General features: G+C 31.5%; 6 protein-coding genes and 1 long non-coding RNA gene across 8 annotated transcripts in view; 5 read left to right on the top strand and 2 right to left on the bottom strand.

Moving 5' to 3' along the window:
* Nucleotides 1-21995: 21995 nt before the first annotated feature.
* Nucleotides 21996-26932, top strand: LOC121115809 (uncharacterized). The gene is made up of 4 exons (XM_040709956.2): nucleotides 21996-22364; nucleotides 24105-24651; nucleotides 24727-24772; nucleotides 24831-26932. Exons 2-4 carry the CDS (start codon nucleotides 24215-24217, stop codon nucleotides 25656-25658), a joined length of 1311 nt encoding a protein of 436 aa, XP_040565890.1. The 5' UTR covers nucleotides 21996-22364; nucleotides 24105-24214; the 3' UTR covers nucleotides 25659-26932.
* A 13663-nt stretch (nucleotides 26933-40595) lies between these two features.
* On the bottom strand, nucleotides 40596-45366 carry LOC121115808 (uncharacterized). The gene is made up of 5 exons (XM_040709955.2): nucleotides 45052-45366; nucleotides 44789-44992; nucleotides 41215-43603; nucleotides 40929-41126; nucleotides 40596-40868 (listed from the first exon to the last, which is right to left on the bottom strand). The coding sequence occupies exons 1-5, from the start codon at nucleotides 45219-45221 to the stop codon at nucleotides 40737-40739; spliced, it is 3093 nt and encodes a 1030-aa protein (XP_040565889.1). The 5' UTR covers nucleotides 45222-45366; the 3' UTR covers nucleotides 40596-40736.
* A 944-nt stretch (nucleotides 45367-46310) lies between these two features.
* LOC121115806 (uncharacterized) lies at nucleotides 46311-50361 on the top strand. The gene is made up of 5 exons (XM_040709953.2): nucleotides 46311-47175; nucleotides 47231-47759; nucleotides 47821-48124; nucleotides 48186-48440; nucleotides 49069-50361. Exons 1-5 carry the CDS (start codon nucleotides 46450-46452, stop codon nucleotides 50285-50287), a joined length of 3033 nt encoding a protein of 1010 aa, XP_040565887.1. The 5' UTR covers nucleotides 46311-46449; the 3' UTR covers nucleotides 50288-50361.
* An 852-nt stretch (nucleotides 50362-51213) lies between these two features.
* Mtl (Rac family small GTPase Mtl) lies at nucleotides 51214-55015 on the top strand. Its single transcript, XM_040709954.2, has 3 exons — nucleotides 51214-51889; nucleotides 52531-52691; nucleotides 53603-55015. Exons 1-3 carry the CDS (start codon nucleotides 51541-51543, stop codon nucleotides 53678-53680), a joined length of 588 nt encoding a protein of 195 aa, XP_040565888.1. The 5' UTR covers nucleotides 51214-51540; the 3' UTR covers nucleotides 53681-55015.
* A 4677-nt stretch (nucleotides 55016-59692) lies between these two features.
* LOC121115805 (uncharacterized) lies at nucleotides 59693-60559 on the top strand. Its single transcript, XR_011779793.1, has 2 exons — nucleotides 59693-59874; nucleotides 59932-60559. It is a non-coding gene; the product is annotated as an uncharacterized lncRNA (long non-coding RNA).
* nAChRbeta2 (nicotinic acetylcholine receptor beta2) lies at nucleotides 60463-65400 on the bottom strand. Its single transcript, XM_040709951.2, has 10 exons — nucleotides 65167-65400; nucleotides 64495-64783; nucleotides 64255-64435; nucleotides 64016-64196; nucleotides 63627-63754; nucleotides 61863-62038; nucleotides 61612-61773; nucleotides 61498-61544; nucleotides 61307-61446; nucleotides 60463-60792 (listed from the first exon to the last, which is right to left on the bottom strand). The coding sequence occupies exons 1-10, from the start codon at nucleotides 65228-65230 to the stop codon at nucleotides 60625-60627; spliced, it is 1536 nt and encodes a 511-aa protein (XP_040565885.1). The 5' UTR covers nucleotides 65231-65400; the 3' UTR covers nucleotides 60463-60624.
* Nucleotides 65401-70681: 5281 nt separating this feature from the next.
* Nucleotides 70682-72089, top strand: part of Drp1 (dynamin related protein 1) — a 10706-nt gene continuing 9298 nt past the window's right edge. The window contains exons 1-3 of one of the 2 annotated variants that reach the window (XM_040709950.2): nucleotides 70682-70944; nucleotides 71001-71354; nucleotides 71429-72051. In XM_040709950.2, coding sequence (XP_040565884.1) covers nucleotides 70840-70944; nucleotides 71001-71354; nucleotides 71429-72051 — 1082 coding nt within the window. In that variant the 5' untranslated portion in view covers nucleotides 70682-70839. The remainder of the gene's footprint in view (nucleotides 70945-71000; nucleotides 71355-71428; nucleotides 72052-72089) is intronic. The other variant, XM_040709947.2, reaches the window with a different exon arrangement.

Here is a 72089-nt window from a genome sequence, read left to right as displayed (position 1 = left end):
GTCCAAAGTGGGCTTTGCTAAATGACATCAGTATATATATTAGCCAGGTACGACATCATCATGCAATGTTCATAAGAGTCATCAATGGGACAAAATTAAGAATACAGTAATACCTTGAGATACTGATAGGGTACAGGATGCGAGAGTCCCTTCAATTGATTTGAACTACAAATTGCTCGTAATCTATTCACAATGAATGAAATATACTTTAAGTCTTACTTGACCCATTCCATGGGGCGTTGCTTACTTATTAATAGTGTGTTTACATAACCGAGGATAGTGGCGCCGTACTTTGTTTATAATTAGTTTGTTTACGTATTTGTTTATTACTACAGCTAATTACATATGCCCCATCTTTATAGGTTTTCATGCTCTATAGCACTTTGTTAATTTTATTGAATATCACAGCCTCTCTTTAGAAAAAAAGGCCCAAAGCCAGTTAGTAGTTAGCCAAATCTTCCCAACTATGGATTATGTATTATTCACATCTTAGCAAGAGTTGATTCAAAATTCAAGCAATGAATGTTCAGAACCCTGATCAGGGGGGAGGGAGCCGAATTATTGACAGCTGACAGACAAAAGGAGAGCAAATATTCGTGTTAGTGAGGTAATGCTGTGCTTTTGGTACACGGAGATATGCCCTTGGCTATGATATTGGTGAAAATGATACCTTCTAGAGGGCACTATTATCGAATCCGTATTTGAAGTACCAATTAGAGAGGCTGAACCTATTTGATTGTTCATATGAAGGACTGAACTAACCCTACTATATAGATATAATAAACTAACCAACTCACCAAATTAACTTCGCGACATCACTAGTTTTTTGTTTTTCTTTTTTTTACGAGTAAGATGACCGTTCACTATGAAGTCTACTACGTCATGTTCCTCTAAATTAAAAGTACAGGGTGAAAACAATAAATATCCCCCCTCCATCTAAATTTATTAGATTAAAAAAAATGACCTTAAAATAATAGTTTTTCCGTTGTTTTTTGTTTTTTTACCATACCTTGATTGGATTTCCTTTATAAAAAAAGGAGAATAAATCTTGATATATATACATATACGCTAAGGGCTCACTAATTAGGTTTTATAAAAGATGTAATTAAATAGGGTACTGCCATCTGTTTTGTTGAATGTAAAACTCAACATCATCTCCTTTGTACATATACAAATAGGATTGACTTGTACAAGTTACAACTTGTACAAATTATTGGTTCAATTAGATGAAACATTTTAAATGAAGATTTTAAAGTTGTACTTAATGAGGATAATGTAATAATGGAAGTTTCCATGGATGGCTGATATATTATTTGTTATACAGCCTCCAGAAGCTTCTATTTCTCAAATGCAAAAATTGACATTATCCGAATTTTTCTTATACCTTAGCTACATCAAAACCACAATTTTTGGTTAGGTACTGAAGTAAACATGTAATTTTAAAAATCCTCAGTTCGAAGCAACTAGTATTTAATTACTAGATCATGTTTTTGACAGATTATCTATTATTTTATATTATATTTCAGTGATAGTGTTATTAGAGAAGCACCCATGAGAACAACTTTTATTTTATCTCTAAAGTCTGTTGTATCTTTGGCTGTTTTTAAAATTGAAAAGCAATTTGAAATAAATTTAAAAATAAAATATACAAAACAAAAAAATATAGGGGCCCGCTTACGATTTGTATCTATAAAAAAGGACAGATCCTCATGGGAATTCCTCATTTTCATGAATTCTTATGAAGTTGATACGAAAAAAAGGGAAGAAAAAGTTGACTTCATGTAAAGTATTTTATGAAGTCAAACAGGGGTATCTGAGAGAACGTTGGCTATAGAGGTATTTTTATTATATACGGATTTGACTGTATTTTTGGAATATTTTGATGAAAATGACTGATTGATTAATAGTATATTGTTCATGGCCAATTTATTAATCTGTGTACCCTTTTCTATTTAAAAAAATCACAAAAAATGCAGAATGAAGTTTCTTTAGAAAATAATATTTAATTTAATTTTTTAAATTATTTTAAAAAGGCCAATTGCTTACAAGCTTAATTGAATGACGTGGCCTTTTTAAAAAAATGCCCCTATATCCCTTCCAAAATCTGTCCTGATTCTATGGCGCACTATTTAGTTTTAATCGATCAAAATGAAATTATTGTATAAATAAAAAGTTTGAAAAATAAGTTGACTGATGAAAGGATTAATTAAAGCGTAAGAGTGGCACCTTTTAAAACCTATTTATAAAGAGTCAGTTAAGGCCATTATCAATCCATTGAATATGCAAAGTTCCACTTTTCGGACATCATCAAAGGCCTCCTGAGCATTCCGTGGAAGAATTCAGACAGTGATTGAGGCCATTTGGACATGATTTTGAAAATAAATATACTACTACAATCTACGCTATTATATAATACCAAAAAAAAATCCTCACAATGGATATATTTAGGATATGGATGAGGTCAAAGTTTGCCCTAATGTTAGCATGATCCTGTGAATTACTGCTTCTATACGACCGGGCTACCATAGTACCAGTTTTTTTTTTTCTAAAGAGGCATATGACTTTCCAATATTTTGTGTAAATTTATTTTTCTTTCAGTTCGACTGTAAATTTGATGAATTCTTAGTGCAATGTGTGACGTCTCCAAATGATTTAATAAAATAATACATCAGTAGAAATGTAGAACGATCAAATTCAGAATACAAAGGTTATCCAGTCTCACTTTAGAAGAAAAATCATCCTAGCTTACTTTGTTACTGACGGAACACATATTAAATTAAAAAAATAATGAGATTGAAGGCTCTTAAAATAAATGGAAAACAAACGTTCAGGATTTGCTTATTTAGAGAGAGAGAGAGAGAGATTTTCACACGAGGGAAAGTTTCACATGATGATTGATCCTTGTTTTTTGTTGTTGTTTGGAAGGGGGGAGGGGGTGCTGCTGAGTATTCTCTTAATATAGAAACAGGAGCCTTAAAACCGTCCTTCACACAACTTGAATCCCTTTTTCCAGATCTCTTTGACCATTATTACTAATGGAAAAATAATTTATATTACATTAAAGGAAAAAAAAAGGATTCAACTGAACAAAACACAGAGAATGGGTTCAGTGCAAAACAACAACAAAACCAACAACTCATTATCATGGAACCCATAATAACAATAAAAATGAAAATAAGAACAAAACATCAACGATAATCACGAAAAAGAAAAAGAAATAGAATTCTATGATGATGAAGACATTAACCTCGACTTATTAAAGGTTCTAGAGTAGGGTGGATCAACTTTTTTCAATTGTCAAAATATTACAGTCTCAAAAGGGATACTTTTTCTGGAAATATCATATACATCAATTTAAAAAAAAAAATATATATAAATATCCTAGCTTATTGTATCTCTGAATGAACATGGGCGTATGAACGTCAATTTTTTTGACTGATATATGCATATCAAAAGTTTGCAGTTACGTGTATTTTTTTTTACTTAGATAAACTTAAATAGTAAAAAAAGTTATGAACTTGATGGCCTTCTTTTTGACCTCTATTTGAGAAAAAATATAACAAAGCCTAACATAATAAAAAAATACCAAAAAACACCAAAAAATTCAGGACCGTTGAGCCAGGTACTCTAAATACTTTTCAAAACAGTTTGAGATTTTCAATTGATATCTTTAGACTTTGTCAAAGTAACATTATGAGACTCTTAGACAAAATGATCTATAAAATTTTCAATACTCCAAAGTTTCTAGCTGTGAAATATATTTATATATATATATATTTGGTGGAGGGGGGCGGGGCTATTAATTTTGCACATTTGTTTGTGTCTATTATTTAAAAACTTTTCTTTTTTTAGTGACTTTTTTTTTAGAAAAGACATTTCTTAATCCGACATTGCTAAGAGTTACTATGCGTCGAAGAACAGACACACTTTGTTTTAAAAATATAGAGGATAACTCCTCCAGAAATCCTTAGTGTTACTCTCCATTTTTCTTGAACTTTATCTAAACACAATCTCTTAATAAATAGGAGTCCTCTACTCAGTTTTTTTTAGATCAAGTATCTGCAATGTACTAAAGTACACGCAAAAATGACTTATGGAAAATATAAATACATACAGACAAAATTTGCTTTTTTAATATATATGCCATTCCCTTGGGTGTTTTTTTTACACTCACCACAATTAGCCAATATATGTAATAGTACTTCACTCCCTTGATTAAAATCATGACAACTTTTTTGTCAAATTTGAAAATAAAATTAAGTTTCCCCCCTTTCCCAAAATCCCCCCCAAAGAAATATTCTAGTAATGAGCCTGTTCAGAATCTTATTTGAAAAAAAACTTCCACCCTATTTTCGAGATATCTATTATTTTCTTTTCGTTCGTTCCTTAGTTCTTTCGTTTTCTGATTCCGTACACATAGCGTAATATTAATGAAACATAAGTATATGTACTCTGAACACATCATCCACCAAAAACTTCTTTCCCACACATTAATTATGACATTGATCACGTGTAGTATTATTATCATTATATACTATAATATGATGATGATACGATTATTATTTTTTTCGTAGTAACGTAGTAATAATCAATTCCCATTTTTTTTCAATTCTTCTTCTTCCTTGTCTCACTAGATCGATGATTATCATATGATGATCAAATTATAGGTAGGTCCTTCATGACTTTCTTGTAGAGCTAATTGAGATAAAGATTTATTAATATCATAGGTACTAAAATAGTGTTGTTCTCTAACCCAGTACAATAGTGGTACTCCTGCATTTAAAACGTTAATATACAAACTGATATTGAAACTGGTACTTGTAGCTCCTTTCACGTTTCACAAAAAATAGTTTGTGGATGTGGGTCTCAAAACAGTACTAAAAACATCCGGGATCTATTCAATGAGGAAGGTGAGAGTATAAAGGAAGTTATGGGTAAAGATCTTTCGGCAGGGAAGATTTGGACGATATACGAGAAAGTTTGTCTGCCTCATTACTTCCTTACAATGGGTTAATTGAAAACTCAGACCTATACAAAAGGGATCCTCCGAAATGTCATCTTACTCTGGATCAAGAAAAAAATAATCTTGATGGAGATGTTTGTTTTGTAGCAAGCAACCACCTCATTCCACACTTTTAAAGAAATTATCAAATTATTACAACTTAAAGTAATTCTTACCCCAAGAAGTTTGAGGGTCCTCCCCATCCCCTGATCTCAATCTTTTCAATTATTATTATTGGGTCGTAATACGATTGAGAGAAGGAAGGTTTGTTAAGCATTGAGTAGGAATTTGATTAATAATTATTATTTACACAAAAGTTTTGTTCGGTGGCCAGGTACTAAATGGCGATACGGGGGACCTGACGTATTTAAAGTGATACCTTACTAAACTGATATACAAATATTTACCTACCCATTACGTCAACCCTCCAATGTCTAACATCCCACCCTATTTAAAAGTCCTGCGGACTCCCGTGTAAATGAATATCTATTGCCCTTAACAACATTTTTATTTTATAAAGTAACGGAATACCCTATTTTCCAAATATAATGGTATAGTGAGAACACTGGACTAGAGATGTTAAAATATTGAAAGTGATTGCATCCATATTATTAAAAAATATACATATTTGTAACTTGAAAAAACAGATTGTAGGGGTAACAATTTGTACGTCCCATTAGCCTTTATTTGATTTCATCAAAAGTAATTTTAATTAGTAATTAATAACTAATTCTATCAATTCATTTCAAATTGATTCAAATTACACATTTATTAAGTTATATGGGGTAACGTAACTGTGGGAACCTTATAGTGTACTTATTAATTGGCAGATGTACTATAATTGAACACCAGTCCATATTTTGAAGATTTGTGTCTCAACTTGATCTCACAATGACGTGCACTCAATTGCTAAGATTCTCAAATTGATTTAGACTCAATAACTACTATGATTTTCGACTTGACTTAGACACAAAAACTATTATGTACTAGTTTAAAGAAAAGCCTTAACACTATGGACCTGATATTATAATTATTGACTTAGAATTAACTCAAAAAAAAAAAAAAAAATATGAGGGATCGAACTGGACTCGACGAAAATATTTAATGACTTTGAATTTAGGATAAGAGTTGAGACTCAACTTGGAATTTTAATATAAGACTTGTTCGACCTCTGTGTACATGATGTATACAGTGGGAGAAATATGTATTGGATCCCTTGTCGATTTTGTAAGTTTGCCCACTCACAAAATAAGTAATCCTTTATAATTTTATGGATAAGTTTATTTTAAAAGTGAGATACATTGTATGAGTGAAAAAAAATGCAGTCAAGTCGTCCTTTCCCCTGTAGAGAAACACCCATAAAACATAATGTTTCCTCCATGTTTTTTGGGGTTATACTAAGCATTTTTCTTCCTCCAAACACGGCGAGTCGAATTGATGCCAAGAAGCTCCATTTTGTTCTTATATGACCACATTAACTTTTCTCAAGCCTCCTCAGGTTCATTTCAGTGTCAAAAAGAAAACTTCAGACGGGTCTGTATGTTGTTATAAATTTCACGTCATGTGATTTTCTGTGAAGGGATTTCTTCCGCTGTACCAGACCTATGAGACCACAATTAGTAAGTGACTAAGCGCCACTTTTTTACATCTACAACCTCCCAATAAAAACATTTCTGAAAGCCTCATTTTCTTATAGTATATATATCCTACTCTTATAATAATAACAATAATGTATTTATTTATCAGTTTGTTTGTCTGATAACTTCTTCTTATCTCTTCAAATATGCGTTTTGATTTTTTGACTAGGTAGTAGTAAATAAGTATAGTGTATAACTATATTTTACTAAGAGAGACGCGTCTTCTTCTTGTCTTGGAAATTTAATTGAAGTATTATTTTCATTTTTTATAAAATAAATTTCATTTTATAACGTATGATTATTTCAGAGAAGGGGAAAAAAAAACCCTTTTTTTAAGATCCTTTTTTTTTATTCTTAAAAAAACCCTCCGGCTTTTTCATTTTTAATTTTTTTCTATTTCTATTTCTTCCCTTGTATATATAACTATACCTATATTGTATATATGTATATATACACTTATAACCAACGTAGGTTAACAGAGTCAGTATTAAGAAAAGGTTATTTTTCAAAGAAAACTTAATTGAAAATTAGAAGCAATTAAGGATGTTTATAATATGTGACTTGGCTTTTTCTTCTATACAACATACATATTCATCATTTATTTTGTATACAAGTTACAAACTCAAAAAGGGATAGTTATGAGTATAGTTGAATATAATTTTTATGGTCGATATACTAATGGGCTAGAGACTAATCAAATAATAGTATTTTGCAGCACATTATATAGTTTAAATGCCCACAGTTATATAAGTCGTAAATCTATATTTACAAAGAAAAGTTTGTTTGTCTAACATTGAAGACCTCATTTTTGTGTGTGCGCTTAATATTTTAGAACGGCAGGATGTAATAAATAACAATATAGGAGGGAGCGTGTGTAACTAAAGCTCAGGACGTCATATTAAAAAAAGAAAAGGCGAGTACATTTTCATAATATTTACATAATAAATGGATTATTTTAAAAGATCAAAATGAAATGAAGGCATCAATTAACCTAGTTGGTAATACAATCTTTTGTATTGTAAGTAAATAATGTATTATAAACCATTCAAATTGTAACTTAACCTGCTTTTACAAGTTACACAACATATCTTATATATATGTTTTGTACAATTTGCAATGTCTGAATTACGAAACCCACCACAAATAAATAGATAGTTTTGATGAATAGCCTAATTTTTAATGGATTATACCGATGGATTCATTAAAATCGGAGCACTTTGAATTTTAAACTTCAACAAGATGTAATTTATTAATTAACAATAGAATTTTAACAAAATTAATACTACGAGAGTGGCTTGAAAAGTCTGTGCAAATTCCAAGAGATGGCACTACTGGCGCGTATCCAGGTTATTCCTTTGTATCAAACAATCGGATTGAAAGATAATGACGACTCTTTTGGATTCGCAAGGAATAATCCTCATCAATTATCTTAAAAATGGTAAAACTATTAGAAGGTTACATATTATTCATCGTTATTGGAGCGTTTGACAACCGAGCTGCAAGAAAAATCCCCCCCGATTGGCCCAGGAAAAAGTCAATTCCATCACAACATGCAACAGCTCACACCTCAGCAGTTGTGGTTGCAAAATTAATGGAAATAGCGTTCCAACTCGAAATGTCCACAGCACTAGCAATTTCATACAGCTTCACTCTTCTGTCATCCATCACCATAGCCTGTATTTTATCAATTATTTATAGAGTAGTGACCTCAACAGGAGGTCTAGAACTTTTAGCGTCACTTGTGCCTAAATATGGATCGACACAATACTAATCACGACGTATACATATATATAGATAGTAATTAAAATGACTTATTTTATGATTAAATAAGGCCCTATAGGACGAACAAAATAGAATTTGTACATAGCATACAATTATTTGTATCCAGAGTCATTTATGAAGTTGTAAAACAAAAATTAGATTTTTGTAAGGATTATTCGTTAGGGATTTCAATGTATTTTTTAATATATATATTTTACTAGGAATGAGGAATGTTTCAGTCAGTATGATATTAGGACGAACCTTTCAAACAGTCAGTGTGACAAATATGATGGTAGCAAAAATAAAAAGTGTTTTTTTACAAGGAGATAATAACAGGTTGAGTGTAGTCAAATTATATATATAAAAGTATATATAACGCCAATCAAAAAATTATTTAAGGCTAATTTTGCACGGTTTTCTCACTAACTGTCTGTCTTTCTCAGGTACAACATTGCGAATGAAAGAGTGCGGAGAAGGGAGAGAGGGAGGGAGGGAGGCAATCTTCTCTTTGATAGACCATAGAAAAGAGGCTACTACGTCCTGCAGCTGCTTCTCTTAGGAAAATTATCCGGAAGGAGATTGAAGATTATCAAACAGGATTCCTTCATATTTATTTCTACTTGAAGAACCAAAACGACAACAAATTGATTACGTCTCTTCTCCATAATACACATTATAATATTGTAATACATATATTATGTATGTATGTATAATATTTATTGACAAGTCTTCCTTCACCCCTCAAAACAACAAATCATGCGAGGAAACTGTCAAATCCACGATATTTAATTTTCAAATATACATATAAATGTTATAAACAAACAATAATCTACAACAAAATATATCTAATAACTAATGTCACTGTACATTACGAGATTTATGCGGCTCTTACACCTCTGGGAAATTCACGAAAGGTCTCGGGCATTTAATAAATTTCATAATATAAGCTACATAGAAATATGTCCCAACCCCCCCACCAAGAAAAAAAAATATATATATACCTAAATATATAATCTTCATTTCATTAAAAAAATCAGGACTGTGACATTCATATATCACAGTTTTTATGAAATTATTTGATTCCAATATCAAGTCCATTACATCATTTTTAGGTATAGGTATCTATTCGAATATTTGAATCTATTGAATGTGTGTTTTTCCATAAAAATAACAATGACAATTGGCCTTTTGAACTTTTGTTATGTCGTTGTTGTAATTTCTCAGTTCTTCCACCGCATTTGTAGCTGGCACGCTTGAGCCTTTGCTTGAAGGTTTCTAGTATTATATTGACTTTCCATGGGATTCTAGGGACCTGGTATAATCACGCAGCATTTCTATTCCTACATAAGTGGAATAGAAAAGAAGTGATTGGATGAAAAAAAGGAGTCAAATTCATTTTTACTCATTTCCTTCAGGAGTAGAAATAAAGGAAAAAAAAGTCTTAGCTGCTTGCGTGGTTTTTCCATGTGTCTAGAATTCCATGGACTACCTTAAAGTTTTGTATTCATTCTTAAAATTTAAAAATAAATACCTCCATGTCACAGTGTTTAATATTTACTAACGGAATCCCGATATTTCTGTTGGACTGTATACAACAGTCCCGTCTAGCTCAGTCTCTTGTCAGGTCAAGCTCAGTCCTAGAACTTATAAACTTCAATCCCTGATGACATCACTCAACTTTATTTCTTTCTTTTTTTTAAATCCGTTCTAGTACTTACAGTCCATGGACCGGTCCGAATAACTAATAGTCTAAGTCCTAACACTAGACTGGACAGGACCTAATAAATATGGACTGACACAACCCTATGTATATATAAGTATTATTTAGTTGGTAAATTGTATACACTAATTACGTGTGTAACCAAGGGCCTCTATATTAATATGTATGTATACTAATGCTGGATTCGAGTAAGAAATTTCGAGTTATGTCGTGTAGTTACAATTTTGGGGAGTTCTTTGTCGAATTGATGTGTTCCTTTTAGGGTAAGGTATACTCATTTTCGAGCTCAGTTGTGTAGTTTGAGTTTTTGAGAATTTAATATACCTATGCTACATATATTGGTTCTCCTTTTAAATATGTAAAGTAAACTGTCCCGTTTTCTGATAAATAATCTAATAGCACAAATACCTTTTCTGCTGTGGAAAATCAAAAAACAAAAAATAATAAAAATCAAGGATTTTTATTATTTTGTACTAGAATTTTGGGATGAAAAAATTCTACTTTTTGATATTATTTTGTAATAATTCCAAAACCAAGCACAAGTGGATTTTTTGTTTTTTCAAGTTCGAGTAAGTTTTAAATCAAGCTAAACTTATAATCAACATATATAATTCCAGGCAATAACTTTTTTTATATAAACATTAAAAAATGAGAAGAAGAAAACAAGAGAAGTTTGGTGACATGAGAATTCTACATTTGTAGAATTATCAATTCTATTTGACGTATCCTAGGAGATATTTTTGTGTTCTTTAAACATATTATCTATATAAAGGATAAATATGTCGAGAAAGAAGCAAATTAATCTCTAAATATGGATAGCAAAACTATATTTTGTCATAAGGAAAAATAGATGAATAGTAACTAGTCTATTTATCCTTCCTTCACAATATTAATATATTAAGAGTGTATGTAAACATTAAGAATAGGATATTTTTATTTACACTCGACAATTTTCACATAACTATTCATGGAACTCTCAGCTTTGCAAAGGACAAAGAGTATTCTCGTAGTCAACTATATTTTGGTGAGTCAGCGGAATCTTATCAATTATGAACCAGAGGCTACGAAACAACGGATTGAGAGTCCACATGTTCGTCCTCGCTTTCCATTATCCTGTATACTATAATGGCATTATTAATCAATTATAAAACTATAAAATACGAGTAAAATATGCCTAACTAAAAAAACAAACAAAGAGAACTCTTTCTCTTGAGTAGAGAAGGTGGAAAGGTGCTATTTAATGTATTATCATTTTCCAAGTGGAGTCGCAAATCTCGAGTTTCTACTTCTCCTAAAGACCATGGAAGGAATTTGTCGCGTTAGGGTTTGTAGGAAAGAACCTGAGGGTTAATGAGTCTTAATAAATGTAACTGCAGTCCGTAGTGTTTAATCGTACATATTTGACCCTTCACACCATTAAAACATTACTTACTATTTATTTTTTACTGCAAGATGAAATGGTTATCGTATTATCAAGGTATTTATTAAATATATGATTATATTTTTTTGAGCCAACCAAGTCATTGAATAATGTTATCATCAAAGACACAAACAAACTCATTGTCGAAACAAACAAACTTTTAAAATTATTGGCATTTCTTTCCTGATAAGAGTGAAGGAAAAAAAGGACTTGCTTTATTGGATTAAGAGACAACTTTAGGCGCCTCATTGATGATGACCTCGGAGGGTTCTCTTTTGGTTGGTCGACTCTCTTTCCTTCTCCCCCTTCCCTCCACCTCCCCATTGTTATTTAAGAAAACACATTTTATCTTTCTTATCGAGGGTCTTTCCCTCTTTCTTTAATGTGACATGTCGCCAATGGTTTAAGAAAAAGGAAGAAGAAAAAAACAAAATGGTCGTTACTCTTGAAAAGAGGCTCTTAAAAGATGTAATGTAATATAGTAAAAAAATCAAAAAAAAATCTGAGTCATCATGTGTTTAATGGATAAAGCCAGCCATTGTCTTTAGTTAGACGAACAAAAAAGGTGTTGGAGGGGTAAGAAAAGAACTTTTTTTCATCCATCTCCTCCTGTTGGTGTCATTTTACCGTCAAATACCTACATATACATACATACATAGGTGCGCGCTCAAAATGCTATTTATTATTATTGGTTTAAAAATGGTTTTTATTTTATCAGGTTTTTTTTTGGTTTTTGAGTAGTTGTCTACTCTTAAGATAATGGAATCTTTAAATAAATAAAAGTTAATATATACTCTATACGTAGCTATATGTATACCGGGTGAGCCATGATTTATTCACATGCCTACAATATACCTTCTTCTAAGGGCTACGATCGGTTTCAAATATAATTAATTAATTAAAGTTGATTAGTCTTGCAACTTCCAATATTGTTAAACAAATAACAATAAGATTATCAAGCTAAAAGTATTTAAAAAATCCTAGAGCTTTCAGAATCCACCAAAATACCTTTATGGATATAAAAAGAAACTAACGAATTGAAAGAAACTCCTTGAGAAGGATACCCTGACATGATTGAGACCTTGAAGTGAATTGTTATTTTGTCTAAACTCTCGAGAAGTCTTTAAAATGCTGCTCTGGCACGGTGAGAGTTCCCGACAGGAATGGTGGAAGAAGATTTATTGGGTAAAATTATATGCTAAATCAAAGGTTCAGGACTGAGGCATTTATGAAGATATAATAGCTATGTTGCCTCAAATGTCGAGACAATCTTCATAAAGCTAGTCTGGGACAAAGATGATTCTGAATCGTACAAAAATGAAGTAGTATCTGAGAATGCAATATAACTTCAAACCAAAGAAACATCTGCGCTAATCCCTTTACAAATATATTTAAATAAGTTTAAATTTTCTCAAAAGTGATATAAACGTGACAAGACATATTATGGGAAATTATTTTTTGGAGAAAAGTATGATATCAACAGCTGAACAATGACCCCTAATCTAACTTAATCTACATATATAAATCATTAAATTCAATTTAAGCCCTTTAAAGACAGTAAATTTAGAGTGACCATATTCTGCTTTACAAAAAAAAAAGGACACGTGCCCAACCAGTGACAGTTTTAGGAGGGATATTCATATTAATTTGAAATTAATATAAATATATTTTGTTTTTCGTTAGATAATTTATATTTTATTTTTCGATTTTACTTTCTTGTATGTCAATTTTGAACAGTTTTCCCAGGCTGGAATTTGAAAACTTCAAGGTAAATATTCGTGGAAAAGTTGATGCAGACATCTCAAGTCTCACGCATTTATCACACACTATCAATCATAAAGGCCAAAAAATCGGATTTAGAAATCACCTATTGTTTTCATAAACAGCCTTAGTTTAGTGTAGCCTATGGAGTTGCATTGAGCCTCACATAATTACATTTGCCCAGACCTAATTCAAGCTAAAACGGGCCTAAGTGATTACCCTGATACCTACATAAATTGAGGTATGGGCCCCCATCTAATCTGTTTTTATAAGGCCCACAATATTTTATGACTGCCCCTGGTCATCAAGACCTCAAAACATACCATAACTGCAGTTTAATGTTTAATCTGAAATCTGAACAATTTTTATGACCTCATAACACGGATGATGTCACGTAGTAAGATTAACGGTATCACACATACAACACAAAAACCTTTAAAAAAAGTTTCTTCACTCACTATGTGTCAGCCTACGAACTATTCATCCGGGCTAATATATTAGAAATTGCCACCCTGATCTCCTATCTTCTACGTCTATGACCATTAGTAATAGTGATTTTCACTCTGGATCCAACTTTCCGGGGTTTTTTTTTTTTGGGGGGAGTGTTTTACATCTATGGGAAATCCTGCATTTTATTATTTCACAATGATAGTTTCATTTATTAATTACATATAATCAACCGAAAATTAACTTGTTCATCAGATACTAAATATATTTTTTTTGATACAGGTTGGATCTGGTTACACAGTTCCAAAAGTTGGAACTACAGACTCAAAGCAGACAACCTGTACTCTATTAGTGATAATGATAAAAATGAAGAAAATGATATTTATTCGTGAGACTAGACTAAAATATATTCCTTCGTCTTAAAATATAAAAAGAAATACTTAAACTTCACAGTATTTATCATTTACGGTAGGGATCCTCATATTTCCCGGGATCTCTTAATTTATAAAATGGTATCTGGGAAATTAGAAACCCTAAATCACATTCATTATATCTCGCAACCTTTCAACCTAAAAGGATGAAAAAAAACCTTAAAATCAATCGTTAGTTACAAGTTAGTCAATTTTCCCCAAATAAGGAATTATTATTCAAATTCAATGATCAAAACAACACTGATATGGTGCAAAAAGAAGAAAAATTCAAAGCTGACAACACACAATACACAGCTTATAGGTATTATAAAATAGATTTTTTATGAACATCTCTGAGCCATTATCTTTAACTGAGATGTGACTATAGTTTATCAATAGTACACCTATTTGAAAGATGTAGATTTATGTCGGAGGGGCATCCGAATGATTATATATAAACTTTTTTTGGGGGTGCTGGTTTTTGGAATATTTTTCAAGGGAGATCCAAAAATTACAATTTTTTTCGAAAAATATTTGAAAAAAATTGAAAAATTAAATTTCTTGGACAAAAATTCAAAAATCTATAGCTATTTTCAAAAAAAAAAAAATCTGAAATTAAACTTCAACTATAAATTCTTTGAACAAAAAATACAAATATTAAATTTTTCGGAGAAAAATTTAAAAATTCATAGCTATTCAGAGAAAAATGCATTTTTTGAAAAAAAAAAAATTGGAAAATTTTATTAAATTTCAAATATTCCATTTTCTAGTATGAATAAAGATTCATTATTTTAGGAGGGTACCTACAGCCCCTCCAGCCATCCCTCTGGACTCCCCTGCGTATAACAAGATAGACAAAAACGTATGGTTCACCTGATATATATAAATATGTATACAACAATAAGTGTTTTATTGAAATATTACTTAAGTTGCCGGAGTAGATAGTACCTATTACTATTACTTAGTTAGTAGCTGTGTGTAGGTAGGGGCAGAAGGGCGAAAAAGAAGAAGAATCATATGATTATATAAATTATTATCAAGACGACTGAGTACTGTAGTATGTAAGAGATTCTTTTAATGGTTTATATATTATATATACCTATACATTCTATATATTATAAGATAGGATCTAAAAACAAAGTCTCCGACATGAGGGAAAAAGGAAGAACACTAATTGTAGAAGCATCAACCTCGTGGTTTTTTTATTTTGTATTGACCACTCTAATTTTAATTAGAAAATAATGACTCATCTCATATTAAATATATTTAAAGTACAACAATATGAATGTACTTTGATACAAAATCCTAGTATATTTAAGTGTTGGATCTAAAGTTGTAGAAAATTTGACATACCGGCATGTAAAAAAAAAAAGCGAAAATGTACAGGATGAATAGAAATTAGGAAACTGTCCTAAGAAAAAGTAATTTTAGGGGTGTCCGCTGGACTATATATCTATATATATATTTATTTTTTTTTGATGGGGGTTATAGGGGCTCAGGTTTTGGAAAAAAATATCAGATATTAAATTTTTTGAAAAATGATTGCAAAAATTAAATATCAAATATTACATTTTTTGAATTTTTTTAAAAAAATCACAATTCTTCACAAAAAATTTCAAACAATTTTATGATTATTCTTAGAAAATTATTTTTTTTAGAAAAAAATTTACTGGTATTCAGAAAACAACTCATTTGTTTTTCGGAAAAAAATATTCAAAAATTAAATTTCTAATATAAAATTTGTCTACAAAATGAAATATTAAATTTTTTGGAAAAAATTTCAAAAATTAAATTTCAAATATGACTTTTTTTTTTTTGAATTTTATATATTATATTTTCTAGTAAACCGCAAAAATTCATTAATTTGGGAAGGGGCTATTTTTTTCATAACTTAGAAATTGTAATAAATACTTGAATACTAATAATAAATAAGAATTAGTACCATAAATTAAACATTATTTTCCAGAAAAAAACACCCGATTCTCCGATTCCAATAATCGTACAATCAACATTTAAAATCAGTTGGTATAGTTGGCCAACTATTATGTAATAATTGTTGAAAATTCTTCATGCTACCTTAACAATAGTTCATTCTAATTCAACCAATCAATGTTCAGATAAAAATAAATAGAAATATCCACAGATGACAACTAAATACAAATAACGACGTGGGATACCATAAGTTTTTCATATACTTAATGAAGGGAAAGGTTTTCATAAATAAAGTTTTTCCCTCTCTTATGTAATCTATAAAAAATATATTCATGTCAAAGTCGTCTAATAATTTTAGAGTGCCTACTCGTAGCTATTTTGTTAAAATATACATAATCTATAAAAAAAACTTTTAGATTCTAGTGTTGGGATTCCGTCTAAAAATCCTAGACTGGTCTGAGAGTGTCATGATTTTTATTTGAGCGAATGAATTAGGTTCTTCAAAGAAATTCGGTCTGGACCGGCATTTTTTAAAATTCGGGATATATCAATTCTAAGGAGAAATTATTGATAACCTCAATTTGTAAACATCTGCATAATAACGTCATATCTTGCTAAATGTGTTACATAAATCCTATTTGTCCATCTCATTAATCAGAATAGTTGGGAAACCCGGACTAAATATGAATACCAAAAAAGTTTTCCCACGATTTGAAAACGATTTAATTTCGTCTGGACTGAAATATCGGTCAAAATTGTTCTAGAAAAATCCATTAAGAACATTCCGGCAAAAAAATTCGGTCCTGGACCGAGTCTCACCACTAATAGATAAGTCATTAACACTATGTATGTGTATGAATATGATTAAAATGGACATGACATTTGAAGAAAACATCTGTTATGAGGATATTTTGTCGGTAACTATTATATTACCTCAAATTTTAGTATTTATTTATGTTACAATGTAATATATTTGATAACAGGACTGATGTTGCTAATTTAATACATACATCCTACATAATATTTATAAGTAAAAGTGTCATTATGGATCCCTTGCTACATCTAGGGATAGAAATATTGTCCAAATTGTTGTGAACGTAGCAACCACGCGCAAAAGAATATGTAATAAAATATATAGTAGATTTGAAAGACGACATATCTGTCAAAAGAGATGATTATAAATTATAGTGCACCTTACATGCTCAAAATAAGAAGGAATCTGTATTAATAAAGCAAAGTTTGTCTGTTTGTTTGACACATTTTTAATAAGGAGGGTGTGTAGCTATAGCTACGCGTATCATATTAAAAAGAAAGGAAAGGATAAATTCCGAAGAGTGGTTAGGTATGATACCCCCCTGAGAACGCCTTGTATGTAGTAACTGTACGAGTGAGTGCGTTCAATATATACAAAGAGTAACATTTAGGATTTATTCTAAATGTTATTTTAACAAATCCATATTATTAGAGCAGCGTCTGTCAATTCATCGACGTGTAATAAATCCGAGCAGTACCCTCTTTCTTCCCCTGGTAATTAAAAAGAGCATGCCTTTTCTGCTCTTCCCTTTTTATTTAGCCAATATTCACATCCCTAGTTATCCATAACTCCTTCAATTCAAAAAATATCTATATTAAACAAACGGATACGGCACATATTAATAAATGGTTAAGTCACACTTTACCTCCTTTTTCCCTATCATTTTGTTCTCCTCTCTTTGCAAGTCTACACATGGACAGATAGATAGATAGAGACACAAATATTTAATTGGCATTATTCTGCAAATAGCAGGGCCGTCCTTAGGATTTAGATTTAGTTTTAGTATTTTTTTGTTGTATTTTTTTCCAAAAAATACAAAAATCTACTGCAATTAAAAAAAATCAAATATTAATTTTTTTTTTTGTAAATTTCAAAAATTCAAAGCTATTCAAGAAAATTTTTGAACATTAATTTTTCGGAAAAAAAATTTCAAATATAATATTTTCTAGTAAAAATCAAAACTTCCTGAATTTACATATTTACACTATACAGTAGTGTCCCCAATGGGAGGGCTGGAGGGGCTCTATCCCCCTCAAAATGAATTTTTGATTCTTTCTCGAAAATTTAATATTTTTCAAAAAATTAAATATTTAATTTTAGAATTTTTTTTCCCAAAATTTATTTTTTTGTGAACAGCTATGAAATTTTGAAATTTTTTATACAAAAAATTTATTATTTGAAGTTTAATTCTTGAAATTTTCTTTTTTTGTGAAGAAGCTTAAGATTTTTGAATTTTTTTCCCAAAAAAATTGATTTTTTTAGAATGACTCTGGATTTTGAAATTTTTTCCAAAAAATTTAATTTTTTAAGAATGGCTCAGGATTTTTCAAAAATTTTATAATTTTTGAATTATTAAATTTTCCAAAATCCACAGTTATTCACAAAAAAAAATCAAAGCTTAATTTTTTTAGTAAAAAGCAAAAAATCTATAATCGGGGGTGGGCTACAGCCTCCCACGCCCCTTGTAATAAGCAGAATAACTTCGTTAAGAAAGATTGTCTACTCATCAAAGAAAAATATAAAAATTGAATGGTACATTTAAATATTTTTTAGTATATTAAAGATAAGGCTGTTGTTATATTTACTATTAATCTTGCTTTGATATCATTTCTCGAAAAATGTTCAAAATATCAAAAATTTATATAATCTATTTAGTATGTTTAGCTGTTTTTTCTGTCTAGTTATGTATTTTTTTATATTTGCATGGCCTTGACACTTCCTTACTGTTATTGTAGCTCGCAACCTTTCCTCCAATAAAAATAGAAAAAAGATCAAAAATCATTTCATGTATAGAATAATGAGAAGTTGAGAAATGAGAATTATTCACAGATTAACATGAGCTAATTTGAAATTATCCACCAATCAAAGTTTATAAAATTCCTCAGAGGAAAAGAAGTAGAAAAATCGACAGTTGACAACAAAATAGATTGTAAATTTGTGTGTTAGTTGTGAAGCAATGCAGTGTTATAAGATATGACTATTGTAGACGAATAAAGAATATTTTGAAAGAATTTTCCTCTAAATTGATTAATTGACGTGTACTCCGTGTAAAACAAACTAACATTACAATGCGGCTCAATTTGTTGTCAACATACGTTGTTGACACGTGAATCAAAATCAAAATAATAATCTGATAGTTGAATTCGAAATTAGAAAATAAAGGTTTTGTTTTTCTTAACATAATATGTATTCTGTATTATATATCATGAAAAAAGCCTTTCCAATCCCCAAAAAAAATAAAAAAGCTATCAAATCCCATTAATTAAATTATTATAAATTTAACAGAAAAGATAAATAAATTTGATGATGATTATTGAAATTTCTTATTGTTATTATTAATAAACACGAAAGAAGAGTTTATTCAAAGAGAGGTTTTTAATACTCTTCTAGCATGAAAACAAATAATATGAGTACATAGAACAAGGAACCTCTCGTACCTTTATCATTATTGTTTATTATTGTGTTATCTATCTTCCTGGCTTTATTATCAGTTATATTCATTGCAGAAGCATCAACGTTCTGACTATGTTTGTTACTTAGTTTTATAGGTCTTACTAAAACTAGGCTGTTCCGTTTGTAGGTTAATATTTATCCCCACTTTACATTGACCTTTTCTAGTGGGGACTAGTGTTGTAAGGAACGATATCAAGATTTTCATATTGGTTTACGAAACAATTTAATTATAAGTAGAGTTGTATAAAATATGACCTGCCAGTATATAAATAAAAGAAACCCAAAATCAACATGGCAATCCTGACAATTTTAAGAATATTTAGGATAAGAAAGCTTGGATATTATGACTTTTATTCAATTAGCTACTATTAGCGGAAGCGGAAGGAAATAACAGGAATGACTTTGTCTTCGATCCTAATTATTCTCCGAGTCCAACAGGGACTTGCACTTAAAACGCTCCAGCGTTACTCTACGTCATTCATGAATACATACACTCGTGGTTAGACATTATACTTATATTTTCTCTCCTCAAGAATAAAAGAATCATGATGACATTGTTCAGGGTTTCTAATAAAACAAAACTCACACGCTAAAAATGCTTGGGATTTACAACCCCAGTTATCATTATTGCAGAAGCATCAAGGATCTGACTATGTCTATGTTTTAGACAGTCTCGTTTTCGGGTTAAGATTTTTTTATACTCCAGAAAACCTTCGGACAATTAAAAAACAGGGATTTTTGAGTTGAAATTGACCCTTTTTATTTGATAAAAACATAACATAGCAAAGGGTACTTTTATTGTATCTTGCAATACGTTCGCCAAAAAGAAAATAACGTGGGGGATGCCTAAAATCCCAGTTGGTAGCATAAAGCCCATTCTTTCCTACTTACTTTTCAATCATTGTTGGGAATTGTTCACGGCTAATCAAGTAAACCTTCAAAGCATTCAACTAACCAACGTTCAGACAACTAATAAGGAGAAAAATAAGCAGAAAAACCGACAGCTAGCAACAACGAAAAATAGTGGTTACTCTTGTTTTTGTAAGGTAAAGTCGAGATGACTATCCCGTTTTCGGGTTTATATTTATTTATTAACTGCACAAAGACAAAGAACACTTACTTAACTGAGCCATTACTGCAGTAAAGATAATTATAATTAGACAAAAAATGGACTTTTAGATCAAATACGCCATTTTTTCTGATATTTATGTACTATCCCCGAAATATGGCGGTGCGTTGAGTCCAAAATCGTATTTTTTTAGTAGTTGGTTGTTTATCAGCAAAAGATTTTGTATCTGAAGTAGTACAAGAGGCCTAAAATGGGCAATTTATACCCAAAAACCAAGAATGAGAGGCATCAAACCTTGCCAAAGTCAGTTTTTTTAATCATCCCTAGAAGAAAAACTGTATGTGCTGTAAAAAAATATTAAACCAAAAAGGGGACAGTCTACAGTAGGTGGAGTAGATCTGTGACGTAATAGAAGGGAAATTGAATTGCGTGAGATTAAAAGGTAAAACTTTTAATCAAGCTTTATACCTATACGGAATAAGGTTACAATTGAAAATACAATACAAATTCGATCATATTTTATTAATTTTAATCTTGTGATGACTTTATTTCTGAAAGGTGGGCTAAAGCCAAGGAAGGTCGTGGTTGTTGTTTTTGGTTTGATGAGGAATCACGACATGAATAGTATTTGATAGAAATTCAATATTGAATAATAAGACGTGAACAAAATGTACTTTTTCTATTTCAAAAAAAATTTCTTTGCATGTTTTTTCGATAATTCTTTTATTTTTTCGTTGTGACTTATAAATATATATATATATTTATACCTATAATACAATAATGATATGTTATAGGTATATGATTCAATAAAGAAAAAACATATGTTATTGGACTTTTGTATCGATCATTCACTCAAAGACACTTGATGTAACTTAATTATCTCTCCTAATATTAAATACACAACGTATAGGGAAACATGAGAAAAATGTATAGTTATGTGTAATATATAATCATATTATTTACAATTGAGTTTGCAACTGTTTCAAATATATATTCTCTAACAGGACATTTGTTGTAGTAATTTATAGAGAAGCTTTGCACTCCCAAAAGTTCTTTCTGCAAGTACTGTACAATATATATATATATATATCCCTTTCAGAAATCCTTAATTAATATTAATAAATGTAAATTATATATACATGAATAGGATAAATTACACTCTATGTACATTAATAAAAGATCGGAAAATATAATCGCAATCAGAGTAACGGCGCTGCCGGAGCTTTAGCGGAGCAAGTACCTGTCTCACGCGCTAAAGGAGTTTCTTACACACACTCCCCATAAGTAATAAACCAGCTGCGGCCAAGGTAGACTCAGCGTTCTCTCTCTCTCTATGTACTGTACACTACAGTAACTAAGCATACAGTGGTAAAAATATACAGTCCCATGGATTATTTAATATTCAGGTGTATCTCGTAGGTGTCGTTTGTGAAAATATTGTCTCTCTCCTTCAGTCATCAATATATCTATATATGAATTTGTACATCATTATACAAAGCTAAAGTGTCACATTAAGTTAAGTGTCTCATTCAGTAAGAGATAGTTAATACAATACTCAAACAGTCCTACAAACATTATTGACATCTTTAAATAAATTGCAATTCCTTCATCATAACATCAGCAGGCCCTTTTATACGAAAACAAAATTTATTGGAAGAAGTCGTCGTTGTCGAAATGAAGATCATTAACATATAAAGAGGAGCATCACAAGTTTAGGAGTAAGTTAACTGTTCATGTATTTTTCTAAGTCCCCCCACGTCTTAATTATTGTCTGTTACTTCTTCTCATTAAATATCACCAATGGTGTTTTAATGAGAGGTTATACGTACAATTGTTATAATAAAGTACACAATGGGGGGAAAACAATGGGTGTGAAATGAAGGCGGGGATTTCTTTATTATGGTTGAGGGATTCATTTGATCTTTTGTGGGAGTTCTTATTATATATTCTAAAGTTAAAACACAATTCATTTCTGTGGAATCAAAGAATTGCATATTTATTAGATATATAATTTGTGAAAGGCCATTTCCAAATAATTTTAACTCTATAAAGATCTCTAAATAAGTCTATAGTATATTTTGTACATGACATAATTATAAAGATCCTTATATTTACTTCCAAACTTATTTAATAGGTAATTGAATACACAAGGACTCGAACAATACATACTGATTAATATAATAATAAACAAAACTATCTCCTAGAAATAATTCCTCAAATGTTTTACATAATTGAATCAAGCAATTTACATATCATTATGACAATATATAATTTATCAATTATAAAACACCTTTAGTTGTGTTTGTATATAAATCCACCATCACTTTGAAAGAATAATATTTAATTAATTATAATTGTAATAAAATCATCGAATCCATGATGTAAATTACACTCAATCCATCAATGATTTAGCAACAAACAATTAAAGGCAAAAAATAAATCCATATTTATCCGACAATTTATATTATATATATAAATATCTTGAATAGTATCGTTGTTCTAAAGCGAAGAAATCTCGTCTCGGCGGCGCTGTGCTTACTCAAAAATCACGGCCAGGTATATGATGCATGCTACATATGTATAACATAGGTCATATACCTTAAAAAAATAATAAAATGAGTTTCATACTCTTAATATAACATAATACTTGTAACATACTTAGAGATATGGATGGCTGTCTGGCTTTGAAATGGCTGGCTAATCAAGAGGAATGAAGTATAGTAGGGAGATGGGGATAGTAATTAATAAGGATTTTGATAAATTATTTACTAGAATAACAAGTTAGTTGAATGGAAATACATAAATATTAATAGAATTACAAATCAGGAAAAATGTAATTCGTTTTCAAAAAAAAAAAAAAAAAAATCAATTATCAGTCAGTCTATTTAATAGTTAATAACTAATAGGTTTTTCTATATTATTTTTCTCTCGACCCCTTAATAGATTTTAAATTACAAGGGCGAATGGAGTAATTAATAATATCCTTTTTATAATTGAATCCATTTTATGTTGAGCTAAGCTAGAGACAAAGTGTACAAGATCCTATTTTCATTTGGTTCATTAAATGCTAATGTAGTGGGGGGAATGATTGTTTACTAATGACGTTGGTTTTGTCTGTTAATTAATTAGTTATATTTCTTTGTAAGTAACATCAGTTAACAAAAGAAGAGACGCCTTTTGTGGTGTAATTATTACCATTTTGATAAGATTTTTTGATGGTGTGGACACAAATCTACTTTATAATGTGGGCAGATAAGGGACTAAGTAAATTAGATTCTTGTTTGTTATTTGAAAAATTAATATTGTTATTGTTATTAAAAGCCCCTTCAAAAGAAATAGGGATAATTGAAAAAAAGAGGGACCGTGAAAAACTAACTATTTAAGAAAGATTGTATTTTGATAGCCGTTACATTATATAGTACATAGATACTAATTGAAATGCCTTTTTGTTCTTTCAGGCAACAATATCCTCCGGCCATCCTTCTTCCATCCCATCAAACAACCACCCATCATCATAACAACATCATATTCCCTGGTGCCCGCCGTGGGGGCGGCGCCACCCATCTCTATGGTATCCCAACCCTCAACTATCACAACATCTTCATCCAGTCATAGGCCACCCTTTTTAATTTCCTCCATTATGGGTATACGAGAGTCTCCCACTGGGGATCTCATGCTACAACGCCCTCCTCATGGAGGCTACACCATCAAGGAAGAAAATGCTCCTTTGGATATGTCCTCCATGAGCTCTGCTTCCTCTCTCCCACCCCCTCCTCCTCAAATGAAAATGAAGACAAGTGATGGACATATGGTGGATGAAAATGGACTCATTATTGAAGGAGGCTCTGATTCCGGGGATGAGGATGATACGGGGAGTACGGATGCGGGTATAAATCCAAGTACTCGGCGGAAGCAGCGTCGCTATCGAACCACTTTTTCGTCATTTCAATTAGAAGAATTAGAGCGGGCTTTTTCTAGGACGCATTATCCTGATGTCTTTACGAGGTAGGTTTTGTAAATATACATAGATATATGTTTAGTATATGCATACATAATTAATGCCTTACTTTATTCTATTAGAGAGGAAATGGCAATGAAGATTGGCCTAACAGAGGCTAGGATTCAGGTAAGAGCTGATTTTTATATTTATTCACAGCTCTTATTTCTTAATCTATTTCATGTAGGTTTGGTTTCAAAATAGACGAGCTAAATGGAGAAAACAAGAGAAGGTGGGTCCAAATGGACATCCCTTTGCTCCTTATAACACTCCTGTAGTATCAGGCGTTCCGCTAGGACTCCCTCCAACGCATATAAACACTGGGCATCAGGGTCAATTAATGAACAATCCGTTTGCAAACCCATTAGGATATATGGCAGCTGCGGCGGCTGTAGCGAATGGTAGAAAACCATTTGAGGGACCAGGAAGTCCATTATTGCCTTCACCTGGAGCTCCAAGGATCCATCCATTCGCTGCGGCTGCAGCTGCTGCCGCAGCAGGACTTCAAAATCATTTACCACCATCTGGAGGAGGATCCTCCCCACCCCCTTCAGGTCCATCAGTGAATCCCCAATTCCTTCCCCCAGGATTACATCCAGCTTTAGCAGCATCTATCGTGGCTTCTTCGCAACCCTCTTTTCAAAGTGTTTTAGCGAGTTTGAGTGCCTATAAGCCGAAGAGCATGACATCATCTGCAGGATCCAGTCCCTCGCTTCTAGAGACTTATACGTCCGACTACACGGCTGCTCTTCTACGCCTCCAAGAGGAACAACAAAGTAATAATAGCAGTAGGGGAGATATTACTGCGCCAATTTCTCCATTGTCAGCAGGACTAGCAGAGTCTCCACCCAGTGCTGCCACCATCGGCACTCATACGCCTTCCTCAGACGCAGAGAGCATTGTTGGAGGAGGTAATCCCATAGAGGCTCTACGCTCTGATAGTTTAAATAAATTGAGGATGAAAGCTCGTGAACATGAAATTAAGTTGGAGCTAATGAAAAAAACAGACTCATGATTCCAAAAAAAAAAAAAAAAAAAACACGAAATATTATTATATTAATTAATTAATTATAAATATTATTTTTATTATTATTATAGATACATCTTCTATGTTTTTTTTTGTTTGTTTGTTCATTTATTTTGTAATTTTCACCTTCATTCCGATCACAAAGAATAATTATTATATTATATCAATGATACGATCTCTCAATCTCTTTCAAGTCCCTCATTCTGTTTGTATAATTATTTTGTTCATTAAAAAGAAAAAAAAACAATATTAGCTTACAATTAAAGACGTATGTACCACTAATTTTACATGACTATTTTTCCAAACTGAATTAATTCTTAGTATTTCCCTTTTTCTTAATAATATAATACATAAATTTTTCTTTCCCTCTCCCTCAAGAAGTTCTCCAATGATTATCTCGTTAGTATACCTATGAAGGATCATGTTATATAGTATTAACATAGTAGTAGTTATCGACGACTATCGACTATCGTTTTGTTTTTTCCAAGCAACCGAAATAACTCTCTTTTTCAGGTAAGACCCGCAAAAATAACAATAATAAAACTATTATAAGAGACATAGCGTGATCACTCTATAGTCAGAAGAGAAAAGCCATAAAAAGTAGTTTTGTCATATCCGATAACACCGAGAGAGAGAGAGAGAAAATAAAACAAAAATGTTCACTAATGATCTACTAATTGTAATCTTTTTTTGAAAGAAAATGGATCACGAAAGAGAAGGAAAAACCTATATTTATAATTAGTAATAAATATTAATTGATATCGAGATCCAGGAAAAGTTGCAAATGAGTACTTTAAGAGTAGGTTAGGGAAAATCAAAAAGGATTTCTTTGTTGCTTGATTGAAAAATCAATCAAAGTCCTTTATTTTGAATCCTAGTTAAAGTAGCTAATTTTTTTTTATCTCAAAGTGATGGAATACAATATTTAAATGGCTAATTCCTTATTAATTATGAGACCTTCTTATGCAGTTTATTTTTTAACCAATCAAATCCCATTATTTTAAATTATATTAGATAAACAGATAATTTCACGCCAAAATGATGGAATATCGTGTCAAATTGTTTTAAATGAGATGCAATTAACCGTAGATAGTAATCACTATTGGTGTCAGAGATTGTATTATAAACTGGAATTGACACCATGTCGGACACTTATCTAATTGCTTATACATATATTTTATTTAGTTATTAAACTTAATTAAAGGAAACTTAATCTAATAATGAGTTTAAGAATGAAAAATAAACAGCTGTTCCATATATAATTCAGTTGGAGTTTTTATTTTGACTAAATTGGATTGTTTAACTCTTATAACAGGTATCCTGTATAAGTTGGCCCAAATATGACCTTCTTATAGAATTATGACGTCATGTAAAACCGTTTTGATTCAGTAAAGATTGACATCAAATGATAATTTAATTATTGTTTACTCTAAATACCCTAAATTCGAATCTAATTGTAAGTCTTACTTAAAATAATTTAAAAATCTTTTGTATAGACTCAATTCTGAGATGTTTTAATTAAAGAAATGTAAAAAAAAACACATGTATAATTATCACGGGTTTATCTCACCATCACAGTAATTTGAGACTGTATTTTTTTGTCAGCTGTCAATTATTATGCTTCTTTTCTCCTTTTGAACCCTGGTTAGGCGAATTTGCATTAGCTAGATTGTTAAGGTGCTACCAGCTGATTCTGGACCCTTTTTCCAATGGAAAGGTTGCGATGGACATATTAGATAACGATGTATTATTATATAATGCCTCATGAAATAAATTAGTGTTGTGCCGGTCCTTATCTAGGACGACGTTTAAGTCCCGACATGATCCTTAGTGTTGGATCAGTCCTAGGACGGATTTCCTGATCAGTCGTTCCCCTCACCTTTCAGTATTTTTTTATGGGTCGATCCTTTTTACCATTCAACGGTTCTAAGGAGCGATGTGTCAGTCCTACGGTACTAGCTATCTTTATATTTTCTTAACTCCTAGAAAGGATTAAAGAACATACAAACGAAGAAAAAAATAAATGAGGGCTAGACTTTATAATAATAAGTTCTAGCCACACGACTACTACTTTAAACTTTATTTTGTCGTTGAAGAGGGGTTGAGGAAACTTCAACAACTGAATTGGAGTATTTAGTAACTAAGTAATTTCAGCTATTGTAGTTACTATAAAAGATCGATAAGGACCGGTGCTTGGACTGACATATTTTATTTGGACCGGACTGATAGGAACGTAGTCTTTTCATTTTTTTTTAGACCGATTTCACATTATCAGTCCTTTAAGAAATTAAAACATACCTCTCATGACGTCACTGAGAATGTTTTCCCTTCTTTAATTATTCATTTATATATTATCATCAAATAAATTAGATAACTAAGTAAATCTAAAATATGTTTGTATTATATTACATTATAATACAAACAGGATTTTCTTTTATAGAATACGTGCAATGCTCTTGATTCATATCTAATTTTGGTTAAATAACCCTCCACATTTATAGGGCAACTCCAAGCAGCGACAGTTGTAGGGTCCAGTCCTAAGTCTGAACTGAAGAGGTCTAAACAAATTGGGAGCATCACAACAATCGATACACAAATCCATGTGTTATATATATATATATATATATAGTAATGAGGTTCCGAGAGTTATACAATCATGAGTAGCTCCTGCTATGAATATCAACTTATCACAATCCAACAAATTTGATAATTGATATCAAATTGTAAACAGGTGTGAGTTGCCGAAGTTATAAAAATAATAATTCCTTCAAAACAGTGAATGAAATATTTTTTCCCGATTGAGAATAGAAATTCTAATATTATCAAAAAGATATATTTGATTTTATAGATCTGATATTACATGCCTAATGAAATAATGTAGTCTATTGTATAAAGTCCTCATCACAAATAGAATATTCTTAATTTTATAATAATATTTAATATTAGAACTACGTAATATTTACTAGCATTTAATTTACATCTGTTTTGGCTTAGAGCATTTTTTTTTTGTTTTTTGATATACATATTGTCTTCCTTCATTCATAAAACATGTGTGAAAAACACACAAAGCTTCAAATTGCACAAAACACAATTTGTCAAAATTCTCAAGAGCCGCTGTATTTGAAGTTTGATCAATCATTCAGTAATTGCACCCCAAAGAATTAAATAACAACTAATTAAAAAAATATTACTTTGAACATTGCGCTCAGCAATGCACGCTCACGGTTCCATAAGCGAACCAGTGCGGCTGACGTCATATGGTTTTTAGAGTGAAAAGAAGGAGCTAAACGCGTAGGTACTAAAAAAAAATATTTATATTGTTTCTTTGGTACTCAAGGTAAAAAAGGGAGAGGTTGCGCTGCAATATAGAGTTCCGATATTAATTAAAAAGGATATATACTTTCTTTTTATATATCGAACCTTTTTATCAACTCGCAACTTATGCCTGGGACATAAAAAAATTGAGATTTACATCAGAATTAGAGTTCACTTAACTTCATCTCTCTAAGATAGTGTGAATTAGCTGTTGATGTCTACTTCAATTGAGTCATCTATTTCATCTATCCTCCTCATCTAATCCGAGTTTCGGAGCATTAAGAATCCACATTTCCGCTATTTAGGTGAAATTCCATCAATGCTCCTTTATTTCAAAGAATTGGAGTCCCGAGTCTCTCTCCTCGGGATCTGTCTCAATAATCTACATTTTTGACTCTACAATTTGACAAGGTAAAGATATTCAAACCCATAGAAGATCTTCATGTCCTAGAGAAGCATATGAAGCTAAGTCTCAGTTTCTCAAGAGGATTAATTTTCCCTACGCGACTGCAGGGAGGAACGAGAAACCCAGTCTGATTTCACTAAAATGCATTATGGGAATAAAATGGAAGGCTTATTCTGTGTTAAATCCTTAGGCTTGCCATCATCAATTCTCACATTCAATCTAAGAAAATATCGTCTCTGATCTACTTTGTCTCTAAGTATCTTGGTTGAAGAAGGAACACGGTCAATTAGAAACGGTAATGACAATAAATAAATCACTGAGTCAAACATTTGAAAAAATACTTTATACTAAACAAAATCATTCTTTTTTCAAGCGTGTCAATTGGAGGTGCAGGTTTGATTATATTAATATCAAATGGACAGAAAGCAACAAAAAAATTTAAATACAAGGAGGTTTTACAATAGAAATTTACATATTTAATATTTATAGTAGATGGTTTTAGTTTAGAATTTTAACTTAAAAAAATGTAATTCTTAATGGGCTACCTTTAAGATGGCGTGTTTCAATAAAATGATAAAAACATATTGGTATAAAGAAATACCAATCTAATGTTCAACCCTAAGTCTAATTGCAATTGAAATGGCAATATTTTTTTTTTTTAAATATTTATAACTTCTCCTTCAAGCTTGGAGCTGGATGACTTCATGAAGTAGATGGAGAATTCAATTTTCATGATCACTACGTTGCGATATAATTTTTCTTTAAAAGTTAATGTGAAAAAGTTCCGTCTGTCCACTGAGTCTCTTAAGCGTTCCTTCATAAGCTCTCTACCATGAGTGAACATTTGTCGCATGATTAAAAAAATCAACTGAAAATTTTACCTGACAATTTGAGACATTTTGCTGCGGCACCGGAAGACTGCGATATTGATTTAAACTGAGTCCAGCAGGGTACAGTTACCTCATCTTTTAATCAGGTTTTGAAGTCTCTATTTAGGAAAGGGTTGGGATGAATTATAGCCAATGATGTAAATCCAGTCTCTGTTTTAGCTAGCCCTTTAATTTGTAATTGGTAGTATAAACAAGGAATTTTGTTTTCCTGAGCCGTTGTCATTATTATTTAATTCCTGGGTAGTGAATAGCATTTCCTAAATAGACTCAATCATATTCAAAACCTGATTCAACATTCTTATGAGCTCATAAAAGACGGAGCGTAACCCTGAGGATTTGTTGCGGAGTTATGTATAATGGTCAGTCCTTGTTGGGCTCAGAGTAGAATTGGGATCGATATCGCAGTAATTCTAGCAAAGTCCTTGTTTATATTCTTTTCTCCTTCCTTCCTTGTCACAGTTGATTGTAGCTGATCTAATGAAACGTCATGAGCATTATTCTTTCTCTCTTTCAAAACATTTTTCAAATTGTCAGGGCTGCCATGTTGATTTTCGTTTCTTTTCTTTTTTTAACATGCCCATTCCAAACTGGATTTTCACCTTTGATTTTAGCATAATAGAAGGGGCCTTTGGTACTTAGAAACACGTCGGTGGTAGATTCAAACTACATTAGAACTACATACTACTGAATTGTTTTTATGAAATGATCAATAGTGAATATAAAATATTTTTCTACAAAAGAACATTCATTAATTTACATATATTGTCTATCAACAATACCTATTTATCATCATATCTTTTTCGAAAATGAATACGTATATATCAATAAATTAAATATCATTTTTCGGCCAAATGTTCCAAATGGTCCTTCAGCAAAATGACTGTTCGGATAATTGTCCTTCAGCAAAATGGCAATTTGGCAATTGTCCTTGGGAAAAAATATTTTCGGCCAATTGTCCTAGAACCTTTCACTATTCAGCAATTAAATAATAATCATAACTACTTAGGAAAAGAAAATTCATTCTTCAGATTACAAATTCCAAAAAAACAGGCCAGCTACATTTTTGCGTTGCTCATACTGGCCTAAGGAGCTGATATATCGATGTTCTGTGATTTAATACAGAGTTTACAATTTATTTTAAAAATTTATTTGTGATAAAAGGCATGATTTCACAATGATATATTTATTAAATCTCTCAACTTTTTTGCAACAAGGAATAGAAAAGGGGCGAAAATTAATTGATAGCAGATCATATGTTTGCAGTTTTTGAAATGTTTTGAAGGAGAGAAGGGAGCGGCTAGGTCAGAAAATTCATTCACAACCCAAATCAACAACACATAATTACACTTTTAGTCCTGTAGAAGCCTCTGTGTAACTTAAAAATATCGAAATTCGGGATATTGTATTTTTTTGCGTGCCCCTCCTTTTATTATTAATAATAAGACCATGAAATGAAAGACTGTACTACAGCGAAACCTGGAGTTCCAATTTGACAAAGACAAATAAAAGGACTTGAACTTTTACTGTTTAAAATTATATAATATACGTAAAGACATATAATTAATTGTAAAATAGTGCTTATTCCCAAATTTTAATAGAAATCACTATGTGCATTGAACATATATCCATGGTAACTAAACCTAGTAGTGAGAAAGCCCAGTAACCTGAAGCAATAACCCACCCAAAAAAAAAAAAAACTTAATGGTAAATTTCGAATAACACTTAAAAGTTAACCTCAACATTTAATATTTTGATGAAACTTTTCATGATAGCAGTTTTCACCATGGGTACACTTCCATAAAAGTTTTAGGGTGTACTATCAACAGGATGTCGAGAAAACGAGATCTAAAACACTGTTACGATTTTAAGATGGAAGCAAAAAAAAACAAAAAAAACACATAGCTATATAACCTTTTATAAAAACTATGAAAGATTTTTCTCGCAAGGCTGCGGAGTCGGAGTCATATCTTTCCTTCGGTAGAATCGGAGTCAGGAGTCGAAAAATTAGTACCGTCTCCGGCTGCAAAAATAATTATAATTTATGTGAATAAAACTAATAATCTAAGGCTTAAATTGAGTGCTCGTAAACTGTTTTCTTATTTTCTAAATGATTATAAATTATATGTATGATTTATTAACTATTTAAATATTCAAGTTAAAACTAATTTATAAGTTTACTTCACAAATTTCAAATATGTTCTATATTTTATTATAAATCACAGTAAATAGTAAAAAAATAGTATTTCTTTAATTTTATTATTAACTATTCTCTACTTCTGTAAATCTTTTATTTGTTGTAATTATAAGTATTTACTTTATGCTGACAACTGTAATAAAAAGTTAAAGAAATGCTTCAATATAACAAATGACAGTTTTTACATGTTTCCTCATGTTGTAACATGTCTAACCTGTTCCATGGTTAATAGAAATACAAGGTTAAACCGTCATGTATTCGGGCTGGCTAGAATGTTCAATTTGATGTATTGTACCGACTGCTGGGCAAAATAGGCAGATTGTGACAATACACCTAACTACTTATATTCTATGACGTCATTACTGCTAGAATTTTCAATTTAATGTATCGTACCGACAGCTGGGCAAGAAAACAGATTTTGACAAAACACGCAACCACTCATAGCCTATGATATCAATATTAAAAGAGTGTAGAAGTCAAATATCAGTCGTACATGCGTTACGGTATAACCTTGTATTTCTGTTAACCTTGCCCTGTACCATGTCTCCTCCCACCCTGTATCATATCTCCTCCTGGTGTATCAAGTATCCCACATTTGGTTAGTTCCGAAAACACCAATAAATACCTATTAATTATTGCACTACATCAAAAAGTCTTTGGAATTGTGGACCGGGCGTTGAATTATCTTTTTAATATTATGAAACTTATGATAGTTACAAAACCTAACTGATTTTTTGTAACATGTATCCTCAATCCTAAAATCACAATTCCCGAACACCTCTAAAGTCTAAGCCATTACATTAGGTAGAGCTTAGCCACTGGATATGCTAGTTCATTACTTAGACTTGTGAATTGTGAATGTCATCAGTCTAAAGTGCAACGTTGCTAGGAGAGGTTATGTGGGGTGTTGCTTCTCGTTGACAAATACATAAATTATATTCAAATATAATGATCAGATATACTTATGAATGAACTAGTAAGCCATATTAAGATGAGTTACGACATCTATCGTACGTGTACACGTCTCAGTATATATATATATGGATATATGTATAAATTATATTTTTGTGAGAGCAACTCTTCCCCGAAATTATTTGTATCGTGCACAGAAAATTGCACAGGAGAATATTGCTATTGAGGGAAATTGCCATTGGGAAAATTTCCAGTCATTTACTAATAAAATCCCAATACCTCAGCCCAAAATTTGTTTTTGCAATAAAAACTACGGCAAGGACACCATGTAGGTTAAAGATCACTGCCAAGACTTCACAAAGCATTGAAGCCCCTCCAAATTCTTCAAAATGAACCCCGGATCCATGGTTTGAACCTTCTTAGTGTCCTTGTTGTAATCTTAAATACCCCATGGGCTTGGGGGTCATTTTGAAGTATTCGAAGGGGGTCTAAATGCTTTATGAATAGGTGGTGGTGGTTTTTAGCCTGCTCGGTGGGCCTGCCGTTGTCTTAATCAACCCATGGGTCAAGGGTTTATTTTGGAGCTTTTGGAAGGGGGATGAACACTTTGTGAATGTATTGGTTTTTAACCTGCATGGTGTTGGTGCTGTAGTCTTACTCAACTCAGGAGCTCGGGGTTTATTTTGAAGCTATGGAGGGAACTTAAACGCCTTGTGAAGGAGCGGTGATAGTTTTTAACCTGCTTGCTGACTCTATCATTGCACAAGGCAAGTTTTGTACGGAGGTATTGTGATTTTATTAGTAAATGACGGGAAATTACAATTTTCTCAATGGCAATTTTCCACTGGGAATTTTCTTTAAGGAATTTTTCCGTGTACGATATACTCCCGATATTATTTATACCTATATTTTACACTTAGTTGTATACACGTACGATAGATGTGGTAACCCGCCTTAACTTTTGATCCATTTTATTTGTTGTTCATCATGTTAAATATTTTATATTCAAAATATTTTTTTTATACCTGGCTCAATTATTTTCTAGAATAAAAGAAAGATATGAATTGTCAAGGTTGTAGGGTACATTTGTTATGTAGAACCTAGAAACTTTCAACTATGATTTAGCTAAATTTGAGGCCCCGAAGAATATAAAATAGTTATACCTGTTAAAAGTATTTCCATCTGATTCGGAAGGGGGCGTACTGACAAGGCATATTACTTCACATTTCGAGAAATAATTTTAATACAACCCTAAAAGATTCAACAAAATTGTCAACCTCGATGTTTGCCCCTTTAGCGTCCTATGCTCAGGAATAAATGGTGGAAAATTCTAGTTAAAAAAATATTTTTTTTTCAATTTATTGAATTCAATCAAGAAAAAGATGAATATAGATAGGGATAGTTGTGAATATTATGACCTACCTGTATGTTAAAAACGAAACTAAAAATTGAAGTGATCACAATGACAATTTAAAGAATGTTTGGGAGGAGAGAATCTTAGCTGTCATGCCGTTTCATTGAATTAGCTGCAAGCAGTTATGAGATGAAGGAAATAAACACAGAACCAACTCCGTATCTAGCAAATTACTCCAATGTCAATTTTCAATACCACTCCTAGTTATTCGAACTAAAACTTACCCTTAAAACTCAGAAACAAAAACGCAGTGTTACTTTTCATTATCCATGAGCTCACATATTTAATACTTAGATGTTCCCTCCTCAAGAATTAAATAATAACCATAACAGCTTTGGAATATTAAAAAAAACCTATTCAGGTTGCAACAAAAAAAAGTCTCGAGTGCTCGTATAGCCTCATACTTTTTACAACTAAATTTATCATAGATGAGAAATTGTCTAAATGGTGTAAAATCCAAGCGTGAGGGGAGTTCATAAAAAGTATGGCAATTTTGATGGACGACATATTGTTTTCTGACAGAGATCATTATAATTTATTTTCTAGTTGTTGGATACTTGAACAGTGCTGAAGCTGATATCCTTATTATTACATTCTTTTGGAGAGAAATCATAAAATCAAATCAAATCAAAATCAATAAAAATCAAAGAAATCATAAAATAACCCAAAAAGTCAAGAATTCCAAAACTGAGTATATAGGATTTGCCTATTTTTATGGTCACTGAATAGCTTGATAATGTTATTTAAAATTTTAATGTATTTGATTAAGTTTTCCGGAAAATACCGTATAATAAATACCCAGCGCTAAATTGAATGTCAATGTATCGTCATTAGGTATTTTTAATTCAAAAGCCATGTATCTTGACGCCGACGCAATAAGTATGCCTCTCAACTCCATACCATCCGTTAGTTCGTTCATGGTCAACTTTTTCGCAATATAAGACTTATAGTTAAGTTTTTTTGTAATATTGCATGAGCAAGCTAAAAATATATTTTATCCGCAAGGTGTCATGACAGTATTGACGTAAACAACCACATTCGCCAATATAAAATAGAAGGAGATACTCCCTCATAAGCTGGGAACATAAATCTGGAGATACTTATCCGTTATCCATACTACTTACTCTACCCTGGCAGGAATAAATTGCATCCGGTGTCATGATAGTATACCTATTCCTAGGATTTCTTCAATATCTCATTCATGGTTTATTCCCTACTCCGGATTTTAACTCCTGCCAAGGATTGATGGAGTCTGTTTGAGAGTACTATGAACTCAAGTTAACTATCTTTTTTTTAAATAATAAATTGACATAATATTAAGTAACATCTGAATGATGAATGTTCAAGAGGTAGTTGTCAAGCTAAAATTAAGTAAATAAAGCTCATGTCCTATTGGCTAATATTCTTCTTGGAGTTGTATTATTTCCCCACAAACATTGACTTAATATTCAAGATGTGGGATAGAAACCCAAATAGCAGGGAACAAACAATCAAAATTAGAACAGATTTATGGAACTGTTATGAAACATGTACTAAGAGCCATATGGCAGAACTGCATTCGAGTCCACATTTCCGAGTCAACTCCAAATGGATTCTGAGTGCATTTGGTTTCGAGTCTGAGTTTATAACACCTGACTTCAGTTCTACAGTTTTCCAAACATACATAGACACAGACTTGAAAAATTGTTGGACTTCACTACAACGCTGTAAATTTAGATCCAACACCTAAATTTGTCTCGTTCTTCATTCTTGTAAGACTAATAATAATTAATAAATTGATTTAAATGAATTCAAGAAGAAATTCATTCATTGGCAATGTGTTTTTTTAAATGAAGTTTTATATCTTCACATTAGAACAAACTATAGTTTTTGTTATTGTGGTCAAAAATGAGGAACCTATTAGATTTCAAATATGAGGGTCCACTTTTTCTCATTTTTTTGGTGTTCGCAAGGTATTTTCTACTGTTCAAAAATAAAAGAAATACAGAAACAGTTTAACTATGATTCGAATCTGAGAACAAAGGTATATAGGACGCACCAACATAACTTTCTATTTTATAATGCCTGACAATCAGGCATTATAAAAAGTAGTGAGGTGGCCGTAGTTGCATTCCATAGGCGAGATTTCAATTTTCGTGGAAATACACATGCATCGTGCGTTTGTCTTTGAGAATAAGTGTTGCCAAAAAATACGGCAAAATATCTTAGAAAATTAAACTAATTGCAATTTAGCTCCGGACTTTTATTGGTCTGATTTATAAAATCACTTCAATGTCTAGCATACAATAAACATTTTTTTCAATTCATTTTCATAATTTGAAATTTGAAAAATTATTTGAATGCAAATAGCTCTACAGATAATGATCTTAAAATTGGTGCTAAAAGATTTCGTGTCATACAAGAATTATAAATTAATGCAACTTTTGCTATAAGATTTGGTGTCATACAAGAGCTCTAAAATATCCAAGTTTGGTGTATGGACAATGAAAGACGTCACCTATTTGATGTGGTCTTTTAAACTGTATAAAACAAAACTTTAAATTTGTACTATGATTATTAAATAAAAATAAAACTTTTTTCCTTTATAAATCTTGTTTTATTGTCTTTTAGAAAAAGGAAAATATGTTGCCGCGCCCAGTATTGACAAGTTATATTTTCGCTTTCTGTCTTTTATTTGGGTCCTTAAAGGAAAAAAATAACACTAAATTATATTATACATATATATTGTAAAAAATGTTCATGTTTATCGAAGTAAAAGCAATTCAAAAACACCCTCTCAATTCAAAAGCAAAACAAAGTCGGAATTTTGTTGACTAGTATAATGAATATAAATGAATTCAATTAGAATTGATGACAAGGTTCTCCTATTAAAAGTTCCTTGAATAGTATGCAATATGTAATTATTGAATAAGGGTTATTTTAATGCATTTCAAGGCATAAATTTAATTAGGACTTTACTCTTAGGAATGTCAGCTGCTCAAAAAGTGTAGAAAATTGGTGTTGATTTAATTGCCCTATAAATCATGGGGCAAATGGAATTGCTTAATATCCCCCCTCCAAAAAAAAGTGATACATCGGATTGTATGTGTAGTAGACTATAAAGGAATGTCTGTTTCAATTTGAGTAATAACGAGTGATGCAGGTATTGGACTCAAGACCGTTTTAGGGGGTTCACTTGCCACCTTGCCCGCTTTTGATTGGTGCCCCTCCGGATATAATTGTTTCATAGTTTAAAGTATATTTTAGAATTTTGTATAAAACAAAATAAAAAGTTCATTTTAAAAATAGAAAGGAATATTATTTTCTAAAAAACAAAAAAGTCGTTCAATATATATTATCAAAAGGCCGCTCAATCTTTTCTTCTAAATAAGCTTCCTACATTTTATTTTCTAAAAAAGTAATCTTTTTTTTTTTTGAAAACTCAAATGATAAAAGGAAATAAAGAGGCACGCACATTTATCTTTACCCATACTTGTTTACGCAAAACCCGACCCTATTGGACTTCACTATGTTACCTTGCTATGGTCACTTTTCCACAAAGCCCGAATCATCCACTTTCTTCCCTACCGTTATTGTAACATAATTCACGATAACACAATGAGAATACCAAATATCCATCTTAATATATTAAATTTATTATGGAGAACAGGGTTTTATTTGGTTTCTCAATTAGTTTAAGAAAACTCCACGTAATTCAAGAAATATTATAACTGTATATAAGGTTGCATGAAAGTTTGTAGACTGACAAATAGATGACGCCACTAGAATTAAATCATATGATAGTGATATTAATTAATCTAATTCAAGTATATTTTTTATTGTGTCCAGTAAAATGATTTGATTAAAAACGTTGTAGACAAAATTGTTGGGTAATATCGTAGCGTGTTAAAATCTTGGTGTACATTATTAGGAGACAAAATTGGTGTTGGTTTTATCCTCGTGAAAACATCATTGTAAGCAATATCATTGTGAGAATTTTAAGGCTAGACAACATTATTGTAATATGCCATTTTGTTGCAATTAGAATTACATTTGGGCATTCAAGGTATTGTTGGATAAAATGATCCAGCCATACCCATTTCTGAACCCTTTTCTAATATCCAAAAATACGCCCCCGCTCTCAGGTTTTAAAGGTGAAGTGCTGGGTCCAAAGGCAGTATAAACTCCCCGCCGATAAACTCTTCGATAAACCCTTCTTATATCCTAAAATACAGCTCGACTCACGGGTTATTTTATTTATTGCACTTGTAATTTCTACCTACTTTTATACTAGGATGATTTAAGGAAACAAAAGTGAATTAATAAAAAAAACTAATCTCACACATTCTGTACAAAGATTTACTACATTGGATCCTTCACGGCCCTTTGCTATCATCTGTGTTAGAATTGGTTGTAGGTAGAGATGGTTCAAAAAGAAATAAAACGGATTTTGCCTTGGATCCAAGTGGTTTATCTGCATAGCCTGTGGGCTGGGATATTTTTTGGGATATTACAAGGGGTTGTCCTTGATGCTCAGAATAGCCACGACGGTGTAATTTGAACACCTTGTGATCCAGTATATCATCTACACAACTTTTGGGCCGGGGTGTATTATGGGAGATTAAATGGGTCTTTCATGGCATGTTTATTCATCATTCAATAGTTTTATCGTCCGAGTATAATATAAATGGTAACGAAATTACCTGCAACAGTTTTGTTTCACAATGATACATAATGTACATCATAATTTTAAAACTCAACAATATTACCCCAACAGTTTTGTCTGCAACCTTTTTACCACAGTCATTTTACTGTGACCTTCAATTTTTGAAGGAGTATTTACATGATATTAAAATGAATAACTGAGAAGGGATTTTTGGATTAGACCTATTAATGGCAAAAACGAAAATATTAATTAAGTTTGATTTTTTATATATGTATTATTTCAACATTGAAACCTAAAAAAGAAGCATCTCAAATCTTGTCTAATTAATGTTAATGGCGTGCGACTCAACTTGGATTTGCGTCCATAGTTTGAATCCTTGCGACTTGACTTGGAATTTAAGCCTAATTTATACTGAACTCAAGAAAAGTCATAATAATATACAGCCTATAGTATTATATTTATGGACTTTAAATGAGCTTGAAAGACGTTTAAGGACTTGAATTGGACTCCATAAAAAGATTGCAGGTTAAATTATACAAGGACTTGAGCTTGTGAGCAAAGACTTGAGACTCGAGTTTGAAATGCAGTATAAGGACTTTTCTCAACCTCTGATTATCCTTGCAAGAAATAATTAACTTGTATAATTATTTCATTCTGATATTCATGATTTTATTTCGCTGAATAAGAGGTTTTTATTGGTGAGTTAATACTTTGACTCTTCACAAATTCCAATTATGGTTGGTACAAAGTTGGATTTTCGACGTTACCCGTCTCTTCTAATACTCGTTATCTGAAGTATTAATATATCCCTAAATCTCTTCAGATATTAATTTTATGCATCTATATCAGTTTTTTGAAACTTTCGGTCACGAATATAGCGTTAATATTACTTCGAGAAGATTTGATAGATTAAATGCCCCCGTTGATGTGTTGTAATCCATCTGTATACAGGAGACGAATTGTGGAGAACAAGAATTTTATTCAAATGAATTGAAGGCAATTATGGAACTTATCTTTGAGCACAGTTTCAACATTTTGAATATATTCAATGGTTTATCCGTAGTAAAATAAATAGAGACCGATGGATATAATAATATTTTTTGCTAAATCCTGGACTTGACTTAATATTATAATTAACAAACATTAAAATGCACAAATATACTTTTATATATTTCCATAAATCAAAACTCTTACATTATAATATTACGTGTAAAAATAGAATATTACAATAATTAGCCTTTTATTTATCTCTTGAACCAAATAATACAGGCTATAATATCACAGTCAATATCAAAATATATTTCTTCTCTTTTTTCGAGGCACTTCATTCCCAACATTAGTTAGATCTTTAACAACCTTGTAAGCAACCTGTAGAGATCGAGTGATCTTTCCATCCTTTCGATAGACTTGGCCATTTACAAACTGAAAAAAAATATATACAAAACATAATTTGATTAATTAAAACACAAATGAATATCCTACTCGTAAGGAACAATGTACACAATGCACTTTCTTAATGGATTCCTCCGGAGTATGGCACATACAAACGCAATTGTCGCTCCCTTGCTCAATATCATTTTGTTTTGGGAGGAAAGCTTTTTCAAATTCAGGAGGGGCTTTGTCCTGAATTACATCAACTTCACTCTCTTGGGATGTAAAGACTTGATCCTCTAATATCACCTAAACATAAAAAGGATTGAATATAAATAGTTACATTATGCAGGGGCCGAGCCAAGTATGTAAATTACTTGACTACTGAGCTACTTACATTGGGTAAGAAGGATAAAAACTCATTATATAAGGTCAGATTTGATTTAAATATGTTTTGAGCTAGAGTTTGTAGTTCTCCATAATGTAATTGGCTTGGATCCTTACTCACAATGTCTTGCAGGCCATTCACAACCATCTCCATAGACACAGGATCATCCTTATAAATAACAGACACTTTTTTAAGGAACTTTTTAGCAGAGTTTCGAACTTTGTACTGAAAATAAACTTCTGGTCCAAGAGACATTGCGTCTTGTACGTTGAGTAGATCCAGAAGTCGTTCCTGTAAATCACAGTAACCCTCACATATGCTGTGCAATTCAGTAAATATATCAGTGGGTTTAGCCCGTGTTTTCTCGGAAGTCAATTTTACTAATCTTTCAAAAAATATATTACATGTCTCTAGGGGTAAAGTTTCTTGGACACACAAAAAAATATCTCCAGCCTCAGCTTCTTGTATGCTAGAGTCATCCAGTGTACTTTCATTGGTATCCATGACTCCATAGGGTAAATGACTAATGTCCATAGGATTATCTTCGGCTGAGATTTTTGAGGGGGAAATTGATAGATAACTCGCCTTTTCTGGATTGATTGGAGAACGTGTTATGCTTGTCTGTGATTGCTGATTTAAAGGTAGATCACTTTCGCAGGACTCCGTAGGTTTTTGTTCTATCAATTCTTGGTGAAGGGGTTTCGGAGCTATATTTCTTAAACACTCAGGCCTATTGTCAACAACGTTACTTTCCTTTTTATCAGAATCATAGAGTAAAACCCCTTGCTTAGCAATTGGTCTAATTTTAAAAGAAGAGGGAGAATTAATAGATGATTTAGTTAACATGGGATGCTTAGAGGCTCTAGAGGGATCATAATGAATATGAAGAGCAACACACCATTCCTCAGGAAGCTCCCCAGAATTGCAGTATTTAGGTGGGACTACATCCGCGGAGTTATAGGGTATAATGGGATCTTCAATTTGGCGTATAATTCCAGTGTGCAAATAGGTGTTAATAGCATTGGAGTCTGATTTTGATCTTTTGTTCTTTATTCGCCAACGAATCTGATTCATGTTTTTTGAAGGCATAAGATGAGTTGTGATCAAACGATAAACTTCTTTCTTTGACATTCCTGTATATTTATCGAGTCCATATACGATTAAGAAATCTTCTGCTTCACTAAAATAGGACTTGTCATAGGATGATCTGAGTGCAGAAGATGGGAGTAAATAGGGGTAAATAAAACATGTTGACTCTCCAATGGCTTCTACCAATTCCTTGGATATTTTGGACTTTGTTTTATTCTTTCCCTCATTACACTGAACGGAGGGGGACTTTCCCCCTTCTTCCCAATCTTGTAGGAACTTCATGGAAGGAAACAGGTTATCTTGGGCATAGATAGAAAATCTTCTGTTCAGAGACCTATTCATTATTTCCCTGAACATGGATTTGCATTCCCTGTTTAAAATGCTCCATTGTGAATTGTTAGAGGTTAATAATGCCATTTGTAAAAGTAATTGCGTATGTTGACGCATTTGCTGACTTATGCGAAGAATGTGCTCATCTGAGATCTCTGAATATTCTATTGCCACATTTGGTTTATCTACGCTGAGAAAAGGAGTAGAAGAAGAAGAAGGTACAGATTTTTTGTCAATGGAATCATCCGTTGTTGTGGAAGTAGTAGCTGTTGTAGTAATAGTACTAGTAGTTTGGGGTTTGGTTTCTTTATTCTTTTCCTTTTTGCTGTCCTCATACTCTGCCAGAAGCTCTGATATAAGATCATCCACTTCTTTTCGGGGTATTTTCGTACTTCTATCAAATTTAAATTCATATTGGTTATCAGCGGTTTCTTCTATATCTTGATAAATAAAATCTGGGTCTTCTTCTTGTATCGTGGATGAATTGGTTGGAACAGGCTCCTGGTAGCCGAATGTTTCTTGCAGAAACATGCTATATTCATCCATTTCAGTCGAGTACATATCAGATGTAATATCCGGAGGAATGAATTTCTTTTCTAATTCTTCAATGGATACCTCTTTCAAGGAGGTTTTCGATCTAGTGAGCCTTCGTTGCTCCTCATCATCAGTAACTGAGTTTGGATTATCCATTTTATAGGATTGTTGTGAAGTTGAGGGAGATTCTAGAAGATGCTTTGGACAAGGAGGTGTTTGAGCTATGGAACTGAGTGGAGTCATACATGAATCCTCCATATCATCTTCCCCTTCAATGTCATCTGTCTCAGGATCGTACTCTGGATCCTCCTCAGGTTTGTCGTCATCAGGAAGTTCTTGAGTCACAAGAACGAGGGTATCATCCTCATTGACTTTCTGATTGGGTTGAGCGGACTGAATCGTCTCCAAGACCCAATCCAATTTACCACCCACTTCTGCAACCGACCTGAAAGTTTATATTTTAGTAAGATCACAAATGTGAACCGATCAACATACTGAGTGGTGCTACAATACAAAACTGTCAAAAAAAAATTAAAGAAATTGAGATGTCTAAATAAATGAAAGAAAAGGACAATGTTATTTTTTGCTCAATTACAGCTAGCTATCATAATTTCGTCTACTAAAAATATATCCGTCCTACATTTAGTCTAAACATATATGTGGTTGTAATAAAAATTCCTGATCACTGCTAAAGACTTGAGCATATCCAATTTCCTTATAAGTTTATCTAATACATACACATTAATCATTATATTTCTTGTAAATGTTATTATGATAGTTAACGTTAATTGAGTAAATTGGTTTAACAAAATATAATGTTACATTTTTGCAAAAAATGCAACAAAACTGTGAATTTTACAATTGATTTTCATTGTAACTAAATCAAATAATATAAACTTAAACAATGGAGTTAAATTTCGAAAAAATAAATGAATTGTAATAAATCATTAATGCAATTTTTATAAAAAGGAGGTAGATTGGTTTTTCCAATATTTTAGTGTGAAAAAGTATAATGATAGAAGACAAAATATGTATAACTTCAATGCCGTAATCACGGTTTTTTTTATTGGGAGAACCTGATTTGATTGACTATGGGCAGTGCCGTAACTAAGAAGGGTGAATTACGAGCCGTGTCCGTCCAAAATTATGTTTGTTCAAGACATTAATATAATTTAAATTTTACTCTAATTAAACCACAGTCTAAATGATTGTACCCTATAGACCTGTGGCTACTGAGGATTGTAATAATAATATAAATGTTAAATAAGTTGCCTTTTTTAAATAATAAAAAAAGATTTAAATTTTGGGCTTCTATCAATATAAGGTCATTAAAAAATTTCAAGGAATAAAAAAATCATATTAGCAGCAAAGAAAAATCCTATTCACTACCCTGATTCCTTCTAGAACAGAGATTGTCTATTCTTGGATCTGTTTTGGAACTAAATATGGGTGATTCACAAATAATAGGGCGATACATACTAGAACTGGAAAAATTATTGTGACACAGGCCTCTCTGGTAATTATGACACAGACTGGATTTGTCTCCCTTTTACTTTTTCCCCCAGGTCAATTTTATATTTTAAATTAATAAATTAGTTTGACAATAATGCGCTTTGTTTTTTTATCTTACTTAGCAACGGTTCTTGTGACCCGAGGCTCAATGACTGAGGCGGATCTGTCCTTGTCTCCAGCAATTTCTAATGAGTGATTAATGACCTCCTTGGAACCCACAATTTGCCTTAACAGAGTACGAACTTGAGTACGGTTCATGTTGAGTTTCTTGGCCTTGGACTCTAGTACACTTTCAATCTCTTCTTCTTCTTTAGCTAATGCCCTGGAATATGAATGTTTCAATCCTGGTTATCTTTATTAGCATTTAATTGAGTTTCTTACATGGCTTTGGCAAGTTCTTCTTCATCTTCTTCCTCCTCCTCTTCGGGATTCACATCTTCTTCTTCGTCTTCTTCGTCATCATCCACATCCTCGTCCTCATCATCTTCCTCTGTTTCTTCTCCCAGAAAAGTCTCCAACTCCTTCTCTGGCGTCTTATCCAACTTTTCCATCTCTTCTCTACTTCTGGTTTGTTTTGTTTAGAGCTGTAACATCATAAATACTACGCTTTGACGTCATTACTCTTATTAACAAATAAACTTTATTTGTTTATAAGAGTAACAATATTTTCTTAGCAAGAACACTAATACATCTCACGCAACCTATTGGGATAAAGAAAATTTGTCTCTCTTTGGTTTTGGTGCATCAACTCATCCTCCCCCCCCCCTGGACTTATTCAGCTTTTGAGCATGCCATGTATTAAAAGAAATATATGAGAATTAATGTAATATTTTTTGAAATGTCAGTGTAACAAAATCTTTTTCGTTTTGATATATTCATATGTAGCATACTTGTTGTTGTAAAATACATTATTGTCTTAAAGAGTTGGGGATTACTGACTAATACTGTAGGATTTGGGCATTTTATTAATAACAATTTTAGCTTGTAAGGATATTCAATTAAAAAAATATAGAAAAAAGGTTTCGTTAGACTTATTTTATTTTCCCATCATCTATCTAAAAATGATGGCGTAATTGGGCCCAAGATCGTATGTAACCTGAAAAACTGGAACAGATTGTCACCTCATCTTTAATATCTTAGTTTTTAATAGTTGCTTGATCCTGGCCCCTTCGACCTGAAAATACCTTTAATCTAATGAAATATTGGGAACTAAGCTATAAAAACTTAAAATATATTAATGCAAAAAATAACTCAAGGATAGTTACCTGACGATGACACATTATTTTTGTAGAACAAATTCATCAGTTTAAATAATTAATTAATTAATCTTTCGAACATTCACGTTAGAAAAGGCTTTATCATATACGTAATTTGATGTCGAATGGTATACATTCAGTCAATCCATCTTATTTTTGGGGATTTCAAATATGATCCCAAAATGAAAGTGTTGCTTAAAATACCACGTGATGTTGACATAAAATTATAATTTATAACTACCACAAATATTATAGCTTAATAAATATATAAAGTTTATATGAGTCTATCAACAGGAATTTCTCCTCAAAAAGGATGTTTTTCACCACAACAGGTTGCGTGATAGGAGCTTGCACTCCTCCAGATACTAATTTGAACTCCATGCCAGTTTGTTATGTAATATTTTTCTGTTATGACGTCGTTGATTTCCATTCTGACGTCGTATAAAAAATATGAATGCAAAACTCGAAAATGGGCTGACCGACAACCTGCATATTGAATGAATCCATCCTCCCGATTTTTGAAATGGCCTCGTTAGCTGCTGAGGAGACTTCTTCCCTTGAGAAAAGCGGAAAACTCCCTTGTGTAGCGTTATGCAAAGTGGAGGAGAAGGAGGTTCACCCTCATATGCTGGATCTTGTGAGCAGACGGAGTTCTCCGCTTCCACTTGTCTTCTCCTATTCACAAGTGGAATCCAACATTATGTATTACATTGCACAAAACAAGCACTCTCCCTACGTCATACTCTTCTCTCAAGGAGAGCAATCCTATTTATTACTCATACCAGAGCGGAGTGTGTCACTCCTTCCGCCTCCAGGCCCCTCTTGGGCTCATCTCAGTCTATATTATCCCAAAAAGACCCTTAAACTATGCAGCTTACTCCTTGGGAATAAGGAAGTGGAGGCTCATGTTCCCTTTAATTTAGATGACTTTCTGGGCTGTGTTGTGAACAAAAGACTCATTTTCCTCCCTCAACTCAAAATCAAAGATCTCTGTCATTCCAATCGACTCATCACAGGCAAACCCCTCATCTCACATGTTGTGAGTAAAAATGGTCTTCAAGTCTACGATATAGACTTAAATAAAAGACCGATCCACGTACATCTATTTCATCATCTCAACGATGTTTCATGTGTTCTCAAAATGTCTACGCGAAAAAAAACTCTGAGACATCTAAGACTCTTTTTTTTACATTTTAATTATAATCTCAACACTAAAAAGCTGGAAAGCATCATTTATCATAAATCTAAGGTAGTGTCTCTAGTTTCAACTCTATTAAATCGACTGATTAATTCATTTTTTGCAGGGGATTGAGATAAAATATATACAAGCATTCTTAAACGTAATGAAAGAAATCATTAGGAAATCCAAAGGTATCGTTAAGTTCAATTTACCTTCACTCACACTCATAAACGACCCATCTCAAAGTATAGAATCCAATGAACAAAAGTTAGACAACATTTGTTCAATTACCAAGTGTCCTAATGAAAAACCTCCTTCCCCATCCCAAAGTGCAACCTCACCACCATCCGTTAATTATTTAGATTGCGATGTTCCTATAGCAAGCGGTCGATTTTTTTGTCCTAAATGCTATGGACTAAAAATATCTTATGAATCAATAATTGACCATTTGATTCAAGTAGAATATAAAAATGAGCTTCGTGCTTACGTAAGTTCCTTTTATAGCTCAACTCAAAATAAATGTGTTCGCTCTGGGTGTTCAAAAGAATTGAGTGAAGAGGAAATGATTCAGCACATCGGTTTAGATCATGAGGTTGTCATAGAATTATTTTTAAAAGAATCCAAAGATGCCATCAAACCTTGCTTGATAAAAGGTAATTAATCAACTTTAATAGAATAAAACAATTATGTTTCATAATTATACTAAAATTGTAGATTGTTCATTTGTTACTCTTGGGATCGAATCTGTAATAAATCACATGATTTTTATACATTACTATGAAAATATTAATCAGGAAATTCAATGGATCCAAAAGAGTAATTCCTTGTCAGCCAATCAATGTCCGTTTTATGAATGTCAAGATTTTGTAATGCAGGATCAATTGTTTCTTCACTATGCTCTTGAACATGGAGCATATGCTCACTTTATGAAGAGGCCTTGGATCAATGACATAGAGCTTTTGGCCCATTATTATGAATACATGTTCTTTGGGCATATTAAAAACAAATTTAGGCCGAGGTTTGTAATTGTTATTACTCAAAAGATATTTTTTAATAGCTTCATTTTTTTTCTCCTCCAGGTTTGTCTGTGATTTACTACTTTGTCATAATGGGCTTTATTTCTATAATTACTGGTCTTATCTTTTACATTTGGGTATTTCTCATTATCAGGATAAATTAAAATATGAAATGGGAAAGAACAGAGCCGGTAAATGCAGTTATAATGTTTGTGGGTTTAGTTCATCCGATACTAGGGTTCTTCAACTCCATATTGGTATTTATCACAATATCATTCTCCGAATTGACTCGGATTTAAAAAAGAAACATCAAAAAAGGTATTGTCTTTTTAAATACTAGACCCCGACCATTTTTTTTTTTTTTTTGTCCTTCAAAAATACCTTTGAAATCCTTATAAAAACCAAACAAACCCAATTTCAAACATAGCCCTTTCGGAAACTAATTTTCCTCATCAACGTAGCACGATGATTTTGAAAAATCATATCCCATAATAATTTTTCTTCTGTCAATTTTTGAATTATAAATTCAGCTTTGTTTTATTGATGGTCAAACAGGATTTTATTTGTAGTTTTTTGACAAGAAAGGATAGTTAATATTCAGAAAAAAAATCATTAAAGTGATTATATATATATATATACTTTAAAATTAAATTGATTGTCAGGGTCAGAAAGATTAATAAAGGATTAAATAACTTTTTTTTAAATGATTGCACTGCCCAAGTTTGAGTTTTCAATGATTAATTAAATTTTTTTAAAACATTAGCTTTTTTGTTATGCAGGAAAGTATTTATTGGTAATAATTGGCAACTTGCGCCGATTATTGTTTGTTTTAAAACTTACAAACTTGGGCAATTTAATTGGTTTGCAGATATATCGATCAGGCCCTAAGATATGCTATGTTTTATTTTACGTAGTATTAAATAAATTATTCTTATATTCTTTATAGATTCAATAATACTTTATTAAAAATGTATGACAACATATGGAAGTTCTCGGATCGCCAAGTGTTTGCTTGTGATACACAATGTTTTAAAACAGTTACTTCTTTATTCAAGTATCTTCAAGAAAAGAGTGGAGGGAGTGTTGGATGTCTTATATGCTCCTGCTCATTCCCCGTATCTCCAGATTCTCATAAGTTTTATGACCACTTACTCTATCATATTCTCTCCAAAGAGCATATCTTTAACGCTCACAACTATCATGATAATCCCGAGTTGCAGCGCTTCCCCATTTCTTCCTCTATATGTAATTGTTGTCTTGTGTGTGATGAAGAAGTGAATGAAACTCATCATTTGCTTGAAACCCATCATGAAAACGTGTCCAACCTAGGCAAATTCGTTCAATATTGTTTCTTACGACACGTGAATCCCATTACTTGTTCAATTCTTGAAATGAGTCGTTTTTTGGAGTACTTGTATAGAATTGAAACCTTTGTAGATGAAGAAAGGACTTTGATGATCCTATGTAGATTACATGAAAAAGGTGATGGGATCAAAAGGGATGAAACCATACTCAAAACACTCTCTAGTATTTCCGATTATAATTGCTCACGAACTCCAAATCTCTATACTTGTTTCGCATGCCCTTATTTTGCCGGTTCATATAACGAAATCAAAACGCATATAGATGATCCTATCCACAAAAAGAATGTCAAGGGAAACAGAAAGCGAAATTTTACAAAGGATTTCCTAAAGTGTGAAATCTGCCACCTTTACTTTTTCAATAGCTTCAGTTTCATCGAAATACATCGTCACTGCAAATTTCATCTCAAACATGAATTTAGGGTTACAAAAGAGCATAATCTATTTCCTGGCAAGAAGAAAATAACTCGAAAAGAAGTTTATCAATGCTATATATGTGCAATCGAACTCAAAGATACTCAAATCGTGGAGTTTCACATCCAATCAGTCAATCATATTGAGCTTCGAAAAATCGCGGATGCATATTATCTCCACTGTTCAGAATTGAGCATCAGTCCAGTTACTTGTGAACTTAAACACTTGAAGTCATTTTTAGCCCTCTACACATCCGTTAATGAACATAGAAAAGTGTGCAATCTTTTGAAACGAATTCATTCTGGGGTGGACTTATTAAAAATTTACTTAGATCATAATAACTGTCATGATAAAGAAATCTCAAACGATTTAATTAGTATAGAAGATTAATTTACTTATTTATTTACCTATATTTTTCTGCATTATTTAATAAATTTATGACCCAACTACTTACTACCTCTCTACATATTGTATTTTTAAACTTTATTTAACCAAATTACTAATTATACATTCATTCACTCATTAACAATAACATTATGTATTTCACTATTAAACTTAATTACTTAAAAAACATATATTTGCAACGAATGATTCTTGGCTGGGTGGAATTTAGGAGTATATTATTACAGTATATTGGGTGCTTTGAATGTTAAGAGTGTAACATAAATATGACATAAATATCCCTACTTTTCAAATAATCTTCTATAAGACATTTTTTCTATTTACAAGTTATTAGCTCCGATAATCACAGTTATGTATCATTGATATTATGAAAATATAGCTAGAAATAGGAATTGAAAATGAATTTATGTTCACATTAGAAGCTAAATTGCGCAAAAGGCAATGTATTTAATGAGAAAATAAGGGGCTTAATATAAAGTATTCACTAAATTATTTGTTATATCTTAGAATCATAACTTTTTAAATTCGAATTTACGAAGTAAAAAAGATGTGCTTATAATAATGATATATATAATATAAAAGTCCTTTTTCTACTGTTAAATTTATGCTTACTTCTCTTCTATATAGATAGAAAAGTCAAGTTTGTGTGGGATGTAGCTGCATCACTACTTCTACTATTATAATTTTTTTATTAATGTGAGTGTAATATTTATTATTAAGTGTAGGACTACTATTATGTACATCATATTATTATTAGCTCCATAGAAGAAGGGAAGGAAGTGGGGATTGCGTGAGTGAATATATATCTCCTGGTGTACACATTATAAAATAGGAGGAGGGAGTCGGGGAGAGGAAGATAGATGGACAGAGAAGTAGAGAGAGAGAGAGGCTGTGTTTTAAAAACAGCAGTGAGCAGTGAGCAGCAAGCTGTAGTGTGGAGGAGTAGAATATTAGTTATTAGAAGCTAGAAACAGAAAGAGAAGTGAGCTCTGACTGTAATATTTTAGTAGGAGGAGCCCCAGACTCGTCGATTACTACTACAATTTCATAGAATAGAGTTAGAATATATACACTCAACACTACTTACAACTTACTACTTACTTCGCAAGGCAGTGATTCACTTACAGATTGAGATTTCATTGTTTTATTGGATTGGATCATTAATTAATTCCTCCATCCATCCGTTGAAAGGAGGGGATCTGACTCTTGAGAGAATAAGGCCTTGAAGTTGATCCCTGAGCATGTCCTCGGGCCGACCCATCAAATGTGTAGTGGTAGGGGATGGAACAGTGGGGAAGACGTGTATGCTCATCTCCTACACCACGGATAGTTTCCCCGGGGAGTACGTGCCCACCGTCTTTGACAATTACTCCGCACCAATGGTCTGTGATGGAGTGCCCGTGAGTCTGGGACTCTGGGACACAGCGGGCCAAGAGGACTACGATCGACTCCGCCCTCTCTCCTATCCACAAACAGATGTCTTTCTCATCACTTTCTCCGTCGTCTCTCCTTCCTCCTTCGAAAACGTGACTTCCAAATGGTGTCCAGAGATCAAGCATCACTGTGCGGATGCTCCCATTCTCTTAGTTGGTAAGAGACTACAAAATTCACTCTATTCAAATCTTTATCAAATTATTTCTTTAATCATTTCATAAAACACCCACTCCCATTCACTGTTTTTTTCACATTATTATTTCAAACAATCCAAACTGTAGGCTAACATTAGACATGCTTTTGTGGATATCCTTCACGGGTCCAAAAATCGCTATACTTAATTACGTTTCGTATTTCTTTGTTTATCAACAATCACTATACAAACTAGATTTTTTATTGTTTTTATTGGTATAGCCGAAATATGAGGATTCGTTTCTGTATTTAAAAAAAAAAAAAAAAAAAAAAAAAAACACTTGACCATATGCTCTTCACTTCTCCAAACGTCAGTTGTTGTAACTATGGTTTATATTTAATTTATATATATATGTAAAGAACTTTTATTCATCAATGAAAGTTGTACATAATATAGTATTAAACTTCTCTGTTCCATGAGTGTTGTGTTTTTTCATAATCAATTTTTTTGACTTATTAATAACGTGGTTGCGTCATCCTCCACTTTCATATGAATTATCTTGATAAAAAAATTTCTAAAAATCTATGATAGTGTACAAATCATACATATATCTTTTCTCTTTTACCTAATTTAATATTTCATTTTTTTATATATTTTTCTCAAGGAACAAAAATTGATTTAAGGGAGGATAAAGAAACGTTACAAGCTCTTGCAGATGCTGGTCAAGCTCCTATTAAGAGAGAGCAAGGACAAAAACTCTGTAATAAAATCCGTGCTGTCAAATATCTGGAGTGTTCTGCATTGACTCAAAGAGGATTAAAACAGGTATCATTATTCATTCATTGTTTTGCTTCTTTTTTTTCTTTTTTTTGCATAAAATGAATATTGCAAATTGACTTAATCATCGTATTTCAATAATAGTTAGTAATGTTGATACTTGATAAATGATAAGAGATTTATTTTTTGGTAGTCAGTCAATCTATATATCCCATTACTCACTATGTTTACACATAAGCTGGAAAATTTTCAACTTCACTTTTTTTAATTTGTATGTAAGAAATTCATCATATAATACGGGGAATGTAGGATTCAACATTACAAATCTCTGTTATTTGGCCTGTTGCTGCTTAGGCGTAAGAAACAGCAATTTAGGCAAACCTAGCAATAATAGGGTATATTGGTGTCTTACAAGGTCGTCATAGAAATTTCTTTCATGAAAAAGATATTGGAAAAAGGGTTTTTATAATTTAAAAAAACTTGAATATTCGGGGCACAATTAGTTAAACTGTAACTAATTCGATTAGATAGTTTTATTTTATAGACGACAAATTTATCATATATACAAGCAACTCAACATTCCAATTTTGTATTAAAATTTAGGAATGAGTTGAGATACCTAAGAATTTTATTTATAGTAAGACTTTATTTTGATTTATGAAAATTAATTTGTACCGATAGTATGGTCTTTTTTATCAATTTTATAATTCTTCAAAATTGTATATATGATTTTTTGCAAATTAGAGTGCAATTTGCAGCACCTCCAAAGGATTAATTTCCAATAATTTGTTTATAAAAATTGGCAATAATTCGTTGTTGATAAATACCATATTAACCCCGACTAATTTTTGAGAAAAACGGAAACAAATATCCGGATTTTTAAATAATGTCCTTCTTTGCGTAATTATAATTACTGTACCATTATTTAATTAATTTTTTCAAATTTTTCTTTCTTCCAGGTTTTTGATGAAGCTGTACGTTCGGTTCTAAGACCTCAACCCGTGCGCAGAAGACAAAAAAAATGTCAAATCCTATGAGAGACCATTGTTGAGCCTACATAGCTTTTCTTGCTTTCCATTTTATCACATTATCCATTTTCAAAACCCACATGCATACACACACATAACAACACAATGTGATAAATTCAACAAACAAAAAAGTCCTGTGGAGTAAAAAAAAATATATCGATATATTACACAATTTAAAACTTCAAAAAACTTAACAGAGAGGAGGATTCTGATGATTACATACTTATTATGGCTTTGAATTATACATACGTTACAGTATATTTTAGTGCACAAATTGAAGGTTTACATATTATATGGTTCCCCCTGTGTGAGTCGCAGCCACCCCGATTCATCTCGTCGGTCGAGGTCATTAAAAAGAACTTTTTTTGTTTCAATTATTATTATTTTATATTTATATATATATATTACCGATTTAACACCCTTATAATTTAATATCATTATTTTACATATACTATCAATAACTACAATTAATTAATTATTAATATTCACAAAAAAAGGGTTTAAAAAATAATCAATCTTCTAAATAAGATAGAAAAAAAGTTACTAATTACTAAAAAAAGCAAAAAAATAATTTGTAAAATCGTTCGTTTAATTCGTGTTTGTATTTTTTTTTCTTCATATAGTAAACGCTATCCTTTTAACAGTTTTTTAAAAGATATTATATTATAAGTTTAATTTATTGGCGTTACAAAATTTACATAATTTTATTATTAATAAGAAAGGAAAATCATAATTAATTGATATTAAAAATTATAAAAAAAGTTCTGTATTCTTGAATTTATATACTTATCAACACTTCATATAAACAAAACACAATATATCTGTCAAAAAATTGAAATATTAATAATATACCTTTCATTGCCTAGGGTTTTTTTTATAAATCTACGTATATTTATTTTTCTTTGCTACAAATTTTTTACTTATATTTCAATAATTTTTTTATACATATTGTTTTTTTATTAAAATTCTTGCTTTTATATATATATATATATACATATATATTGTCATCAATCACATTGTTGATTGCTTGGTTAACCCCTTTGGCAATGAAAGGGACGTGAATAGGTCCGGTTGACCTTTTTTTTTTTTTTTTTTTGTTATCTTTTTCGTACGATTGAATAAATTTATTACTATAATTAATTATATATATTATGCAGTAACATATTTTATTTTTTAATTTGATTTCCCCATTTCCCTTCAAAATTAATAATTATTTGATGTTTAAAAGTAAAAACTTGAGCTGTAACAAAAAGTCTCGGAACAGACCAAAATGTTATTATTATTAATAAACTGTTTATAGATATCAGGAACATATAAAGCTATTAATAATATCTGATTTGACTATTTGGTATTTACTCAATTATTACCGTTAATTGTCATAAACTACTAATTATATATATTTTTGCTTGCACGTTGATTGCGATGTGTACCATAATTGGTACACGTGGTTGTTGATAACTGTTTTTAAAGGCTCATGTAAATTTAAATTATGTTTAACTTTTTTTGAAATGTAATATAGGGTTCAAATTAATTTGAAACCCCTAAGAGATCAAACTAACTTCGAAGTTAAAGTCAGATAAACAAATCTGCTAGCTAAGAATGTTTTATAAAAAGATGCACCACGATCAACGTGTTTAAACAATATTTTGTATTTATTTAATTTATACTTTATTTTCTATTTAAGTCCATTTTTAATTCATGTAAATATATATACATATAAGTTGCTGGATGGGATATAAAAAGAAAACGGTTGGTCACCAAGTCTAAACATATATTCTTTCATCGTAATAAGAATCTTCGATCATTATGGTACGTCTCGAGCGATTCCCACTTCCACAAGTTTATTTTATGCATACACATTTATCTTCAGTTGAGGGTATTATAAAAGTTAACAGTAATTGAGTACATATTCCGGTTTATATCATTCATGTGTCTGTAGGTTTTGAGATATTTATGTTATGATGAAATAATTATTTTTATGGGTAAGAATACTCAAAAGCCTGGACTTTAAGATACAATGTAATTTAGAAGGAAGTCCTTCATAAGGAAAAAATATTTTCAGATATCTAAAAAAGAAACCATTGAAATTTGTTAAAATAGGCTCTTATCAGCCATAATGTTATTACCTCCGCCAACGAAGTTGGATGGATGTTATGTTATCGCCTTCGTTAGTTTGTAAGGATGATCACGGAAAAAGTTACAAACGTATTTTGGTAAAACTTTGGTGGTAGATTGTATATTATCTTTTGCTCTACCGAGAGCCCATTCTAGTTTACTTTATGTATTCACTAGCTAAGGATTACCCGGCGTTGCCCGGGCTAAGGACGGAGAGGGAAATTAATTGAGAAAATATTCTGAAAATACTTCTATATACTAATAATTATAATATGAATGTTTCGTTGTGGTCGATAAAGATCCTGATAACTCTAATTCTATTTCTCTTGGATTCTTCAGAACTGGTAAGGTAATTTACGACGTCTCATCATAGCAACTTCCAACTTTTTCGGGGAGCCCCCGAAAAAAAAAAAAACTCTTATTATTGCCTCTTATAACCTTAGTATCAGTATTATGAATATTAAAAAAAATAATGTCTTATAAACTTCAGAAACATACGAACAAATATGCATCTAAAAAATTGTCTAGATGAGAAGTCCATTTTCCATTTACTTCAAAAAATTTCCAAGTCGAAATTCGCGAAGTAAATTGCAAAAAACTTTTTTGTACTAATTTTGCAAAAAAAATACTTAATAGCATTTATTGGAATTGTAAAAGAAACACAAACCTACCAATATTTTTTTCATACTTGCAAAAACATAAAAGTTATGAAGAATAATGTTATTGAAAAAATAACCCTCGATAACTGTTTCATTTTTGCAAATATTGCAAAAATTATGTAAGAAAATGTTCCGGAAATTGAAAATATTTCATTTGACAATTAGAAATCTCAAATTTTATCTCCAAAATGTATCGTTTTGTGGCATTTCTTTTAAAAATATTGAAAATTGACGTTTGATGAAAAAATGGGGGGGGGGGAAGAGAGAAAAAATTGAAAAAAATTTCAGAAAATGACGAGATATTTCAGTTAAACATCAATTTTTATTTGGAAAATTTATATGCAAACCAATCTGCAGACAAACTTCTAAAAACTTTTCTCCATTTACTAATCCCATATTCCATTGGAAGCTCTTTTTTTTACACCTGAAATAAACGAAATTGCAATTTCCATCGATTTCTTTTTTTCCCCATAACTTTTTTGATTTTGAATTAATTTAGAAAACGTTGTTATGAATATAGTTGTTGTTTAAAACGCCAATCCCTTTTTGATAAATAACTCCAACCCCTATTTAGTCTCCATGTGCTGCAAAAAACGATTTTTGTGTTTTGGCCATAGCATAAGCCCCCTATATGACCCCCTAAAAAAAAATCGACACCCCGTTCAGCACGTCCGAGCTCAAAAGAGGGACACATGCAAAATTTCAGCCCTTAGATTCAACGGTGTGTGAACGTATAAAGAACATCTACAATCACACACATACACAATCTCTCTCATATATATATATATATAGATTTATACAATAACATCATTGGAAAATGTTTTATTAATTAGATTTGAGTATATAATAGGAGACTCTTTTCCTTTAGACTTCAGCTACAATTTTACATATTAAAAAAAAGAATGTGGGGCCCCCAGGGCAGTCGCTAGGATTTTTCTTTGGAAGGGTCGGAGAGGGTTAATATTGATAATTTTTTTTATATTAATTTCTTTAGGAAAGACTATATTTGGATAAACTAAATATTTTAAAAGTCAAACTTTCTTACTGAAATACCCTCAAATGAGTATGGGAAGAGTTTACGGGAGGGTTAGGCCCCTCTAACCCTCGAGATTGATTATTTGATGCATATGTGTACTTGATATGTAATAAATAAACATACTCAGGCTGTGGTAGAGGGTTGTCACACCCATTCGTAGCGACAGCTGTTCCCGAACTCTAGTACACGGCTGTATTTATGTACTATTAATTGATTAATTATTATAGTTAAGTTTTACTTTTAAATTTTAATTTCCTTTGTCTCCGAAATGTATTAATAATTAATACGTAAATTACCACAATGTTGTCAGAGTTGCGAGCAATTCAATAAATAAGCAAGTAATATTAACCATTTGGCAAGTCATGACTTATTGCCCCTTCTTTTTTTAACATAATATTTATAATAGTGAAGCTGAGGGCTGGGATATTATTCTATGAAGTTGTTTAAGATTTTTATGTGGGTTTATTTTTGGGAGTTTGTTGCCTTTTTTGTATGACAAGTCTTCGGTAACAACATTGATTCAATTATTATTACACATCTCCCCCCCCCTTAATTATCTCTTTCGTCATAATTGTATTATTATTACAGCAATTTAATTATATAGTTGGTGAACTTTTCTATAATGACTCATAGCAATAATAACTACAGTTAAATTAGGCTTGATATTGACATAAATCCTATTGTATGTCTCATAATAAGTTCTCGCGAAATGTTATCGAATATGATTAATTTTGCTATCTTTACGAAAAGTATTATGTTACTAGCGATAGTACTCGGCATTGCCACGATTTATTCTAAAATGAGCAGAGAAACTTTGTTTTACTAATATAGAAGTTAACTCCCCAAGAAATCATCAGTATTACTCAACGTTTATCATGAGCACATCCACATGTGCAATCAATAATGATAGCAGCTTGATAAATTAAAAAAACAAACATTGTTCGTGTTGCTAACACTTAGGCTAAAAATGAACAGATTTATAAGTTATAAATAATATGTACTCCTCTTTTCCATTTTATTATGAGTTTGAGGTTTAGTTACACACGCTCGTAGTTCAAAGTGAGTACTCATATTTTATACAACTCTAATAAGTTTTGAGTTGCATAAAATGGGAGTAAACCTAAACGCCTGCGAAATTTCATTCATTTTTACGAAGTAGGGTGATATTATTAGAATCAAGTTATCACTTATGCAGGGGGGTCCGCAGGGTGTTAGCTGGAGGGGCTGTAGATTCCTTCCCCAAAAGCAAGGCATTTTTGTGGTTATAAGTGAATAATGATTGGTTCTCAATGAAAAAAAAATATTGGGAAAATAAAGGGGGGGGGGATTTTTAAAGTATCAATTTTCAACAAAAAAAAGAAGGTAATTTTGGTCCAATTCAGCCAAATATATGTATACCAGAGTGTATATTTATTTCAAATCTTAACATATAATAAAAACACACATGAATTTAGGACTATTGAATGTCACATAAGTACATAATAAGAGACTAATAATAAAAACAAACAGAAATAGTGTTCTTGTTATACGCACACTCATCCAATATTTCAATTGTACGACTAATTATTATTTTTTATAAATATATCAAAAATATTTATACAATTTTTATCAAGGAGCACTATAAATAAAAAACAGTCTAACCTGGCTATATGTACGTTGGAGGATAAAATTATGTTCAATTAAATTATTATTAATTTTAAAAAAGTAAATACAGTAAATTGAATCTTACCAATTTAAAAAAAATAATTACTTATTTTAAAGAAAGTTGAATTATCATTTCATTTTGAATTTAACACAATTTATAATAAAAACATAGATAGACTGTCTATCAAGACAGTTTTTTTCAAATGAGAGAGAGCTAATCAATTTTCCATCTAACTAGCATGGTTTCAAAATTCGTCATGCAGTAATAATAACCTACTCAGCACTTGTTTCAATCAAATTTTTTCAATATCTAAGTACTAATTTGTGTTTTCTTCATGTGAATAAAAAAGGAAAACCAATATTAAAAAAATTGAAATTTTTGATTGAATTGTGACAACATAGTAAATTAGATTAATTGTAAAAAGGAGTCAATGAAATGATAATTGTTGATGGTTGAAACTTTTTCTTAATAAAATTATAATATTTTTTGAAATTAATAACATGAGAAAATTATTTTGTACTTGGCGTGAGTGTGGTAACCTTGAAGTAATCAACCACGTGATGATTACGTCATATCTATCTTTCTTTGTATAGCCCATATCAGTATTAATATTACTAATAGTTACTAACTAATTATTAATCAAATGGACCTCGAGGATCATCCTCCAACTTATTTCCATGTTCTTTCCAGCATGATGTCAGAGTTGAATGAAATGCTATGGAATGTTAATCTTTCAGAGATGTATAGGGTATGCTTGTTTTCCGAGTTCCACTTAGTTCCTCCCTAATTATTGTACTCATACTAGGATGCAGCGGAGTATATTTGCCATTTTTTCGAGTTTCTACGCGGGTATATCATAAGTTCCTACATTTGGCTGGATGCTCAGTTCCTGAATAAAGTGGACCAGTCTGAATGGTTCAACGACTTTACAGATTTTCAAATCCAACTCCTTCAATGTTTCCTGACTATTATTGCTGTGGACTCGATTTTAATTCTCTTAACTTGGCAACTCTATAAATCCAGGATCCACCATCATTTGTTTACAAAAGAAGGGATTAAGAGCTGGAAAAAGAACATGGTCATTCTACGCAAAAGTCTTCAGCTACCAAAAGAACATGATTTCAAACAGAAATAGATACATTCAGTGTAGTCTTAAGGTTCATTTGTTTCTTTATGAAGAGAAGACAATTAAGTACGTCGATATTATATCTCTTGAAGTCCCTAAATACCAAAAAGCAGCAGTCTCTCTTCATGTTGAAACAATAACATATTATTTACATAGTTTATTTATTAATATAATTAATTAGTTATTTATCATTCAAATCAAATTACCACCTTTAAAAAAACCATTATCATGGTACATTTATATATTATATAACTATATTTTTAATTAAAAAACATCATAATTAGAGCCAAATATATTATGTATTCTATTTTTGGCTTCATAGCTGATTGATTGAAAGGACATGCAAATGGGTGGGATGATACAGAAATTTTCTTAAAATTTCGGAATCTCGGAAAGCTTTGCATCTATTGGATCTCTCATATCATAGAGTGAAGGTGCTCGGAGAATGATCCCTCCCGTTCCCATAATACATGCAATTGTAAAAAGCCATAAGAAGAGTCGATCCATTACCATGGCTATGAATTTCCAATCCTCAATTACCTAAATTACTTTGGATTAGTATGAGTATATGTGGTGAGTTAATATGAAAGAATCTTGAACAAAAATCAAGTAAAGGAGAAAATATGTACAATTTATCATTATAAGCATTTTGACATTTCATGCACATTTTTCGGTCAATTATAGGCTCATTAGGTAAAGCATAGTTAAGAGCCTTTATTTGATTTAAAAGACCTAATTTCGACCCTTTCATATAATATCTATCAATTTTTAATTATTTAATTGTGACGATGAAAAATCACTGTAGTTTGTGTTGAATGTCCACATTTGTCTTAAAATCAGTGCATGGAAATTTTGTCAAAAGGAAATTTCAACGAAAATTTTATACTTATTATTTTATTATTATCATTCATTCCTACTTAATGCCCTCTCGAGATTTTTTTGTTATATGAGTGTGCATCATATATGCTTTGTAATGCTTCAAGACTCAATCAAATGTAAGATTTATTATTTTTTCGTTAAATACTCCTGGAACCCTAAAAATAATGCAACATACTTCGTTATCTTTGTCGGCATTTTTAATATGTTGAGCGATAAATTCAACTCCGCGAAGAGCACATGCGACATTGCTTATAGATTTCTTTTTGTTAGGCTTTGTTGAGTCTTGTTCATCTTTACCATTCTTTTTACATTGATCTATTAATAGTTGATGATATATTCACATTAAAATCTTAAAAACGGATTTACCTTCATTGGTAGTTGGCCCACAATGGCCATTTAATTTCTTGGAATCCCTAAAAGGAAGGAAAAATCATGAATATAAATCCTTTGGGAGGTTAATCCATAGATTCATGTACTTACTGATCCTGATTGTACATAAGATCATCATTTGATCTGCTTTTAAGAGGCGGCTCTGCTGAATATCTTGGAATATAATGTGGCCTTGTCATTAGAAGCATTCGAGGCATAATGTGAATAAATATTTTCCTCATCCACGGAGACATTCTATGAGTTGCTGGAGATCTAGTAAGAACATTAATTGAATTATCATTATTAATTGATTATTATATAAATAACGATGTTGATATAGGTACTTCGAGGGTATTTACTACCTAAAATGTATATTTAGTACTCCGACTGTAACACAGATTGAGAGAGTTACTAGTATCATTGTAAATAGAAGATATTTTCCTAGAAGTGGAACTGCCAAAGATGTCGGAGGAATGATTTCCGCCAAAAGGAGGAAGAATACAGTCAATGAAAGAAGAATAGAAATACAGAGTGTAACCTGGAAATATATATAACATATTAATGTGAGCTAAAATGTAATTATTTTGTCACACTTTTGCTCTATTTAGACTAGAGTGGCCCTTAACAATCTTTTTTCTACAAAAGTATTGAGTTACTCTCAAGCATGGCCTTTAAAACTGGGATCTTTTTGGATTAGTTATGCATTGAATTAAAAAAATATTATTTTCTAAAAAAAAGTCATTCAATTAAATATTTACAAAGTTTAGCAAATGGGCTCCAAAAAAAGGTTATTAAAAAAATAAAATGTTATTTTCTAAAAAAAAGTGTAATTCGATTAAAAATGAATCAAATTATTAAGATATGGTTTTTACTCTCTTTGAGAGAAAAGAAAGTCCCATATTTTAATTTCCAAAAAAATTCATCTCATATTAGAGGTAGAAAATTTGAAAAAAACATTCTATGATCTAAAAATAAAAAAATCATTTTGATTTATAGTAAATACAATTAGGTAATACTAACTGAAGCTCAATCAATAAATATTTAAGACATATTTACTTAATTTTGGACAAAACTGGCAAAATATTTCTTTCTAAATCTCCAAAATACGCAATGATATAATATCGATTATAATGAAATAGATATTTTAACAACCATCTTCCAGGCTTCTCAGTGTATCGTCTAAGGGGGTTACGAAGAAATGCCATTTTATTTTAAATATTTAAAAAATCCTATACCCAAATTTTTGCTGGTCGGACATGACGTCATATGGAAATTTTTTATGAGGACATTTCGAAACAAAAAAAAGTTATTTATCAAAGAAAAAACAATAAAAAAGAGATCTGAGGTTATCATAAACTTGCAATGGATGTTTACGTTTACAAAAATTCTCTTATTCGTTTATATATTTTTACTAAATTTTAAAATCATTTTTAGTTTTTTTAATAAATTTAGTTGCAGTTATAATCATCGTTTTCATATTTATTGTATTGTTACTTCAAACTATTATGGAAATTATTAAGGCTCAAAAAGGTGAAATAATACTTAAGCGTGATGGGTGTGCAAATTTAATTGATAAAGAAAATTTCAATATCATCTATTTGGAAATCGGATAAAAGAGAAGCATACAGGAGCAAATAACTTCAGATCTTTTTGTTATTGTATATTCTTAGTTCTAGATTTTTTTTTTTTTTGTTTCGAAAGATTCCCTTAAAAATGATATGTTATACATTTCATTCGTTCTACGTTTTGCACATTCAACATTTTACCCGTTCGAATACTTTTTTCTAATATCCAATTATTCAGGCAAAATTAGCTTTCTCAGAAAAAAAAAAGAAGGCTCCTATAAGCTACTTAGTCAAGAATAAGTTGAAATCACTGACCCGGATTAACAACCCTAAATGAAGAAGGCATAGCAAGTTATAGGGGCGGATTTCTTGGTGGGAAATATGCCAATTTTGTCCAAAAATGTGTATATGTGGAAATGTTAGGAGTCCATCTGCTCCCTCTAAATATTTTTTGATCGTGTTCAAATGTTTTATTTTGATCAAAAGAAGTAGTTGGAGACCTTTTCTAAAAGAAGTTCTGTAAGGACCACTCCAAGGTTGACCCACATTATATTATTATACCTTTTCACCGGAGTCAGAGGGCAAATAGAATACCAAAACCGTCAAGAAAGAAATCCCCACACAAGGAATAATTAAATTGACAGTATAAAAAAGCGTTTTCCGTCGAAGAGTCATCATAAACGTGATATCTGAAAAAAGAATTGACCATCATTCATCCAACGTTTTTAATCTAGAGAAGTGGTTCTAGCCAGGGCTTTTTGGAGCACTTGTGTTCCCCACTCCTTAATGCATGGTCAAGGGCTCAAAGAGAGATTACATAAATAATAAATTAAACATTTTGTTAAGTATATTCAATATTTCCCAAGATATTAGAAAATGCTATAGGCCTCCGAAGTTTTGAGGAGGTTGGGAATCACTGTTCCAGAATTTATATACTTAAGTCAAACTACCTGTCAAAAGCTTTCCTTGATAATCATCTTCCTCTCCTCGATCGTTAGTGTAATATTCTTCATTCCTTGTTGCTGGAACTTCCAGGATATCCCATTCTACGGAATAGTAAAACTCTTTCAAATCAATTCCCACTTTCACAACATTAGAGCCTTTTTCTTGATCCACATGTTTTAAATCCACCTATAATGTAATACAATACTCACCAATGAGCACAAATTAAGTTCCAATTTGTAATTACCTGAAACCCATCATAGGTCCAGCTTCCAAATTTCATGTCACAGCTCTGTTCGTCGAATGGAAACCATTCCACATTGATTTTGCAAGACGACTTATAAATTGCTGGAGGCTTCCACACTACTTCACCAGTGTATTTCAAACGGGCTTTTGTCATGAGTGTTACTTCGTATTTCCCATCCGCACTACAAATATGAACTTTTTTAAAGTAAAGGTCTTTCTCAATTTTATTCAATGTAATTACTTATTGAATAAGACTATATCTGGGAGCCAAATATGTTGTGAAGGTACGTAAAGCATCTCAACACCTCCATACTCTTCCGGCTTCCAATTTAATTTATAATCGAGCCACTTTTGCTCAACCCAGACGTTGGTTGTCATGACTTGATTTTTTAAATCAACATCGATGAGCTGAGAGAGTTTTAGTCCAAGTCTAACTGTGAGCTTCTCCGTATTGTTGGAAACTGGACGAATGAGTCGATTGTAGTTACTAAGTAAGTCATCATAGAGTCGTTTGGCATGAGGATTCCCTCCTGAAAAAGATTACATAGTATTGTCAAGTGTCTTTCATGTATTAATTACATTAAGAGTCAACAGATATGATTTAAAATTGGAGTAAAACATATGACACATTGTTTTACATTTAAAACATTTTTTTTTTATCAATATATATATTTTGTTTTAAGTTTTTATCCAGTTTTTGAAACGAGAAAGGCAAACATTTCATATATCTTTAGGTGAATAAATTAAAATGAAATCGATAGAGCAAAATTACAAATTAAAGGATCAGGCTGGAGTTTTTAATCCTTTTATATGGCTCCTTCCTTTGATGAGGAGGAAAAAACAATTGCTACAAAATTTGGAAGCGCTAACAGATATTTGAAAGTATGAAGTATGGATGGAGTCCCCACATTACCTCTAGCATGTTCTGTGAATACGACTATAACAAATAACACTTTGTAAATAATTATAAGAAACATTTGAAACGCTATGCTGTGTTGATCCACATCTATAATACGTTACTGAGTATTACAAAATTGTATGTCTATAAAAAACATACTTTTTATATAAAGAGGACTTTCACTGTTAGCTAAGACTCTCGGAGCAGAAAACTTCTCTGCTATGTAATATATGATTATAATATAATGTTATTTGGGCTGTCTAAAGAGACTGGAAGCTAGAAGAAGAAAAAGAGCAGAAAGAGGAAAGAGGATGGGAAAGAAGTGAGGATACATTATCCTCGACCACTACAATGCATTTTGGTAGAATATTGAATTGCTGTGTGGATCGCATAATATTGGGACTGTTGCATCTAACTCTCACTGTTTCACAAAATATTGTCATCATTATAATAAAATCATGGAAGAACAGACTTGTTTAACTCATTATGCTTAAATCATAGTATTAAAACTGTTATATCTTTTTATTTAGTTGCTCTATTTTCACATAACAATTCACCAAAACATTTTACGGAGGAAATGTATCAGGGTTATCTGGAGCCAAATAAAAAGTATTCTTATTTCATTTATTTGTTAACCGATTTTTAGAATTCAAAATCGAGTAATTAAACTGAATAGTCGTTATTTTTTAAAAGAGGTTACTAAATTATGTATTTTCGAAAAAAATGACATAAAATTCAACTGTCAGTATAATATTTTAGCCCTTAAAATACCAAACAATTTATTGAACGTTCCCATTAGACAGATTGTATTTACTTATTATCTCTTCATAGCTACATATGGGTATTATTAAAAAGTGTCTTCCTTAGCATAACATAATTAAATAATAAAACTGATTACACATATGTTCATAAATGGATTAACCGATTCATACGCAAAGGAACAAAGAAATTAGGTTGTAATAGAATATTATTCGTTTGTTTCCTCTTAGTAGCTAATAATTGTTGTTTATTAGAATCAACATTGAAATTAGCCTTTAGAACTTATTGGGACAAAGATATGAATTTGTTAGCCTTTATTTTTGAAAATATGGGAACTTCCATTAATCTACTTAGGTTTTTATTTTTGTAAATAAAGCTATACAATGGCGTCCGCTGGAGGGGCTTGAGCCATCCCCCCCCACAATTTCCAGAAATTTTAATTCTTCAATTTTTTTCCCCAAAAATTTTAATTTTCTGTGAATAGCTACGGATTCTTGAAAAAAAAATTTCAAAAAATTTCACATTTATAATTTAATTTTTGAAATTTTTTTGTCAACAACTGTGTATTTTTGAAATATTTTTCCCAAATTTTAAGTTTTTGGATTTCCACCTCCCCCCACCCCCCAAACAAAAAAAAATTATATATTCCTGTGGACTCTCCTGCTATAAGCAGGGATTACCTTAAATTTATGCAGCCATTTTGGGCTCTACACTTCCATTTGGCTCTGCAGGGGTGATTTTAAAATCTACATTAATATAACAATGTCTGTCTATATATGTCTAATATAACGTTCGGATGTCGTGTAAGATCAATTAAAACTTTTTGGTATATTTTAGGGATTATTCTGACGAGTAGAGATAGTCCTCTTCCGATGATAGATTTGAGTCTTTTGATTAAAGGTAGATAAAATCAATGAAACAATTTGATTGCCCCAGCTAGATTCCATTCCAATTGCTTTCTCGGTCGTCCAGGGAATGGTTATTGCTTTGTTATTAAGAAGTTATACAGATCGATTCTCTTCTAAAGGTTAAATTTTCCCTAAAAGGAGATAGCTGAATTAATGTATTTATCCAGAACCGTCCAGTTCGAAAAAGAGGCACCGTTTCGGTTCCATTCCATCCCAATAATTTTAATCCCACCCCTAACAGTACAATCTGTAACTTGAGAATCTTTATCAGGATTCCATTTACCAATGGGAAGAATTATGGTTTTTTTTTATTGTTGATTTTTTGAAGTAGACCATTAAAATCTCAATCTGTTTAGTTAATTGTCTTTCAGAATTAGCCTCTAACATTAACTTGACGTCATCGACGTACACATCAATTGTATGTTTTGAGTTGCTAAAATCTACTCCACAACCCGTGAATTTCTTTAAAATAAAACCCACAAGATCGTTTAGTGCAGCAACGAATAGTAAGGCAGCTAAGGGACAGCCTTACCGACAACTGTTTTTCAAAGCTATAGGGTCACTTTTCATAGAGATAACTGATGTTCCATTGAAGATAAGAGCTCTGAAAGGATTTAAGTATTTATTAGGAAGGAGTTTTTTTTACTGCTTTCATGACATGACCATGTGGAATTGAATCAAAAGCTTGCTGAAGTAATAGCAATTATAGCTCCGAAAGTTTCCCTTTTCAGTAAAATCTCAATAGCAGATTGTAAATTTCTTGAAATATCAGAAATTTTTCTTCCCTTGAGCCAGCCTTTTTGATCCCTTCCTATTTTGGAATTTAAAATTGGTTCAATTTCAGTTGCGATAACACCATAAAGAATACTGTAGTTCTCATTGAGCACTGTAATCGGTTTCCAATTATTAATGTCTGTTGCCACACCTTTCTTAGGGATAAGAGCAATTGTCCTTTAGTAAGTGATTTTGGAAGTTTCCCATTTCCATGTACTTTTCCAGTTGCACTAAGTACATAGGTAACTACTTTATCCAAACATTGGGTAAAAATCTTTCCACCCATGCCATCGGGTCCAGAAGATTTATTACAATGCTTTTTCATATATTTGGAAGTGCAATTTTCCGTAAAAATGGAATGCGTTCCCGGTTTAGATAGAGGAAAATCAGCTCAATCGCCATCAACAAGCCTTTGAAAGCGCGTATGGAATTTAAAACTTCTTGTGGGCCAGTGATTGTTAGGCCACGTTCAATAATTTTCTTGATTACAGTCATCGATTGATCTTTTTGGACTAAATTGTTAAGTCTTTTTGATGGGGTAGTTTCTATCACGGTTTTTTCTTTGTATTCCGCCTTAGCTATCTTTAAGGCACGAAATAGGTTTGCAATATTTTTTGTAATTTTGTACGAAAATAGAGAACCATTATCTAAAACATCTTCAAACTCCTTTTGAAACATTGAAATTTTCCTATTTTTTCTAAATGTATATTGTAAAATGTTGGAACTAACCGTGTAAAAAAAATAAATTAGCGATATTTTGGCATCAAGAGAAGGGTTAAAATTATGAATAAAACCTTTTTTGTAGTATTTTTATAAAATTTTCGAGTATTTACAAGTATTTTCACAGATTAAAATACTTTTGTTTGGACTACAGAGTTGTGCCGGAGTATTGATGCATTTAATACTATACTACACTAAAATAATATTGGAACAGGCAATTGCAGTGTCATTGCGACATAAAAAAATCGTCCCACCGAGAACAGAATCCCCAAATTTATGATCTATACATTTTTCTAAATAAATAAAAGTAATAATGAAGATTGTCATTCATAATGTCATCAAATTTCTTAGCTAACCCTCTACCACTGTCCCAACTAAAAATCCTGCGTACACCTTCTTAAGTACATGTGAATTGCTCTTGAAATGTTAAATATTGTTAAATATTTTTGGTAAAAAAAGTATGAAAAAATATCGAAATACTATTAGTATTTTGTATGGAAAGTTTACTCCAACAAGTATTTCCCCATATTAAAATTACGTACTCACAGCTGAATTTTATGGGTATTTAGTCTATGAAATACTTGCTTCATTTAAATTCTTTTATAAAATATCAATTATTTAATTTGAATTTTAATAATTTGTAAAAAAAAAGAAAAAAAAGAAGTGAATTATGAATACTTTTGTAGTTTGCCATAAACGATCTCTATACTTTTACAATATAAAATGTTTTAGTGAATTGCTCTGTGGAAATTAAACAACTAAATAAAAAAGTTATTAGAAAGGACTTTAACAGAAGTAAAAAACATTTTGAAGGATTTTTTTTCCAAAAAAGGTCATTCGATAATGCAATTCCAATCATACAGTAGAGAAAAATGTGGCCCCCGCATTTTTTTTTTTTTTGCCCCTGATTAGAGTAAAGTTTTCCTATTTTAAGCATAATAACCAAAAAATGATATTATCTCATGATTTTATTTCAATGATGTATTTTTACAACAGTATATATCTATCTATGTACAGTGAATATAGGATGTAAAATTATCATTGATAGCAGTTGTATCCTTCATTTATGCTTCCCCCCCCCCATACTTTTAATATTAATTATTTTAGGCCTCAATTATATATGAACAGATCAAAGAATAATGAATGTGTTAATGATTTAATATTTTATCCCGTTTTTAGGCACATCCACTACCTAATTTTGTATAACAGAAACTACTAGCTGAACCAGGGCCGCCAGTTTTACTGTGAGCGGGGATCATAGAGAATTTCTTTCTCTATGGCAGGGACTATGTCAAAGAAAAATATGCAGTGCACTTCTCTTTTTTTTTAAAATTTGAATCAAATTCTGATTTAAAAAAAATCAAATCTTACGTAGCCTCCATTTTTAAGTTAAAGTGCGAGGCCCATTGACTACTGCTACAAATGCCCCTCTATAACACAACTGAATTGAACCCGCCGGCTTTACTCTTCTTATAGATGGATTGAGCTGATATATAATTTATAAACCTCGAAGAACACTATTTAATGTACATACTAACTTTTTTTCTGTCTCGAGCATAGGTGTTGCAAATGGGAGGGCAGAGGGGCAATATACCCTTCCCAAAAATATTTTGTCTTTTTGTTTTGGATAAACCTCATCTAAAAATGTATTTGTTTAAAAGTCATCAAAGATAATTCAAACAAAAAAATCATGTTTCAATATTCAGACAAAATTTGTTGCCATTTGCCGCTCTTAAAAATTAGAAAATTAACAAGTATCTACTCAAGGGGAGCAAACTGAGAGGATTTCGGTTGGTACAATTGCTTTACCTTTAAGCCGTACCAAATAAAATATAGACAACCTGAATCACATAAAATGTAGCTTGTAGCAACATATTTCATATAATATATTACTTTAACACAATCAAGGAGGGATATTAAATAATAATATGTAATAAATAACTAACAGGGACTTAATATGCTAAGTAACAAATAAATCAAGCATGTCGTCTTTGATTGGAAGGTCATCGGCCTTCTATTAATATTCTAATAAACCCGTTCTTTTCATCACAGGAATAGTTGATACTGATAGCTAGGTAGTACATAGAATCAAAATAAAAATGAAATTAGTTTTTATCTGTTTTCATGATTTTTAATACAATAAATTGCATATTTTTGTAGAGTAATACTAATAATATACTGTATTATTATATTTAAATCCTGAGTTTCATAGAATACTCACTAGGAGTAACATATGTTTTTTAGTTACTTTTCTCACGCCAAGCACGTAGCTGCAAGATATATAAAAGAATGCGTCGAGACTCGAGGCTGATGAAAGAATAAATGATGAGAAAGAAAGAGAGAGATAAAAAAGAGCGAAAGTTGGAGTTAGATAGGGGTAGATGGAGAGAGAGAGAGTGTGATAGAAGGAATTTATGAGTAGTAATAAAAAGTTCGGGAGACGTGACTTTTTTTTAAACTGCTAAAAGCCAAAAGGCAAAGACCCAGAGAGTTGGCTGAAGTCGTTAGGAAATAATAGTATTAGTACATGATGGATTCCCTGATTCCGGTCATTAATAAACTACAGGATGTCTTTGGTACAACTGGCACCGAGATCGTCCAGCTTCCGCAAATTGTCGTTGTTGGATCACAAGTAAAAATCCCTTTTAAAAAAGCTAAATTAAAATGATAAATTGGTGGTAATCTTAGAGCTCTGGGAAAAGTAGCGTGATTGAGACAATGATCGGTCGATCCATCCTACCTCGTGGTACAGGGATTGTGACGCGGTGTCCTCTTGTTCTTCAACTCATGTATTGTCCATTGGAGGATGAGAACTACCGTTCATCCAAGAATGCTACTCTGGACGCGGAGGAGTGGGTCGAGTTTCTTCACGATCCCAATAAGATCTACACGGACATGGATAAAGTGCGGGATGAAATCATTAGGAAGACTAATCTGATTGCAGGGGAAAATAAAGGGGTTAGCAAGGAGCCCATCTCTATCAAATTCTTCTCACCCCATCTCCTCAATTTGACGCTTGTGGATCTTCCAGGGATTACAAAGGTGACTTTTTACTTGTGGCAATCCTGAATACACTCATTAACAAATCTCTCTTATATATGAATAAAACCAAACAGGTCCCCATAGGCGATCAACCAGAAGATATCGAAAATCAAATTAAAGAGCTTATTCAAGACTATATAAGCAATCCCAACTCCATCATCCTTGCCATATCTCCTGCCAATACAGACATTGCCACCTCAGAAAGTATTAAATTTGCAAAAGACGTGGATCCCACGGGTGCACGAACACTAGCTGTTATTACCAAATTGGATCTTATGGATGCAGGAACGGATGCGGTGGATATTTTATGCGGTAGAGTTATTCCAGTCAAATTAGGAATAATTGGCGTGATTAATCGGAGTCAGCAGGATATCATTGATAATAAAAGCATAAATGATGCAGTCAAGGATGAAGAAGCATTTCTTAAACGCAAATATTTTAAACTTGCATCTCGTAATGGCTCGGTCTATTTAGGAAAAACATTAAATCGACTTTTAATGTGTCACATCAAGACCTGCCTCCCTGAAATACGAGCACGCATTAATTCAATGACTTTGCACTATGATTCCCTTCTCAAATCCTACGGCGATGATATATTCGATCAAAGTGCAATTTTATTACAAATCATAACAAAATTCTCCAATGCCTACGTTTCAACTCTTGAAGGGACATCTCATAATATGTTAACTTCTGAATTGTGAGTCCCATCCATTTTGTATGGTAGTAACGTACCTC

Source organism: Lepeophtheirus salmonis, chromosome 4 (genome assembly GCF_016086655.4).
Source record: "Lepeophtheirus salmonis chromosome 4, UVic_Lsal_1.4, whole genome shotgun sequence".
Taxonomy (NCBI): Eukaryota; Metazoa; Arthropoda; class Copepoda; order Siphonostomatoida; family Caligidae; genus Lepeophtheirus; species Lepeophtheirus salmonis.
This window is presented reverse-complemented; position numbering and strand designations above follow the sequence as displayed.

What these genes read in the sequence shown, in the direction of transcription:
- LOC121115809 (XM_040709956.2), top strand. Translation starts at nt 24,215, where the DNA reads ATGGTATCCCAACCCTCAACTATCACAACATCTTCATCCAGTCATAGG. An exon ending in TATCCTGATGTCTTTACGAG is followed by an intron (nt 24,652 to 24,726) that starts GTAGGTTTTGTA and finishes TTATTCTATTAG; the next exon opens with AGAGGAAATGGCAATGAAGA. An exon ending in TAACAGAGGCTAGGATTCAG is followed by an intron (nt 24,773 to 24,830) that starts GTAAGAGCTGAT and finishes TATTTCATGTAG; the next exon opens with GTTTGGTTTCAAAATAGACG.
- nAChRbeta2 (XM_040709951.2), bottom strand. Translation starts at nt 65,230, where the DNA reads ATGTTTCTTATAATTATTTACAAAGTGTTATTTGTTATAGTCGTATTC. An exon ending in GGACCTATGATGGGTTTCAG is followed by an intron (nt 64,197 to 64,254) that starts GTAATTACAAAT and finishes ATTACATTATAG; the next exon opens with GTGGATTTAAAACATGTGGA. An exon ending in ATGCCGACAAAGATAACGAA is followed by an intron (nt 60,793 to 61,306) that starts GTATGTTGCATT and finishes AAAGTAATTTAG; the next exon opens with GTAATTGAGGATTGGAAATT.
- LOC121115806 (XM_040709953.2), top strand. Translation starts at nt 46,450, where the DNA reads ATGGCCTCGTTAGCTGCTGAGGAGACTTCTTCCCTTGAGAAAAGCGGA. An exon ending in TCATTTATCATAAATCTAAG is followed by an intron (nt 47,176 to 47,230) that starts GTAGTGTCTCTA and finishes CATTTTTTGCAG; the next exon opens with GGGATTGAGATAAAATATAT. An exon ending in AAAAACAAATTTAGGCCGAG is followed by an intron (nt 48,125 to 48,185) that starts GTTTGTAATTGT and finishes TTTCTCCTCCAG; the next exon opens with GTTTGTCTGTGATTTACTAC.
- Mtl (XM_040709954.2), top strand. Translation starts at nt 51,541, where the DNA reads ATGTCCTCGGGCCGACCCATCAAATGTGTAGTGGTAGGGGATGGAACA. An exon ending in TGCTCCCATTCTCTTAGTTG is followed by an intron (nt 51,890 to 52,530) that starts GTAAGAGACTAC and finishes ATTTTTCTCAAG; the next exon opens with GAACAAAAATTGATTTAAGG. An exon ending in CTCAAAGAGGATTAAAACAG is followed by an intron (nt 52,692 to 53,602) that starts GTATCATTATTC and finishes TCTTTCTTCCAG; the next exon opens with GTTTTTGATGAAGCTGTACG.
- LOC121115808 (XM_040709955.2), bottom strand. Translation starts at nt 45,221, where the DNA reads ATGGAAAAGTTGGATAAGACGCCAGAGAAGGAGTTGGAGACTTTTCTG. An exon ending in TTTTATCCTTCTTACCCAAT is followed by an intron (nt 41,127 to 41,214) that starts GTAAGTAGCTCA and finishes TTTTATGTTTAG; the next exon opens with GTGATATTAGAGGATCAAGT. An exon ending in GTGTACATTGTTCCTTACGA is followed by an intron (nt 40,869 to 40,928) that starts GTAGGATATTCA and finishes ATTTTTTTTCAG; the next exon opens with TTTGTAAATGGCCAAGTCTA.